The sequence below is a fragment of the Phascolarctos cinereus genome, unplaced genomic scaffold (genome assembly GCF_003287225.1).
Source record: "Phascolarctos cinereus isolate Bilbo 61053 unplaced genomic scaffold, phaCin_HiC Scaffold_3;HRSCAF=262, whole genome shotgun sequence".
Classification (NCBI taxonomy): domain Eukaryota; kingdom Metazoa; phylum Chordata; class Mammalia; order Diprotodontia; family Phascolarctidae; genus Phascolarctos; species Phascolarctos cinereus.
This window is the reverse complement of record NW_027555736.1, coordinates 183,093,689-183,165,777: the sequence shown is the minus strand read 5'-3', so window position 1 is coordinate 183,165,777 and position 72,089 is coordinate 183,093,689. Positions and strand designations below refer to the sequence as shown.

General features: G+C 38.7%; 1 long non-coding RNA gene across 1 annotated transcript; it reads left to right on the top strand.

Annotated features, from left to right (window-relative positions):
- The first annotated feature begins 26,531 nt into the window (after positions 1 to 26,531).
- LOC110202874 (uncharacterized) lies at positions 26,532 to 64,529 on the top strand. Its single transcript, XR_002322804.2, has 3 exons — positions 26,532 to 26,622; positions 62,821 to 62,974; positions 64,203 to 64,529. It is a non-coding gene; the product is annotated as an uncharacterized LOC110202874 (long non-coding RNA).
- The last annotated feature ends 7,560 nt before the right edge of the window (positions 64,530 to 72,089 follow it).

The window sequence follows — 72,089 nt, the reverse complement described above, 5'->3', positions numbered from 1 at the left end:
AGCTGCTATCCCTGCTTTCAAGGAGCTTACCATCTCAAACAACGATACAATATTTGATCAAAGAATTAGTAGTGAAGAGTTCTTATGAAATTATAATAACTAGCATTTGTAATGCTGCTTTAAAGCTTATAAAGCACTTTACAAATATTATCACATTTTATCCTCACAATAGCCCTGGGAAATAAGTGTTATTATTATGTACATTTTATAGATGAGGAAACTGAGTCAGGCAGAAGTTGTGATTTGCCCAGGGTTGCACAGCTAGTGTCTGAGGCCAGATTTGCACTCGGGGCTTCCTGACTGAAGGTACAGCTTTCTGTCCACTATACCACCAAAGTTTTATAGGTCATCTAGTCCAACCTCTTCATTTCACAAAGGAGAAAACTGAGGCAGAAAGAAACTAAGTAATTTTTCCAAGGTGGCATAAGTAGTTAAGTGGCAGAGCAGTAATTTGAACCCAGGTCCTCTGACTCCAGATGGAGTACTCTTTCCATTGTAACACACTGCTTCAACATACCCAAGTAAATAAGTGTGAGATGAGGTTGAACATGATAGGGACAAAGCACAGATCCAGGCAGAGCGCTCTTGAAAATTTGTGGAGGGAGAAGTCACTTATTGTTGGGGGATTTAGGAAAATCTTCTTGGAGAAGATAATGCCTGAAATGCGCCCTGAAGCACAAGAGGGGTTTTTCAAAGTAAAGACGACACGTGTTCAAAGCATCGAGGACACTCTAGGCCAATGCATGAAAAGTAGAGGTTGAGGAACAGCATGGAGTATGTATTGGAGAGGGGAAACTGACTGAAGGCAAGGACACCAATTAGAAGGTAATAACTAAGAGTTAGTTAGTGACTAGGTGTCACAGTGCAAGACCTGGAGTTAGGAGGACTCATCTTCATGAGCTCAAACCTGGCTTCAGATATTTTCTAGCTGTGTGACCCTGGGCAAGTCACTTAACCCTGTTTGCCTCAATTTCCTCATCTGTACAATGATCTAGAGAAGGAAATGACCAACCACTCTAGTATCTTTGTCAAGAAAATCCCAAAAGAGATCACAAAGAGTCAGACAGGACAGAACAACAATAAAAGTAAGAGTTGATAGAGAGCTATCAATTTACTTAGAGGCCTTCTTGTATTGTTTGGGAAATTTTGTATCAAAACAAATTGTACTTATCTGCTCTAACAATTCTAGTCTCTGATACTATGGTCAGATCTATTCAGTTATGGCACAATAGCTGTGAATTTTTTTTTCTTTTTTCATTTTTTTTTTTTCCTGGACCGGTGATTTCATCAGTGTTGAGAGATCCCTAGGGAGGAAATTCTCTCCCCCAATGCAGATCAACATCTATCCTTCAATTTATAGTCCTAGAAACTTTGTCTTTGTAATCCCAAGGGCAAGTCTCCACCCAGTATGCCCAGGGTTACGGCTAGGCTCAAATGAGACAATGGATGTAAATCATTTTGCAAATTGACATAAATGACAGGTATTATTATTATTAGCCTCCAGTCACCGGGCCTCCAGTCTGGTGATGACTTCATTCTCAGTTTTCTTTGGCACTCCTGCTGGGCTCAGCCAGTGTTTATAGGGCAGCACAGGGGTGTGCCAGTAAATGTTTAACAACCTGATTCTCAGGAAAATTAAATGTATGCACAGCCTTTCAAGTTTAATCAGCATTATTGACACTTTCTTCAGTCTAGACAATCAACAAAACAATAAACCAAGCCCTGATTTGTTCTTTGCCCGTTTCTGAGAGGCAAATGCTCAGGATGAAAATTTAACAGTGGCTTTCACCAGTTGGGACTGGCTCCAGTACGTCCATGATTATAGCAGGCTCGCTTTCCTCTGAATAATTCAGATAAAAACATTCGTTTTCTCCTGAGTTACTTCACTTAGCTTTGCAGTCAATTCTGGTGAAGGTGGTTGTTCGCCTTTTTTCCTCAACCTGTATAATTGCTTCAAAGATCCACTTCCGCTGACAGTGTAGTTGTTATTTTTTGTCTCTCTTCCTAAAGAACATCAGATCCTTCTTTCTCTCATAGGATTGTAGAAGGAATTGATTCATTCTGGTGGGGGTATCCCTTCCAAAGAATAGCATTCTTCTCTGGGACAATGATTTTTCCAGAGGAAGGTCTGAATGGTGAGTTGGAGCTCTAGGGAGAGGTCACCTTTTATTATACAAAATGAAAGCTAATTATTTTAAAGTGGCTTCTGGAATAACAACAGGCTTGCATTTTGTCACACTTTAGGGTTTGCAAAACACTTCAGAGAAAGTGGTATTCATCTGGCATTAATGCAACTCTCACCACTCCTTTCACTTTATTTTGGGTTCAGTGGATATGTGTTTGTGTGCATGTGTGCATGTGTGCGTGCGCGCGTATCTGTGTACACAGATGACTAAAACCATTCAGTACCCAGAGCACGAGAATTTAAACTGCTGTGAATGAGGCATGACTGAAGCGCTGGAGACTTAATACAGTCCTAGGAGAAATCAAGAGAGGAATTAAAATGTCAATAACATCCATCAAATCTTTTATTTTTAATTGATTTTTTAAAAATAACCATCATTGTCACCATTCCTTCCCATTTTCCCTCTTAGCACCTCCTCTACCATGACCCTAGGCTGGATCTTTATCCTCTCTCCACCATACCCCTTTCTAGCTTCACCTTAAGTGTTATATTTTTCCATTAAAAGGCAAGCTTTTTTAGGACAGGGGCTATCTTTCTTTCTACTCATGTTCGTATTCCCAGGACTTGACACTGACACGTAATGCTTAATAGGGCAGCTAGGTGGCAAGGTGGATAGAATACCAGGCCTGCAGTCAGGAAGACATCTTCCTGAGTTCCAATCTGGCCTCAGACACTTCATAGCTGTGTGACCCTGGGCAAGTCACTTAACTTGTTTGCCTCAGTTTCCTCATCTGTAAAATGACCTGAAGAAGGAAATGGCAAACCACTCCAGTATCTTTGTCAAGAAAACCCCAAATGGAGTCACAAAGAGACAGACATGACTGAAACTACAGAACACCCACCACATCAAAAACATAGAAATTATGTCTATATTTGTATAGGTATACTATTTATCTTTCTTTTAAAATATATTCTGGCCCATTTCATCTGTTATTTCTGCCTTTTCTCTTTTCCATTTGGAAAGGACTCTCTCTGTCTCTGTCTCTGTCTCTCTCTCTCTCTCTCTCTCTCTCTCTCTGTCTGTCTCTCTGTCTTGTCTCTCTCTCATTTTCTTCTAAGGAGATGATAATTGAAAAGAGAATAAAAGGTCCTGATTGTCTTCTCCAGAATAAACTATCTTTTTTTCAACTCTTTTGTGCAAAGGGGCCCTGGATCCAAGCAGGACAAGCCTAGGCAGGAGGTGGTTTTTGCTAAAGGGGAAGATGTGTTGTTGCCAAACAATTGTAGAAGGAAAAAAAAAACCTAGAATGACAAAGAAACATTATTTTGCTAATATTGCTTGGACTAGGAACCTAACTCAGGCCAAAAATAAAAAGTTTATATTTTTCACATATTAGGCTAATTTTCTCAGCTCTGTTTTGTTCTCTAGTGGGAGACAAGTCTACACTGCCATGATACTAGGGAGCCTTACAGAAGTATCACTTAATGATAAGAATGTCCAAAGTGGTCGTAATATTTATAATTTTCAAAGAGAAAGAAATATAGAAAGTATGTGTGTGTATTAGCTTTAAAAAAGCATGACACTTTGTCCTACAGACCCCAGTACCAGAGCTTTATTGGAAGAAAATTATTGACAGCAAGAAAAGACTTATATGAAGAAAAATGTTCATAGAACCCCAAACTAGAAATAATGTGTGTGTATAGCAATGGGGGAATGGCTGAACAAATTACTGCATATGAAGCAAATGAAATATCATTGTGCCACAGTAATGGAATCCATAGGAGAAGCAGTATGGTGCTTCCCAGAACAATAAGAACTGGGTTCAAGTCCCTTCCCTGACACATGTGAGCCAGGTGACTAAGCAAGTCACTCAAACTTTCAGTGTTCTAGGCAGCTTTCAAGACAACAACCTTCAGAGAAGGGCTGACTTGTGTTGGAAGAGGGAGTTTCTTCCTCTGGAGTTCCTTATATTAATGAAATCTCACGTTTGGCTCTAAAAATGGAACACTACTGAATGTGAACAGTTCAGAGAAATATAGGAAGATGCATGAAGTGATGCTAAATGAAGAAAGTAAATTCAAGAGAATAGCATAAAATGGTACAGAGGAAGTTAACCTGGAAAGGCAAAAATATTCCTATCAAACACAATAGGCCACATTAGTTCCACGTGACCAAAGTATGAATGACAGGGTACTTGGGTGCTTGTGTTTGGGTGCTTGTACTTGGACCCCAATTTCTCCCTAGCCTCAGAAACACTGCCCCTGACAGTTTCTCCCCAGCCCAAGGACCCTGTGCTTAGCAATTACTCATGAGTGGGCCCCAGCGAGACCCTTATCTCTCTCCCTGGTGCAGTTTCAAACAGCACCTGAAGGATTATTAGTTTAAACTGGCTTTGCATTGGGTCATAAAGACATTCTTACCCACTACTATACTATTCTACTGCCCTACCTCATTATCTACATCCTGGGCTCCTCATTAACTGTATTCTAGACTTAAGACACATGTATAATTCCCTACATCTATCTTGTCAAACAAGACATTGATTGGTGGCAGACTGGACAACTCTCGGTTACCCTGAACTCTGGTTGACTTAGTGACATAGCAGGCCTAAAACTACACCTCCATGTGACCCCACCTTGGGGCTTTTCCTAATGAACTCTGGGTAAAATGTGCGCAGTGGGTACAAGAAGTGCAAGTTCTTTTAAGAACTGACCACTCCTTAACCACTCTCTAATCCCACCCTGAATCCCCTAGTTAGCATATTTGGCACACGTTTTGTTGTATTTTATCCTATATAAACTTTAACTGTATAAGGTTGCAGGATCCTTTAAGAATCCTTGCCCGCTGAAAAGCGTTACAATAAACTTTGCCACCTTGGCTTAAAGAATGCTTGAGTCTGTGAATTCATTCCAGATGACCCATGTACTTCAGTCTTTGAGGGGTCACAACCTCTCAACCTCTCTGCCTGCAACATGAAGACATCTCCCTCTTTTCCATTAATAATTGATGATTTAACAATTCTCTCAGGGAAATAGTCTTTGTAAAGTACATTAGGGAAATATCTGTTGTGTCAAAACAAAATGTATCATTGGATTTATTTCTTCTTTAGAAGAAGATGGCTATTGAACTAGAAAAAAGAGAAAGAAAAGAAATTAGCAGATTATTTTACGTCTGGGACAATGATCGAGGTTCTTCATTAGAATCTAGTCCCCCCCCCAAATAGTGAGAAAGTGCTGGACTTTATTGTTTAAAATAAATTTTAAAAGGAATATTAAGAAACCAATGTCTAAAAGTACAGCTCTGAATATCTCAGATCTCTAAGGGCTACTCAACATATTTATGTCCAGAGGGGGATCTATATAAAAGTACTTAGATGTCTTAAACTTTAACTATAGCTTCATGAGATTGTTCTTTGGAGTTGTTTCTTAGACCCTTCCAATAAGGACACTCTTAATGGTAGAAAACCACTCCTCTCTTAGCCAAGACCACAGACACCTGTTTTACCATTGGTAATCCAATCAGAGAACAATGATAAGTTAGTTATTTTTTAAACCCTGGGTGTTGCTAACCACAGGAATATAACTAACTTAAGAGGATCCCCTCCCCCTTTCTCTCCATGTGGCACAGATGACTTCATTAAGCTCACATATAGGAGTGGGGGGAACATAGCCAAGAGCATCGTAGCAGTTCTACTACTCATTCCACCATTGAATAAATTATGAAGAAAACTGACTGATTGCAGTTTGGCAGAACTCTGCTAGATACCAGCCAGGGTTAAGAGCCTATCCTTACTAGCTGGAGAACAGCTGAGGGGTGTGCTGTGTGTGTGTGTGTGTGTGTGTGTGTATTTGTAAGATCCTGTCTTCCAATGCATAAATCAATTCCAATGAAGAATTTGAGTATATAGAAATGTCTGCTGAGACCTCCAGCCTCTCAAGGGACTCACACTATAATGGGAGAGGCAACATTCCCTCACCCAAACCCAATTCTGACTTCCTCACATGTCAGTTTAATTAAGTGAAGTCATGCAAAGAGATAAAGTCTGGCTGGCCCAGATGAATACACCTTCTGCTGTTTCTAAAGAATTGGATTCACCTAGATGGATAAGCTATGTGGGTGACTAGGGTATGACTCTTCTCTAGGTGATGATGGGAATGTGTTTATTAATCCTTCCTTCCCTTCCTCTCCCCTTAGTACCTGTTATCTGAAATGGAATCTATCAGCCTCACCTCTCTGGCCTCAGCTGTCTCATCTGGCAAATGACAGGCCTCACCTAATTAGTACCTAAGCTACCTCCCAGCTGCAATATGCCAGTCTAAGACAGAGAAGAAGTTTTAGGACTTGCCTCCCTGCATCAATAATCTTGACTGCTGTAGGGCATCAAAAGTATCATCTGTAGACTTATATTCCCCACCTTGTGGAAAGCTATGGCCTGACAGAGTGGGTAGATGGTAGATGTTACAAACAGAGTCATCTGAGTTCAAGCCTTTTCCTCTAACATATATTGCCAAATAGGACCATGGGCAAATTAACTTCCTCATGCAATAGTAGACTATTCTTTAAGACCATGTTGTAGACAGTTGCTATGAGTGAAGGGAATGGCCACACCAGGAGTTCCTCATACTGATGAGTTTACAGGAAAAGAGCTTTTTCGGAGAAAGCTTATATGTGTGTCTGTATGTGTGTTTTTTGTGTCAGTAGGATCAGTACCACATACTCCATCTTGCATCTGCTGCCCTGCCCCTCCCAGCTAAGTTCGCTATTTCTAAATTCACTACTATGCTACAAACTCAAGCCTTAATTGATTCCATCTCCCTCAGTCCCCTCTCCCCTCGGTTTGGAGGGCTGGAGGGTGGAGTACCAAACTTTTCCCAATGCCTTACTTCAGAGAGGGCAAAAACTGGACTCTTCAGATCACTCCACCTTGCATCTGCTGCCCTGACTGGTTTCAGCTCCACAGAACAAGATACCCCCTAGTGTATTGTTATGGTTATTATTTTATGTTATAAAAATCATAAATGATTTTATCAATAAATATCCATGCATGCTATTTTATTATATGCTTAAGATTAATTTAAATGTTATAAAGTTGTGATAAATATTTAAACGTAAATGAAATACAAGCTAAGAAAAGTATTTGCACAGGTTGTCTTATGGAAAATAGCAGGGAAAACTGGAATATTTCTGCACAACAAAGGAGCGTCATTTTATAGAGTTTGAAAGCTGTTGATCTATGTTGAGTTATATTTTTCTTTCCAAAATAAACCTCAAGGACAATTTTTCATTTTAAAAGTTTGGAGAGGATTAGATTGTTAAATCTAACCCTATCATTAGATATACAGGGGTGGGGGCCTCTAGAGTCTAAGAATTCCAGATCATTTACGGATGGAGTCTACACGGGATGGTCACTGGGGGGCTTGCTTTAGGCTCGGGAAGAGCTGAGTTCGAGTCCAGCTCTGTGACCATGGACGAATGACCCAGTTCTCAGGGATGCTCTTAGATTTCATGTTCCTCATGCGTGGTACCCAGTCTCTCAACTCTGGGCATTCTCATCGGCTGCCCCCGCGCTTGGAGTTTTCTCCTCTTCATTTGCGTTTCCTGTCAGCCTCCAAGCACCAGTTAAATTCCCACCTTTGCAAGAAACATTTCCTGCTCCCTCTTAATGCTGGTGCCTTCCCCCGCTGATCATCTCCAGTTCGTCCTGTTTACATGTTACTGGTGTATGGTTGTCTGCATGCTGCCTCTCCCATCATGGTGTGAGTCCCTTGAGAGCAGGGATGGCTGTTTTTGGTTTTGGTTTGCTTTCTTTGCATCCCCAGGACTTAACATGGTGCTCGGCACACGGTAGTTAATGAATACATGCTTATTACCTTGACTATAAATCTTCTTCGATGGAGTGATTTTCTATACTCTGGTGGTTCCTCACACTGATGAAACCATATCCCCTTCACTGTCCCCTCTCCTACAATGTTGTTGTTCAGTCTTGTCGGACTCTTCGTGACGCTATTTGGGATCTTCTTGGCAAAGATACTGGAGTAGTTTGCCATTTCTTTCTCCAGCTTATTTTACAGATGAGTAAATCAAGGCAAACAGAGTTAAATAACTTGCCCAGGGTCATAAAGCTAGTAAGTGTCTGGGGCTGGATTTGAACTCAGGAAGATGAATCTTCTTGACTCCAGGCCCTGCATTCTATCCACTGTACCACCTAGCTGCACTCCTCCACGATAAAGGAAAACAATTTATCACTGGGTCCAGCATGTAAGGACAAGCCCTAGCTAATTTTTTAAAGGTTCACCTCTGGAAGGCTGGCCATAAGACTATTAGTTTTGGTTTGTTTTTGCTTTTGTTTTTTCAGCCACAGAAACTTAAGCAACAGCCAATTAATTAAAGCACAGACGTATTTCAAAATTCATCCCAGTTGACATGCTCTCTTTCGAGATGTTGTCCCAGCACTGTAGGATCATGGTGGTTGGGAGACCTTCTTTGCAATGGTTCTCCCCACAGCCTTCTACAACTACCTCTGCCTACTTCCTCCCAATTATCATGAACTGCTAGGGGGTTTCCCAGCATGGGGCTCTCTCTTCTACCCTCTCTCCTCTCAATGGTGATTGCAGCCCTGCGGTGGAAGGTGTTGGGAGCTGCAGTAATGAAAGATCCTATTGTACATACAGCATGCATGTGAGGTTTCTGCGGAGAAGAGAGAATGCTGAAAGTCAGCTGATGACATAGCAGGACACGGTGAAACTGTGTAGTTTCGGTCCCCCAAGTGTGTGTGTTTGGGAGGTGGGGAGAGTGTCTATTTGTTCAGGACAGATGAATTGGCTGGAAGCTATGTAATGCATGCTTTACATATCAGAAAGCTTCTGTGTATACAGCATTATTTAATCAGAGCTTCCTGACAAGGAAATCATTCAAGACCGTTTCAGTTATTCTTCAGGAAATATCAGTTAGGATTATTGGTGCTGGGTTGGGAAAGGGTTAACAAGGCCAACTTTTAGAATGAGGTTTGTGAGGGAAGGGTGGTAGGCTTTCTTTATAGGGTTGGGGTTTTTTTTGGGGGGTTTCCTTGTTTTTTAAAGCAAGACTAAGGGGAGAGAAAGCTAGAAGGCTGTTTTTTTTCCCTCATAGTTTCCTACACGTATGTGACATTCCACAATTTCTCCAGGCCTCCTCTCCAGAGATGAGAATAGTACTAGGGAAAATGTGTTGGCATTCCTGAATGAATGGAATTCCAAAAAGTAATTAAAATAAAATTGGAAAGGCTTTATTGTTTTTGGTCTAGGAAGACTCTGAAATACTTACGGTGTCACACATATTATGTGGCAGACAAGTACTGTGGCAATGAGTACTGGGCTGTCTCCTCAGTCTCCCTGGATCCTTTAGTCACTATCCAGATCTGAGAAAGTTAAAGAACCTGTGTGGGTTTAAATGCCACTGTGTTCACAAATCACCTTCTCTGTTGTTCCTTGAGAAGGCTTGTCTCTCCATATGTATGTGTGTGGTGCTCTCTGCTGGCAGGTCCTCCCTCTTTGTTAACTGGTAAAGGTCCCAAGGCCTTTGTAATCTTCTTGGAGACTTTCACCCAGTCACTTTCATGCCCTACCTTCTTCAGCCCAAGGATGGGTGGTTGGATTGAGAGTCAGGCCTGGATTTTTCCTCTTTCCCAAACCCTTATATGACCCAGATCCAGGCACATCTGACCATATTACTTCTCTACTCAATCAATTCCAGTAGCTTTCAGATGACTTTAGGCTAAAATATAAACTCCTCATTTAGTTTTTAAACTAAACATGGACCCAGCCTATCATTGGATATTATTTACTAGCCTGCCTTGGACATATCTCACAACATTCCAGCCCTTCACTGCACCTTGGCACTGTGGTCATCCCACATTTCCAGGAAGCGCGCTTTCCTTATCTGTGCCTCATGGTGGATTTCTCTTTCTTTAAGATGAAGCTCAAGCATCATCTTCATGAAATCTTTCATGATCCCTCCCAACAGCTAGTCCCACCCCTCCCAAACTGTCTTGTGTTTAACTACTTTACATATGTTTGTATTTATTCACTGCATATTTGTTGTATTTTCAGAATGTAAACTCCTTGTGAGTAGGAATTGTTTTGTGCTTCTACTTGTTTCCCCAGCAACTAGCATTATACCTCGCATACAGTGGGCACTTAATAAATACTTGTTGATTGATTAATGATTAATCCTTGTAAGAATTCTTTAATGTTAAAATGGAAGAATCTTAACCAGTTCCCTATAGTATTGATTGGTTCCCCTGCTTAATCTCCTGAGAATGAGCCTTAATTAGGATGAGGTGACCTGGGCTTTGACCAAGGGTACTAAAATTTGGAGAGTGCGATCATAACTTTAATAGATATAAATAAACAGCATCTAGTTAGCAAGAATAATTTAATAGGACTCAGACTGGTGGTTGCTTCTTCTCCATGGTGTTATTACCCCAGATGAGTTCTTCCCTCATCTGACTTTATTCCCTCATCTCTCTCCAAGATGACTTCCAGAAGTAGCTTTATGTTTTCCTGGGGTTTCTGCCCATCTCTGCCTATCTCCATTCCCCAAAAAGAGCAGTACCCACATGTCTGAGGTCTTTCCATAAAGTCAGCTTCCCAATGAATTTGAACTGAATTTATTTGAAAGGTTTATTATTTAAAGATGTCTGAGTAGGAATCAGATTTTGGTTTGCAGAGGAATGAAGAGAAGAGAGTACTGTGGAAAGGGCACAGGACCTTGAGTCAGAATATCTGGGTTCAAACTCTACCTCTGACACTGCCTGTGCGACTTTGGTTAAGTTATTTAACCTCTTTGGGCCTCAGTTTCTTCATTTGTAAGGTAATGGGGTTAGGACAGATGGCTTCTGAAGTCCCTTCTAGTTTAAAGAGCTATGATTTTCAGATGTAGCTGAAGTTGAGATAAAGATATGGATAGAGAATCTATCATCCCCATTCTTGGATTCTGCAAGTTGCAAATCTGGCTTCCCTTTCCCTTTACTTGTTCACAGGATATCCAGTGCAAATGTGTGTGTAGTGGGAGGAGAAGAATCCTGTGGATTTCTAGGGGTGCCTTGTCCATTTTCTGCTTTATTGTTAAAAAAAAATTCTAGAAGATTTTGTGTTGATGATGGTGTATAGAGGAAGGGGTAGAGAGATGAGGCTCTTGGAGAGAAAGGGGAATTTTTCTTTCTCCTGTTCCTGAAAAAGACATTCTTGGTACAAAGAAAAAAACAAACAAACCACGAGCTTAACAGCTTAGTGTCTTGTATTTATATTGCATATATTTTGTCTATATTTCCACGTGTACATGTTGTTTCTTCAAATAGAATGTAAGTTCCTTGAGGAGAGAGACTATTTGTATTTTTGTCTTTACATGCCCAGTGCCTAACTTAGTGGCTAGGATGTAGTAGGTACTTAATATATTCGTTGATTGTCTTTACGACTGAACTTTTCTTGTGATCTTGAAATAATCATTGATCTCTGTGCCCCCGTTTAAGAATGATATAATGAGACCTGGCCTAGACCAGTCCCAAGATGTATTGTGAGGATCCCCTGGCACATCTCTGAGATGAGCAGAAAAGCAATGGAGTATTTCACAAAGAGGTGGTGACCTAAAAAATACTGGGAAATCCTTCTGTGCTTTGCTATTCAGTTGCCTTTATTCTTTGAAGACCCCTTGGAGTCAGAGACTTCAGAAGCCTTATCAATGTGAAAGGTACTAAAGTTCTGTCCCACGCTGAGTTTGTTATGTTAGCTTGAGCTTCCCATATTTTATTGCTTTGTGAGTTCCAGGTCTGATTCAATGCTGCTTCTTGATTTCTATCCCTGTGGAATTCTCTCTGAAATGAGATGTCTAGTTCACGAATTCTGTCCTAGAAATGTCCGCAAAGTGGTTTCCCAAGATAGACTAAAGAAATCTTCAGAAGTAACGGCACTATGCCAAAAATATGAGAATTTTGAGACCATTGCCTTTTTGTGGAATATGGCCAACAGGACATTCTCACTGGCAAGAAGCCTTCGATCTGTTCAGCCTTTAAACTCCCTTTGGCCTTAGCTCCTATCACACAGCAGTGACTCGCATTGGCCAGCTGTGCTATAATCAGAGCACAGGAGTCCCATGATGTTAAGTAAAAGAACAGAGTATCAACTTATAAGAGGCAAAAAAAAAAAATTAGGGAACATGCCCTGGTGGGACAAAACCAGGTCTGGGAAGCAGAAGCATTGGACTTCATTCCCGGGTCTGACTCAGGCTCTGTGTGACTGGCAAAGCAACTCTGATAATCTATAGATCTGTGCTTTTGGTAATAGGTCACTCATTTATAGGTAAAATGATGACAAACTTTGTTGCTGGACTTGTTTGGTTGGGAGGCCAGGAGTCTGCATGAGTGTGATTTTGTTGATTGGGTTTCAAGAACTTCCAGGGAAGGAAACTCCTCTATTAGTGCGTATGAGCATATTTCTTATCAATTTAGCTACTTGGGGGCACTGAAAAGTTGAAGGACTTACCCAAGGTCTACTACACAGTATATTTCAGAAGTGGCACTTGAACTCGAATCTTCCTGACTCATGGGAATCCTGCCAAATTAAATGAGTAATTAGAAAAGCAAAATGACATTCTAACTACTCTATAAGGAATATTTTTTCTCCTTTCAAAATCATTCAAGTAAAGAGAGAAGAAAGACCACTATATCAATCAGTTACTGAAAGTCACTATCTATTTGAAAATGAACATGGAGTTCATGTCTCTTAAATTTGATGTCCAAAGTCATTTGCTCCAAGGATGTCAGGTGATTTACAGACTAGCTGTGCCTTGCCTAGAAAGAGGCCCTGTGTTCTTGGTTCAAATATTGCATCAGTGAAAAGCAAGAGAACATTCCATTGAAGGTCCCATATGTTTTCTGCTCTATTGATACCATGATTAATTTTCCACATGAATAGCAAAGCATCACCAATATTTTAAAAATATTTTCCGTATGTTTGTTTTTCTCCAAAACAGTTTATATGAGGTCTTTTCTAAAAATAATTTTAGTCATATCTTTTCTTTCTTAAATCATCATTGTTCTGATTCTGAGTATCCTTTCCTTCCCTTCTCCCAGGCAGCCATCTCATATAGCAAATAGAATATCTGGAAAGGAAAAAAAATAGTACAACTCATCAATATGTAGAAAAAGTCTGAAAATAAGTGCAATTCATAACACCTATGGACTTCATACCTCCACAAAGGGGTGGGGTAGGTGCCCTCTCATAGCTCTTCATTTGACGTCTGCTTGATTTAATAATTTTTGTTACATTTACTTTTGACATCGTTCTTTGTATCATTCTTTCCATCTACATCATTATAGTTATTGTGTATGTTGTTTTCTTGGCTCTGCTTACTTCATTCTGTGTCAGTTCATATAGATCTTCCCATTCTTCTCTATATTCATCATACACATTATTTCTTACAGCACAGTAATACTTTATTACATTCACATACCACAATTTATTTAGTCATTCCCCAACTGATAAGCATCTACCGCGTTCCCGATTCTTAGCTATTACAAAAACATGCTGCTATAAATATTTTGGAGTAAATAATGATTTTTTTTCTTATCAATGGCTTCCTTGGGACATAAGCCTAGTAATGGAGCTTCTGGTTCAAAGCATATGGACATTTTCATCATTTTATTTGCGTAATTCCAAATTGCCCTCCAAAATGGTCATACTATTTCACAGCTCCACCAAGAATGTAATAGTATGATTATCATTTCACAATATCCCTATAACATTGACTATTGCCAATTTTTGTCATTTTTGCCCATTTGCAAGGTGTCAGGTAAAACCTCAGGATTGTTTTGATTTATATTTCTGTTGTTATTGGTGATATGGAGCACTCTTTCCTGTATTTATGAATATCTTTCAATTCTTTTGAGAACTGTTTGTTCATATTATTTGACCGTTTATCTATTAGGGAATGGCTATTAGTTTTATGAATATATTTGTATGTATTTGTATTTACACATACACATTATATGCACATACTAAACCCTTATCAGAAAAATTTGATATAAAGATTTTTTCCCATATTTGACCATTTCCTTTCTGCATCGATAGGATCAATCTTTAGATATTATATGCATTTTTGGTTATTTGGAGTGGCATTTCTCTTTATAGTATTTTTCCTCTGTTTTGTGGTTATTATATAGAAATGCTATTGATTTTTAGGATTTATTTTGCAGCTTGCAACTTTGCTGAAGTTATTGTTTCAATTAATATCTTCACTGATTCTCTAGGATTTTACAAGTCAACGATCATATCATCAGCAAATAAGGATAATTTTATCTCCTCTTTACTGGTAGGCATTGCTTTAATATTTTTCTCTTGTCTAGTTGCTGTTGCTAATGTTTGAAAAACTATCAAATAGCAGAGAGGAGAATGGGCATCCTTCATTCACATATTTACTGGGAAAGGTTCCATTGCATTCTCATTGAATAAGATATTTGCATTTGGTTTTAGATACATAATTTTTATGATATTAAAAAAGGTCCCTCTATACCTATACTTTGTAGAGTTTTAACCATAAAGGTGTTGTACTTTGTCAAAGTCTTTTTCTACATCTATTAAGATGATCATATAGTTTGGGATGGTTTGATTTTAATATGATTAGTTATGTTGAATATTTTCCTAATGTTGAATCATCCTTGCAATCCTGGTATAAATCACATTTGGTTACAATGAATGATTTCTTGGATAAATCTCTGTCATGTGTTTGACAGGATTTTGTTTAAAATTTTTGAGTCAATAGCCATCATTAATATTGGCTTATAATTTTCTTTCTGTGTTTTATTTTTCTTGGTTTAGGTATTAAAACTATATTTGTCTCATGAAATAATTTTAGTAGTGTACTTTCTCAGTTTCTGAGAAGAATTGATGAAGTATGGATACTAACTTTTCTCAAAAAGTTTGATAAAATTTGCCTGTGAATCCATCAGAACCAGGAGTTACCCCCCCCCACCAGACACATACACACTTTGGTAGTTCCTTTACAACCAGATCTAATTTTTTTCTAATATTAGGTTATTTGAGATCTCTATCTGATCTTCTGATAGTTTGAGCATTTTATATTTTGAATATATTTCTCTATTTCTTTTGTGTTCTTAGTTTTATTAGTATGTAACTGCATAATATATTATTTTTATTCTTCTTATTTATTTATTACTTATTCTTCTTATTTCTTCTGATTTTGCTGTGATTTCTTCTTGCTCATTTGCCATTTTATTTATTTGATTTTCTGCTCTCATCTTTTTAATTACATTAGCCAATGGTTTATCGATTTGATCAATTTTATTCAAAAAAAGGATTTTTAATTTTATTTACAATTTCTTTTTTTATTTCAATTTATCTATCTCCCCTCTAATTTTTAATACCCTCTCCATTGTACTTATTTTAGGTTTGTTTATTTGTTGGCTTTCTAATTTTTAAATGCATTTCAACTTCTTTAGTCTCTCTTTTTTTTTTAATTTCGTAAGGATGCCATTTTACCCTGAGGACTTATTTAGCTGCATCCCAGAAATTTTGGCATGTTCTTTCATTATTATCATTTTCTTTTATATAATTAATTGTTCTTATGATTTGTTCTTTGACCCATTATTTAGAATTTCATTGTTAAGTCAACATTTAGATCTGTGTCTTTTATTTGTGGTCCTGAACCATTGTCTATTTTCATTCCATCATGATCTATAAAGGATGTATTAACTCTTTATGGTTTTTAAAAAAATATTTATTTGCAATATGTCTGTGCCCTAGTACGTGGTCAAATTTTGTGAAAGTCTATATGTTGCTAAGAAGTATGTATAATCTTTTGCTGTCCCATTTAGAAGTTGCCATAAATCTTTTAAATCTAGTTTCTCTAGATATTTGTTTAGTTTCATAGTTTCCCTTCTGTTCATCTTCCTATTAGACTTATCCAAATTAAGAGAGGGATATTGGAGACTTCTGTCACTATGTTACTATGTCTTTTTATAGTTTAGATAATGTTTATGAATTTGAATGCTAAGGCATTTGGAACATATGAGTTTTCTACTGACAGTGGTTTGTTGTCTATTATTCCTTTCAGCAAAATAGTTTCCTTGTTTATCCCTTTTTATTTTTTGAATGTTTTCCTTCATCAGGTAATGGGATTGCAACTCTTTCTTTATTGGATCCACTAGATACTTAGTAATTTTTCCACTCCCTCAGTTTTACTTGTGTATGTCTTTGTTTTAAATGTATATTTCCTGTAAACAATAGATTGTAGAGTTTTGTTTTCTTATCCAATGTCACTCTTTTTCATTTTACTGGATGGATCAATCCTTTGAAATTTAAATTATAAGGATTAGGTTTTTTTCTTTTCCTGTCATTATTTGTTTTTTCATTCATTCATTTTGTTTATAATATTTTTTTCATTTTTGAGATCCAAATTTTCTTCCTCCCTCCTGCCCCTTGAGAAGACAAGCAATATATCATTTGTATATGTGAAGTCATACAAACATATTTTCATATTAGCCATGTTGCAAAGAAAAAGAAAAAGAAGACGAAGACAAAGAAGAAGAAAAGAAAGAGACGTGAAGAGAGTTTAAAAAACTTTGCTTCAATCTAGATTCAAAGTTCATCAGATTTCTCTCTGAAGCTGGATAGCTTTTGTCTTTTCTTTTTCTTTTCTTTAACATTTTTTATTTAAAGTTTTGAGTTCCAAATTCTATTTCTCCCTCTCTTTCTCGTTTCCCTCTCCCCTTGAGATGGCAAACAATCAGATATAAGTTTTACATGCTCAATTATGTAAAACATTTCCATATTAGTCATTTTGTAACAGAAGACTTGAATAAAAGAAAAAATGAAAGAAAGTAAAAAATATCATACTTCCATTCACATTCAATCAATATAAGCTCTTTTTTCTGGAGGTATATAGTATGCTTCGTCATTACTCCTTTAGGATTGTCTTGGATCATTGTATTACTGAGAATAATTGTAATTCACAATTCTTCATTAAACAATATTGCTATTACTATGTACAACATTCTCCTGGTTCTGGTCACTTCACTATGCATCAGTTCATGTAATTCTTTCCAGATTTTCCTGAAGTCATCCTGCTTGTCATTTCTTCAGCATGATAATATTCCATTACAATCATGTACCACAGCTTATTTAGCCATTCCACAACTGATGGGCATCCTTTGATTTCCAGTTCTTAGCCACTACAAAAAAGAGCTGCTACAAATATTTTTGTACAAATAGGTCCCCCACCCTCACTTTAATATCTTTGGGATATAGATCTAGCAGTGGCATTGCTGGATCAAAGTTTGGTTGCCCTTTGGATATATCCCAGATAGCTCTCCAGAGTGGTTGGATCAGTTCACAACTCCACCAACAGTGCATTAGTGTCCCAATTTTCCCACATCTTCTCCAATATTTATTATTTTCCTTTTTTTGTCATATTAGTTAATCTGATGGGTGTGAGGTGGTAGCTCAGAGTTGTTTTAATTTGCATTTCTCTAATCAATAATGATTTAGAGCATTCTTTTCTTATGATTATAGATAGCTTTGATTTCTTTATCTGAAAACTGCCTGTTCATATCCTTTGATCATTTATCAGTTAGGGAATGATTTGCATTTTTATAAATTAGAGTCAATTCTCTACATATTTTAGAAATGAGGCTTTTATTAGAGATATTTGCTGCAAATTTTCCCCCCAGTTTTCTGCTTTCCTTAAAATTTTAGTTGCATTGGTTTTGTTTGTGTTAAAACTTTTTAATTTTGTGTATTCAAAATCATGTATTTTATATTTTGTAATGTTCTCTATCTCTTAACCCCTTAAGCTTTTTGAAAAAGATATTAGTGGGCAGCTAGGTGGCGCAGTGGATACAGCACCAGCCCTGGATTCAGGAGGACCTGAGTTCAAATATGGCCTCAGACACATAACACTTACTAGCTGTGTGACCCTGGGCAAATCACTTAACCCCCATTGCCCAACCAAAAAAAAAAAAGAAAAAGAAAAAGATATTAGTGTCTCTCCCCTAATAGTCTGAGAGATCAGGAGAGATGAAGTCATAGTGGTGACTATAAGATGTTAATTTGCATATGGGCTGGTTTAGGAATTATTTTATTCCTTTACATTGCAAATTTGGCTCAGTTAAATATATTTCTATTAGATTTGAAATTCCTACCTGATGATACCCCTAGAATGGGGGCCTGAGCCATAAAAATGCTTAAGTATATTTAATTATAATATTGATTTATTACAATTGACCATTCTATTAATTATAATTAATTATAACAAATTATAACAAATCATAATTATTATAGCTAATTATGAGGCAACTGGGAGGCCCAGTGGATAGAGTGCTGGCTGTGGAGTCAGGACGACCTGAGTTAAAAACTAACATTAGACCCATCCTAGCTGTGTGACCCTCTTTATCTCAGTTTCCTCATATGTAAAATGAGCTGAAGGAGGAAATGGCAAACCACTCCAGCATCTTTGCCCAGAAAATCCCAAACAAGGTCATGACGAGTCAGACATAACTGAAAATGACTGAACAGAAAAAAATTGGTAATTATAATTATAAAACTTATTACAATTAATATCTTGAGTAATTATAATACATGGTGCCAATTATGAATTATTACAATTATAATCCAAATACCCCAAACAAACTTGAGTTAGTCAGGGGTCCAAAGCTGATTTAAAACTTTAGCCTTCATTACATACATTCTTGCTTATACATAAGAAATTGTCCTATGTAATTGATATACAGAGGTGGATATGATATGTATTAATTTTTGCATTAAAGTGTTCAGGTTTTCTGATTTATTATGTGCTTCTGGGAAAGCTATGATGTTTAAGTTGTCTCTACATACCTTGTCTTTAAGATCAATATGTTTTGCTTATATAGACATTGTTTACTTTTCACCTTACTGCTCTTTTGCTTCTTTTCTTCCATATTGTCATCCACCTCTATGTATTAATGTTCCCAATAAATGGCTTCCTCTTTTGTTTCTTTAGTGAAATTTGCCACTCTGAATTCAAGTGTTTCTATTCCACCAATTACTTCTGCTGTGTAGGCAATTCTACTTTTATGATTCTTATTTCTTTCTTGAACCTTTTGGGAATATCCTACTATGCTTCTATGTTCTTGGGGACTCAGAGTGTCCTCTGCCCTAACAGGTATTGATTTGTTTTCCTTTATCTTGCAATATTTATTCAGCTGTATTTGGACTTATTTAGCTGATACATATATGTATATATTATATTTATTATAATATCAAATATATTATATTTGTATAGGCTGCATCTCCTTCTGTAATTAACATCCTCATTGTTGGTTCATCTGCTTGGCATCAAAGTCTTTAACTGAGTTTTCTTTCTTCTGAGATCTTTGGTAATTCCAGTCTTTTTTTCCTCATATTCTTTCATGACTCACTTCCTGGTTCCATTCCTTTTGATAATAGTGTGGCATATGGGATCATAGATCTAGAGGAGAAAGTTTACCTCAGAAGTCATTGACTCCAAACTCCTCATTATAAGGTAAATGAGACCCAGAGAGTTTAAGTGACTTGATGAAATTCAGCAGATGGTAAGCTTCAAGGCAAGATTTGAACCCTGGTCCTCTGACTCTAGGGCATCCAGGTGGCTTGGTGTCAGAAAGACCTGACTTCAAATTCTGCCTCACATACTTACTAGCTGTGTGACCCTAGGCAGGTCACTTACCCATGTTTGCCTCAGTTTCCTCATCTGTAAAATGAACCAGATAAGGAAATGGCAAACCACTCTAGTATCTCTGCCAAGAAAACCCCAAATAGGTTCATGAAGAGACAGACACAGCTGAAATTGCTCAATAACAACAGTAACAACAACTCTGACTTTAGGGTCAATGATACACTTTTTCTCTGAACTCTACTGCTTTCCTGGTTCTGTGGGAGTGGGATGGGCACTCAGTTTTGAATAGGGGCCAACCTTGAATAAGGGCCCCTAAAAAGAATGGGATGATACTTGTTTTGAGTGTTTGCAATCAAAAAGCAGCAAAAGGGGTTTGCAGCGACATTTCAGAAACCACAGCCTTATCTTTTCGGGTGAATTCGAGGAGCCATTCTGGTTCATGTTGACATGAGGTCAGGTTGCTTTGTTTACGGACCCCGTCAAGTGTTTCTTTCCTGTTGGATAAAAAGCTGGGTTCATCCCAAAGCCATGGAATCAATAAACCATTAAAATTCCCATCCTTCTAAATACAGATACAAAAATACCCTGGGCATCTGACTGGCTATCACCATGGAGACGTTGTTCACATCTGGTTACATCCAAGCAGAGCTTTTGCTGTAAGAGCCTGACCTTAGCTTTACCCTCTTTCTCCTAATTCCAATTACACTTCAAGGCCAAGATCCAAAAATTGGTAAATTTTGCTTTGTTAGTTGCTTTCTTTTAGGAAATCATCATTTCCCATACTTAGGGGTGCATGTGATAATTTACCTCTCTTGCTCATTCTAGTCCTGGTTTTTATTTCTTTGTCTTTACATTATAAGGGGGGCGTGTGTATGTATGTGTGTGTGTGTGTGTGTGTGTGTGCAAGAGTGAAGAAAAGTGGGGGCTGTAACTAATACCACTTGTTCAGATGACATCATACTACATTTAAGACTAGAGAGAGCCTTCACACGATATTTATTTTGAACGAACAACAACAAAAGGAATGTTTTCTGCTCATTGCCAATTTATAATGTAAAGCATGGCAAACTTCTGACCTCTGCTTCCTCTTTCTTTTCTCCAAAGGTCCAAGCATAAAATTTATGCTCCTCTTGTTATTGCTGGAAGTCCCAAGTAAACACAGACATTCACACTGAATTTGATGGGTTTCTTGATTTTTGTTTTTTTCAGTATAGCTAGAGAGATCTGTAAAGGAGATCTGTGAAACTTAGGAAAGCAACTGGAGTTTGTGATCAGTGTATTAGACTGGTTCACCAGGGAGCTGAGTATTATTGTTGGTAATACTACTAATTCATTGTGTGAAGTAGAGGGTAAACTGTGTTAACTTTCTCACAGTTTCTTTATTTTTTTAATCCGTAAATTGGGAATCCGAATACTGACTTCTTTCCTCAAAACAATCATTAATGCTAAATCATGAAGATTACACATGTTATAGAAATGTGGAGCTAGATAACAAGGTAGAAAGATTGATATATTTGGAATTAGTAGGACCTGAGTTTCAAATAGTTTCTGCTTCTTGGAGACCTTGGAAACTTATCATTTAGCCTGAGGTTCTCCCGTTTATAAGATCATAGATCTGGAATTGGACATGACATCAGAAGCTTAGTCTAAGCCCCTTATTTTATATATGAGGAAACTGTCCAGTAGTCCAAGGTCATAAGTGGCAGAACTGGATCCTCCCAGTCCTAGGTCTTCTGAGTCAAAATCCAGTGTACTTTCTGTAAAATGAAGTCACAATAAATTTTCTTTAAGCTCCCATATAACTCCCATAACATGTGACTCAGATAGATTATAAAATAAAAGAATGTCAGCAAATACCTTATAAAGGGAGAGGAAAAAATGCTTTTTGGGTGCTGTGGAGAAAAAAAAATTGTACTGAGTATGTAAGTAAAATTGGGGTAAATGATTAAGGAAAGGCTCTTATTGGTGGTGCCATTTGTTAAACTTAACTATAATCAAAGTAGAATGATCTATATCATCTGGGTTATCTTTCAGTTTCAGCATATCACTAGGAAGAGCCCATTTCCCCACTAAATGTAATACTTTAGTATATATTTTTACATTAATCTTTTATTTGGGGAGGTTTCCTACTGTTTCTAGGACCCAGGCCTAATACAATGACATCCTCTATGTTGGAATATGGAATGTGGATTTCAGTTTCCCCTAAACTTCTGTTATCCCCATCTCGTGGGGAGAAACTGTAGGAATGTCTAACAAACAAACTGTTTTGTCAACTCCAAAAAGCTATTTGCTTCAGGTCTGGGAAAGATACCCTGGTTCAGCAGCCATGAGGTATTCTTTTTAAGAGGAGGATTGAGGACATAATCCTCTATTAGGCTATATAGGGGTTCTTAGACTATGATACCTGCATGTCTGAACCACCTTCTACTTGGTCTTTCTACTCATGTCTCCCCCTCCAATCCACCCTTCACTAGCTCAGTATCAAAGTAATCATCCTAAAGAGCAGATTTGACCCTATGCAATACATTTCAGTGTCTCCCTATTACCTCCAGGATCAAATATAAAATCCCATTTAGCTTTCAAATCCCAGGACAACTTGGCCTTCTCCTACCTTCCCAGTCTTACTTCCCTCCATATACTTTTGTTTTGATCCAGTGACACTAGCTTTCTCACCATTTCTCACACATTGCACACACTAAATTCCATCTCCTGCTTCAGGGCATTTTCTCTGGCTGTCCCCCCTGACTGAACTCTCTCCCTCCTCATCTCCACCTCCTAAATTCCTCCAAGTCTCAGCCAAAATCCCACCTTCCACAAGAGGTCTTTCACAGCCCCTCCCTTCTTTTCCCTCTGAGATTACCTTTGGTTCCCATCACACATACTGTGTGTACATAGTTGTTTGTATGTGAGAAGGTGAGCTCTTTGAGGGCAGAGAATATTGTTTTGTTTTTGTTTTATTTTACTTCTATTTATATACTCAGCCATTAGCACGATGCCTGGTACATTGTCATTTATTAAGCACATAACTAATAAATATCAATTTGCCTTGACTTAATAAATTCAAAGTTTCCAATTTCTCTTTTAATTTTCACTTCCAGTTAGCTTCCTGAAAACAGAGGGCCAAAAGTGCTGCTATTAGAATGTGTGAGGGGTACAAAGGGGAGTAGGGAAATGATTAATTGGAAAGTGATTAAAAGACATTAATTCATTGTAATTCTTGGGCTGCTGTTTCCCTCCCGAAGTCAACTAAACCCATCCTCCTCCCTCTGGGTAAGATCATCCCTAACCCAGCAGTGTAAATGACCCTATTTGTAAATTCTCCAGGGGGAAAAAGTCCACAGTTCGGTTAAACAAAGTTATAATCCAAAGAGAATACTTTTTGTATCAACTGGTTCATCTTTCAGTTTCAGATTATCAGAATATTAAATCTTTCCTATAAAATTGCAGTGACTTTGGGAGATCTTTTTCCCCCAATGCAATAGCTGTGGGACATATTTTTCCCTTTCCTGGTCCCACAGACAAGTAGTTGGATAAGGAACAAACACAGTGTTGGCTCCTGAAGCCATAATTCTGTGATGCAGGGTGCAGGCTCATGACAAGAAGCCTCTAGCTATAGCCTAATAACCCTCATTCTGGGCTGCAGACACCCACTGACCTCCCCAGGAAGTGGACTTGGCATTTTTAACCAGTCAAAAGCCCAAGGTCAGCTGAGGTGTTCTGAGATTTGGGAACACCCGCTCTGGTCCAGTTTCTATTTCATCTTGTTTGAAGTTTCCCGTCTTCTATGCCTTGTCCTAATGGAAGCCAATGTCCCTTTTTCTCTTTTTTAATCCCATGCTGTACCCCTACTGACTTCTGAGAGGGCTTTTCCCCCTTTCCTCCAGTCTTTTCATTTGAATAATCTCCAGGCCTGGGGCCATTGTTCTGCTTATCTTTGTCATTTTCAAATTATGAGTTCTTGATTACCACCATCAGAAAGGCAGACATTTGAGCTATAAAATTAGGATGGAGCTCATGCTGTCAGGACCCTTATTCTATAAACTTCATTGGCTCCCCATTACCTCCAGAATCAAGTATAAAGTCCTCTGTTGGTATTTAAAGCCCTTGCTAAAGTGGTCCCTTCCTACCTTTCTAATCTTCTTCTATCTCATTCCCCTCCATGTATTCTATCATCCAAGGATGCTGACTTCCTTACTGTTTCTCAGATACAGCACTCCATCTCCCAGCTCCAAGTGTTTTCACTGACTATCTCCCATGACTGGATTTTCCCTCCCTCCTCATCTCTACCTCTTGGCTTTCTTGGCTTTCAGGTCTCAGCTAAGGACCCACCTTCTGCAGAAAGCCTCTCACAGTCCTTTTTAATCTTAATGCCTTCCCTCTGAGATTATGCCCAATTAATCCTGTATGTATGTCTGTATGTCTGTCTGCATATATATTATACATGGTTGTTTGCATATTGTCTTCTCCATTAGATTGTGGGTTGCTTCAAAGCAGGAAAATGTTTTCTGCCTTTCTTTATATCCCTAGAACTTTGCACAGTGCCTGGAATACAGAAGGTGCTTAATAAATGCTAGTTGACTGAGCTAATAAGGGCACCAGCTTTGCTCGCACTCTGAAGTTGCCTGCATGAGGCATATAAAAGTAAGGATAGCCTAATCCTTTGGACTAGTGTTCCCTAAATAGACAGCCTTCTTTTTTAGATTTTTTGATTTCACTTTCACTGAGGAAACTCCCTCCATTAATATATATAAGGTCCTGTTTTTCAACTTATAATTATGGAGAATATTTTTGGACATTAAAAGGTAAAGTGACTTGCCTACGGTCATAACCATTGTGTGCCTGAGCTAGGACCTGAACCCAGGTTGTCCTGACTCAAGGCAAGCTTTCTAAATGCCACACTATCTCTTAATTTGTAATTGTTGTTCAGTCATTTTCAGCTGTGTCCTACTGAGCATGACCCCATTTAGGCCTTTTCTTGGCAAAGTTACTGGAATGGTTTCCTGTTTCCTTCTCCAGATCATTTTACAGATGAGGAAACTGAGACAAACAGGGTTAAGTGACTTGCCCAGAGTCACACAGCTAGTAAGTGTCTGAGGCCAGGTTTGAACTCAATAAGATGAGTCTTCCTGATTCCAGGCCTGGTGCTCTATGTACAGTGCCATCCCCTGCCTAGCATCTCTCAAAAAGGTCCTTAAACTATGATAATAGAGCTGTATGTATTTCGAGGAAAGAAAACATGAAAGCCAGGAAAGACTATTGTGGCAAAAGAGTATAATTCTGGGGATTCTGTTTACCTATTTGACTTTTTTGTATACATAAGTATGTTTCCTTCTGGGGTGTAAGTTCCTTTGAAACATCTCATAAATTGGGCCATAGCACAAGGTTCTTGAGGATCTTGTGACAGAATATACTAAAGGACTGGGCAGTGGTAACTTTATGTACTAGGGTCAGGACCAGCAGCACCTTTGACCACACCATCTGATCCCTTCATATTCACTCAGGTATACCTTTAGCAGAGGTCATGAGAGTCACTCAGATTGTGGTCAGCACACTTGACTGTTACTTGTTTTGATTGTGCACGTCACAGCCCTCAGACTGTACCTTCAGAATCCACCAGCCCATTTGGGATTATTCTAGATAGTAGATGTCCAACCAGAAGCAAAGAATCAACAGTTGGATGATCATGGTAAGGAATGTGGTATAGGTCCTCACAAACACTCCATTCAACCTTGGACAGGCGTTTGTTAAATGTTTATGTTATATAAAACTCCTGAGCAAAAATGTAGGTCAATTTATTAATATTAATAATAGAGTCCACAGTGCTGGATCTACTTGTTATCTTTCTAAAGGATCAGAATGCCCCTGGAGAAGGATATAATTGACAAAGAGGTTCAATAAGATAAGAACCTAGTTGAATGTTTTACTGGCTACCAGCATTTTCATTTTCACATCTAGTCTGATTTTCTCATCTAATAACTTCCAGCCGTGGTCCTCTCAAACTATGCTGTACTGAAATTACTCATTAGGCTTAACTTTTTGTATCGTTCTGAGGTCTTGTACTTTTAGTTCTAAGATCCCTAGAGTCCTGAAAGCTGGCTAAAGGACCAGGGAAAGTAATGAAAGGCAATTGTTAGGAAAATAGCCACTAGACGTGCTTCCCGCTCCACTCAGAAAGCTGATCTCATCCTTTCAACTAACAGTCACATGTGGGAAAGGCAAAGGGGATATTAATGAAAACTCTCTCAAATCACTTCCAAGTACTGTCATGAGACCTTGGCCTCATGAATTTAGCTAAAGTTGTGTTTTGAAAAAGCATGCTGCCATCTTTCCCTGCTGTTGTTGTGTCTGTCTCAGGTTTTAGGGTTAAAAACATGGCTACAAAGTTATCTGGGGAACAGAATTTTGCATCCAGTCTTAGATATATCACAGAAGTGAGGTGGCATGGGCCCTCAGCTTACCTCTGCATCTGATTTCCTGAGTGACCAGTGTAAGTTACTACAATTCTCTGGGTCTCAGTTTCTTCCTTTAGAGAATAAGAAGAACAACCATCGCCAGAATATCATGGTACACTGCTTTGAGTACGACTGCTTTCAGTCTGCCTTCTTTCCCACCCTCATTTTATAGTTGAATGAAACTGAGGACAGAGTGGTTAAATGATTTGCCTAAGGTTAGAGGTAGCAGACAACAGAGTCAAGGTTCAAACTCAAGTGATTTAACTCCAATCAGATGCAATCTTCCCACTGTGCCGCACTGGATTTCCAGAATGAAGACATGTTTACAAGCCCAGGAAAGGAATTTGAACTTCACTCAGTAGGTAATAAGGAACGATTGACATGTCTTTGTTTTTTTTAACATAAAAATGATAATGGAATCTTTACATAAGAGATTATTCTGGCAATGGCTAAGAAGGGTGGATTGGAGGGGGTGGATAGTAGAGATGAGATGATGTTAAGAAGTTCATGTGGGAGGTATGGGTGGTATTAAAAATTTGTTCTAGAATGGTAACACAGCTCATGGCCAACAAAACCATTGTGGGGGTTGAATCAAAAGGATTTGGTATGGCAAGTGGTAGAGAAGGAAAAGAACCAAGATTTAAAATTTGGGAGGCAAGTGTATCATAGACAAAAGTAAGGAGAATAGCAAAGACAAACAAGTTTATGGGGAAAGATAATGAGCTCAATTTTCGACATTTTGAATTTCAGATGCTGGAAGGACACACAAAAAAGATGTTCTATAGGCAGAAGGAAATGCTAGTTGTACTTCAGAGGAGAGGTCAGAATGAAAAATGCAGGTATAGGAGCCTAGAAGAGGTGGTAGCTGAAGCAGTGAGGATGAGAAAGATTGCCAAAGTATAAAGAGAGAAGAGAAGTGGGCCAAGGGCAGACCTTGGGGAAATGCCACATGGAGGGATTGGGAAAAGAACAAGGAACCAGCCAATAAGTCATATGATTCCGTGTGAGCCAAAAGTGCCATGGGTCGTGTTTTCAAATGTACCCATGGATTAATCATTACACTGATCACAGGAAAAGAATTTATGTGCTATATAACACCTAACATAATATGTGTTAATGTAAATGCGTTATGGGTAATATAATAATAGCTGATATTACACAGTGTTTTAAGTTTAGCAAATCACTATATGTGCATGCATATGCATAATTATATATAAAATGTAGAATATATATAAATTATATGTTATCTATATTAATTATATATAATATAAAACACCAATACACAAATGGTGATGTTTATATATAATATATGGCATAATAATATATACTATAATCATATCTATAACAAATATATACACACATATGTGTCATATGTTTGATCTCACATAAAGATCTAATCATCATTTTTTATATTAAAAAATAAAAACACATGATTGGCTCCATACATTATATATGTACTATTATACATATTCTATATAATAGTATACATAGTATTATATAGACTATTGTGTATTACATATATTATTTTAAACATTTACTTTGATCCTCTGAACAATCTTAAGCGAGGTGCTATTATTCTCATTTTAAGATAAGGAAAATGAAGCTGATGGAAATTAAATAACTTGACCAGTCACACGGCAAATGCCTGAGGTAGGATTTGAATTCATCCTTGACTCTAAGTTCGGTGGAATCCTATCCACAATGCCAAGCTGCCCATATTTTTATTTAGCCACAATTATTCATATCTTGTAAATTCCTGTTGTCTATGTCCTTGGTGTTGTTGTTCAGTAGTTTCAGTTGTTTCCAGCTCTTTGTGGCTCCATTTGGGGTTTTTCTTGGCAGGGACACTGGAGTGGTTTGCCATTTCCTTCTCCAGCTCATTTTTACAGCTGAGGGAAACTGAGGCACGCAGGATTAAATGAGTTACCCAGGCACATCTAGGAAGTGTCTGATACCAGATTTGAACTTAGGAAGATGAGTCTTCCTGACTCCAGACCCTTTGCTCTACCCACTGACCCACGTAGCTGCTCTAATATACATAAGTCTATGCCCCTAGAGCTAGCTTATATAAATGTATTGCTATTGTAAGCAAACACTTGGATAGAGTCTCTAGTTAATTCAATTTAACCCAAAAAACCAGCCCATTTTCTTACCCAATGTTTTACAGAGTTGATGTGGAATTTAGATGCAAACAAGCAAATAAGAAGTTAACTAAGGGAAGATCAGAAGAAGGAAAAGACAGAATGAATCCAAGAACCATAGATTTTGAGCTAAAAGAACCCTAGAGGTCACCTAGCTTAACAGCCTTATTTTACAAATGAGGAAACTGATGTTTAGAGCAGGGTTTATTAAACTTTGTTCACACATGACCCCTTCAGCACTTCTTAAATTGTGGGCCACAACCCCCCCCCACACACACATACAGTTTAAGAAGCGCTGCTTTACAGATGTTAAATGACTTGTCCAAGGTCACACAGGGTAGTAACACAATCATGTGGCACAGTTGATAGAGTACTGGTCCTGGAATGAGGAAGTTTGAATTCAAATCCAGCATTAGATATCAGAGAATCAGCAAGTCACTTAATCTCTATCAGTCTCAGTTTCCTTATCTATAAAATGGAGTTAATAATTGCACCTATTTTTCAAGTTTATTGTGAGGATAAAAATGAGATGATATTCGTAAAGAACTTTGCAAACCTTAAAGCGCTACATCAGTGCTAGGTAGTATTTGTTGTTGTTGTTGTTATTGTAAGTGGCAAAGCCAGGATCTGAGCCAAGGTTTTCTGATTGCACTCCAGCTAGGTGGTACTGTGGATAGAACTCTGGCCTTAGAGTCAGTAAGACCTGAGTTCCAATCCAACTTCAGAAATCTCCTAGCTGTGTAACTTCTATTTGCCACTAGAGAAGGAAATGGCAAACCACCCTGATATCTTTGCCAAGAAAATTCCATAGACAGTCTTACAGGATCACAGAGAGTCAGACAGAACTGAAATGACTGAACAACAACATCTCTGATTCCAAACCCATCATACTTTCCAATGCATTAACATTTATGAGGAAGGGAATACATAGAAAAAGGTACTTCAAATAAAACAATGAGGTAGGAAGGGAACTGAGAAAATGGGGAAACATATCTGCCTGACCTGGACAAGAGAGGAGCTAGGATGGTCTATTCATCCCTTACCTTGCTAAAGGCACTGCAAAAGCACAAAGAGTGTTGTTATGGAGGGGGCTGGGAACAGAGGAATAGGGAGGAATCACACTCTGTCTGCGGAAAGGGTATGCTCTGAGACCTTCACCAAGTGTTCTTCTGGGAGTGAAGTGCTGTTTTAGAATCTTTAAAGGATAATGAGTATATAAGGTGTTTCTTTTCTCTGGGCAGGGAAAGTATTTCTCAGGACCATATAACACCCCAGACAATAAGCAACATAGATTCAATCCCCAATACGAAGGGTAGGTGAATAGGAGGATGTTAAGTCCAGAGGGATGATATGACTGATCATTAAATGTTCAAGCAGTTAATGGAATGACCTGGAAAAGTAGGCTGGAATTAGTAGATCTTGAAGCGTTTATATTAAATGGTAGAATTTGTGTTTTATACTAGAGGCAGTTGAAAGCCACTGGAACTTCTTGAGGAGAGTACATGGTCACACCCAGGCTATAGGAATACTGATTTGGCAGCCATATCAAGGATGGGTTGGGGAAGAGAGGGCCTAAAAGTAGAGATGGCAATTAAAAGTCTATCCAGGAGACAGGTGAGTATGGCCTGAACTAAGATCATTGTGCCCTGAAGGGAGAGAATTAAACACATGTAAAACATATCACGAATGGAGCAACAGCAGGTTTCAGCAACTAATTAGACATAGGATTTGAGGGAAGAGGAAGAGTTGAGGATGACCACTTGTTAGGGTAAACCATAGAAGGGATTCTTGTCTATATATGGGTTGGATTAAATGACTACTGGAAGCCCTTCCAACTCTGAAATTCTGTTATTTTAGTATTTATTTGGCATAGCGTTGGAAGTACTAGTCATAGCAATGAGGCCAGAAAAAAAATCTAAAGAATAATCAGCAAATGAGAAACATCAGCAGAGCAAGCAAAATCGTTGCTCTTTGTAGATAAGGTGAAAGTTTGCTTAGAAAAGCCCAAGAATCAGAAACAAAATTAACCAAAGTATTCAATGCTTTCATTGAAACAAAGGACAAAAAATAATACCACCAAAATCTTTAGAATTTCTATAAAGTACTAAGATAAGCCAGGAGGAAATGATACAAAGAGAAATCCTATTAAAATAAGTAAAAATGCTTAAATGTCTTGAAGTTAGCCTATAAAAGATCACAAAACTAACATAACTAAATAAAACAAAACAAGAAAAAAAAACCTCTACCTCTTCCAAGAAACAACACTGCCCTCCCCAAGAAAGATAGGAATTCAGTGTTCTGTACTGGGCTGTGACAAAATCATTATACCCTCCCTCAATTAATCTACAGATTATTCAATAACATCACAACCAGGGAGGTGCTAGACTCAGCTTATGTCAGATTACAAGAGCTGATTATTACATTTTTAATGGGAGGCTTTACACTTTGGAAGTCAGCAAATACTACTAATCAGGGCTTGGTTTATTGTTTTGTTAATTATGCAGACTTTAAAAAGTGATGGGGAAAATGTTAATAATGCAAATCAAACTTAAATGTACATCCTGTGTACATTTTTCCCCCATAGACAGTTGTTAAACACATGCCAATGTATCCCTTATTCACAACCCTTGCTTTGTCAGTTATAATCAGTCTTAATTTTTGTTTTTATTTATTTTTGCAGTGTCAGTTACAATGGCATGTGGGGGGGGAGAAGTGGAGCAGAGGACAGAAGAGGGGTTGGGAGGAAGTGATATTCCAATATTCCAATAGATCTGTGATCTCATCAATGTGGATATTCTCACTAATGATGCCTACTCATCCTGTACAATTCTTGCACACATACTCCCCATAGTTCTCCACAAGGTTGTACAAATAATGATTTCCTTGTGTCCTATAGGCATCATGAGGATAACAATGGAGCACATGGGTTTTTCCATTTGTGCTCCCTCGCTCTCACTACATATCTAGCTCATCTTCCTTTTTATTGTCTGTTTCCTTCAGGACATCCTCTACCTTGCTTCTCCTCCATAATTCCTTGTCTGTGGCGTGTTATACCATGTCCATGTCCATCATATACCTTTACATCAGCCTTTAGTTGGTCCTCAACTTCACTTCTTTGGAGAATGTTGTGTCCAGTTGAACAACACCAATCTTAAAACGAAGAGTGTCTGTTTAAAGGATAAGATTGGAGCAAACAAAGCTTAACAATTCCCAAAAGTAATTCAATCCAAGATTCTAGTCACTTACTGCTGCATTCTCTCTGGCTTATCAATATTCTCATTAAGTCGTGCCCAGGAGACATTCAGTCTTATAAACAAAATGAAACAAAAATCTCACCAATAATACTATTTCTTTTCAGTTATCAGGACAGTTCTTTGTCTAATTTTTGTCTGTCTCATCCTGGCTTCATGACTCCTTATGCATGTTTCAGTTCAAGGCAATTAATAAATGAGTAATTGACCCATGTTCTCCTAATTAAGGGCCATCTGTGGACATGGGCATCATTTGCTTTCCACTCCACCATCACAGCAAGATTTAGGCAAACATTTCAAAGATGCCTCATATTCATTCCTGTCACACTCCCCCTAGTAACTTGTTTTTGAGCCTGAATACTTTCCATTTATGACTGTGCTACATTTCCTACCCTCTGGCCAACTGGAGTCCAATGTGCCAACTCTCTTTCCATTCCATGATCTGTGTGACAGCTGACAGATGGTTAGTAACAGACAGTTCACTTTTCAAATATAGATTCCAAGCAACAGTAAGAGTGATGAGCTTGTAAAAAAATCTACTTTTCATTTTGTTGGGTCCCACTTTGTAATTTTTTTTCCCTGCAGAATTCAACCCTTTCCTCTGAAACAGAAATGTTCTTAGTAGGTCGATTCTATTAACATAGTATACCTATACTTTTATCTCCAGTATGGGTCTCCCCACCTCTTTTTCCAACAGAATGTGTTTCAATAATCAGGCGCTGCCTCGACTCTCTCTCTCTCTCTCTCTCTCTCTCTCTCTCTCTCTCTCTCTCTCTCTCTCTGTGTGTGTTTGTGTGTGTGTGTGTGTGTGTGTGTGTGTGTGTGTGTGTGTGTGTGTGTAAGAAAGGGCACCAAGATTAGGAGGGAAATCAAAGAAAAGCTCAATTCGGGGAGGGGGGTGTTATGAAGGATTTAGTGAATCTTAGTTGTTTGGTTTTGCTTCAACAGAGTTTCCTTTACACCACATTTAGAGTTGCCTTTGGGCAAGAAAGCATGTGAAACTATGTCCTGCCTTTTTTCCACACCACAAACACATGTCCCTCCTAGCACCTACAGGGACTGAAAGAAAATCTCAGTACAAGTCTCTCAGAAACAGAAAAAAGTAATGCTTTTGGGGAAATGTCCCTGGGAAGATTTTGAAATAAGTTGTGGCTTTGTGAGCCACAGTGCAAGTGTATGTAAGTGTATGATCATATCAGTAGATGAAGAAAAAGCTTTTGACAATATACAGTGCTCATGTTAAGAACCCTACAAAGTTTAAGTCTCTCTCTCTCTTTCTCTCTCTCTCTCTTTACATACACAATATATTAATATGATAAAAACTGTCTCTCTAAAACCAAAAATTAGCATTATATGTACTGATGAAACCCTGTAACTTTACCTAGTAAATACAAGAATAAGAAATAATTTCTCCCCTTTCCCTCTCCCTATTCCATTGTTATTTTACAGTTCTAGAAATGCTGACAATTAAAGGGAGAAGAATAGGCAAAGAGGAAATAAAACTATCTTTATTTGCTCATTACATGATGTTTTACTTAGGAAATACTAGGGAATCAGAAAAGAAACAGATATAGTTAACAGCGTAAATATCAGAATATAGAAACTAAAATTACAAAAAATGAACAGCATATCTATATAGCCATAACAAAATTTGGAAGAGAATAACAAGAAAGAAAGTTCTATTTGTATAACTATAAAATGTAGGAAAAAAATCAAGGATAAAATCTATCAAAGCATAATCTATAGCTATATGGATATAATTACAAAATGTTCCATAAAAAAAAGTAAAAAGTGCTCATTGGCACTAGATATTCTTCCAGGACTATGCCAATATGATAAATATTATAATACTTTTACAATTAATTCATAGATTTCATACTACACCAGATTTCTAAACAGGCATTTTACAGAGTAAGCAGAGTAAGATAAAATAATAATAAAATTCATTTGGTTGAAGGAAAGAACTAGATATCAAGGGAAACTGATAAAAAGTAGAAATGAATGGGAAGTAACACTACCAGACTTCAAATTATACCAGTCATTAAAATGTAAAAGCCATGCTAAGACTCTGGGGGACACTTTGTATTGTAAGACAGAAATCGTCAAACCCATTTGGTACTGGCTAAAGAAAAAAGTAAATCAATAGAACAGATTAGAAAAGAAAGTAAAAAAAATAATTGTTGAATCTGATCTAGCCCTAACTGGCCACTGCTTGGCTGAGGACATGGAGTTGGCAACCACTGACACTCATGTGGCATCACAATTCGCCTATGGGTAGTAACTCTGGAGTTGCCTGACTTCTCAATGGGGGAAGCAGGTTCTCTAATTTTCATATTCCTCTTCATTGTAGCTATGCTGGGGACAGTTTTTTTTTCCTTTGTGGTCCAGGATCTCCCCCATATTGAGGGAGGGGAGAGGAAGAAAAAGAAGTACTCAAGGCATCTTTTGAATATGGTCATTTCATTCTCACACAAAAAGGAAGGATAATTGTAAGAAAAGGTAACAGAAAAATTTAACCAGGATTCATAAACTTAACTTGAAAAAAGTTCAAGTCTGCTATGAGAGTGTCAGTAAACTTCATGAAGATATAATATAGTTTAGCAATGCTGTTATTTAGCCATTTTTCTTTACTGAGCATAGTCCATTAAAATACCAAATCAACAAGTTTTTATTAAGCACTTACCCTGTGGCAACAGATCTGTTAAGTTCTCTGGATATAAAGAAAGGCCAAAACAAACAAACAAATGAGCAAACAAAAAACCCAGAACCAAAACCAAAACAGTTCCTTCTGTCAAGCAGCTCAGTCTAACTGAGGAGACAACATGAAAACAACTTACAAACAAGATATATACAGGATAAATTCGAGATAATCACAGAGGAAAGACCTTCATTAAGCAATAAGGACAAGGAAAGTGTTCTTGCAAAACTTGAAACTTAGCTAGAACTTGAAGGAAATCAAGAAAGCCCAGGAGGTAGAGATAGATGAAGAGCAAGTGAATTCTAGGCTTGGGGAACCGACAGTGAAAATGCACAACATGGGATGAAATATCTTGTGGAAGAACAACAGACTATCCATTGTTATTGGACTGCAGAGTACGTGGAGAGGAGTAAGAAGTAAGGTATAAAAAAAAACTGGAAAGCATCATCTTTGTTTCTGGTTGCCCATTTGTACAATACTGATTCTTCGCTTGGAACTGTCCAGTGGTACCACTGCTGCTGTTGCTATTATTCCAACTATAATTAACCAATGCAGTAGACACCGTAGCTATTGTCTTGCTGACTTCCCAGAGTCTCATGACTTTTTGAAACTTTCAAGTTTCCTTAGAGGCATCCATCTAGAGATTACTGCTCAATTACTGAGTTGAGTAACCACAAGAAAAGGCAGAAATCTCCAACCCTGTGCAAACTGTTCTAGGTAGAACATGTCTTCACAGTTATATGGGGTGAGGAGAGGGGGGCTGCATAGTAAGTTTTTCACCATTTCTCCCACCCAACTCTTTGGTACACAGCTGCAAATAATCTTCACTCTTTGAAGCAAGAAAGGAAGAAGAGCGTTGAGAGGCAGATTGACTCTTTAGTATATCCACAGAATTCTATTCTAGCAATGGGGAGACCCAATCCACTGAAGAGTCATTCATAGCAAGACAAGAAAGTTAGCATATTCTTAGGTTTCCATGTGGGCACCAGGAATGACTTGGTCTCTGCAAATGATGACTAAGGACACTCCAAAAAGAGTGTGACGATGGGGAGAGGGCACTCAAAGAGCACCTAGAATTACCAACAATATTTCTATAGTGCTTTAAGGTTTATACTGTATTTTATGTGTGTTACATCATTTGATTCTTACAACGCTAAGAAATAGGTGTTATTGTTGTCTTTTCTTCTATTATTATTTTTCACATGTGGAAACCAAGCAGAGAGAGCTTAAGTGACTTGCCTGGAGTTGTATCTAAAAAGGATCTGGGAGATTTGAACTTGAGTTTTCTTGACTCCAAAGGAAATATTCGATTTACTCTGTCACCTTGTTTATCTAGGAAAGAACTATGTATTTGACAAAAATTTCTGGGAAAACTTGAAAGCATTTTGGTAGAAATTAGGTTTATGGCATTATATTATACCGTATGCCGCAATAAACCAAAATGGATATATAACCTGAATATTAAATATCATACAAAAAATAAGATAAGAAGCAGATCAAATACTTTGTACAGTTATGGTTTAGGTACAGTTTCTTAACCAAATAAAGAATAGAGGCAATTACAGAAGCTAATGCTAATAATTTTAACTTCATGCAATTGATAAGCTTCTACACGAAATTAATGTAAGTAGGGTAAGAAGTGAGATAAACTGGGAGAATTGGTTGTAACCAGTATCTCTGATAAGGGTATTATTTCAAAGTATTAATGAATATATATAATATCTTTAAAAGCCTTTCCAAAGTAGAGCAGTGTTCAAAAGATATGAAGAAACAATTTCTCAAAACCATTTCCAACTACAAACAGTCATTTGAAAGAATGTACTAAATTACTTATAATAAGAAAATGGATATTTGCAAAGTTAACCCCTTCATTTTTACATCATACACAGCAAGTTGGCAAAGATGACAAAAATGGAAAATAGTTAATGATCAAAATGCCAATTCTTTGACCCTAATATTCACCTGCTCATCATATACCCTAAAGGGATCCATGACAAAAATAAAAGCCAAAATATTTATAACAACATTTTTTGGTAATAGGGGAGAACAGGAAGCACAATAGATACATGAATGCCCATCTATGAGGAAATAGCTGACAAGAGTTGGTACATAACTGTAATACAATATTAATGTATTGGAAGAAATACTGCTAAATATTTCAAATAAAGAGAAACATTGAAAGATACATGAACTGATACAAAATGAAGTAGAACCATGTAAAAGGGATGGGTAGAGTGGGACATTGAGGGATCATGTTGAGAAGGATAGGAATAAGAGGGTGGAAGAGCAGTAAGAGAGAGAAGCCAGATATCAAGGGGATAAACATAATGTGTGAGTTGAGGAAGCAGAGACAGAGAATATAGATCACCTTGGAAATCTGGAGGAAAAATGGAGAATAAAGATAAGACAATAGCTTCAGTGGGTAGCACAGACAAGAGAAGAGGGGAAGGTTGGTAAGAAGAGTGTGAAATATTTGGAGCAGTTCTGTGAGGAATGCTATAGGATATAACAAAGAAATGAATAAAAAGCTTTCTGAACAGTATTGAGAGAACAATTGAATTTGTAGTGGAGCCAATCAACTCCAGGAACACTGACTAGTCTATGAGTCAGAGCAAAGAAATTAGAGAATGGGAGGTTACCTAGGGTAAAGGAAATCCCACAAGGCAAGAATATTGAAAGGCCAAGCCAGTGAAGGGTTCTAGACAGGTGAGTAATTCAAATGGCTAAAACAAGGTCTAGGTTGGGTAGGGAGGTCAACAAAGGTAGAACAGAGGGGATTAGATTGATTGTGCATAATGATCACACTTTGGGGTGGGGGTAGGAGGAAACCTTTACCAGCCAGACACTGTGGTGGCTTTCCTCCAAAACCTCAGTATCTGGGACTTTGTCAAAACATTTAATGAGCCTCTACTAGCCATTTTAAAAAAAGAAGCTTGGGTGCAATGATGTCAAGAGAAAGCATTATTTTCTATAAAATATTTTTTATTATATGAGTAGTTCTGTTCTTGGAAAAGCCTCGAATAATCATTCACACATAAATTTCAGTCCAATAAGTTCTTCCTCATTTATTCAAGGATTTTGATTTTTGCTGCTCTGCCTCTCTTTCTCCCTCCCTCCCTCCTTCCCTCCCTCCCTTCCTTCCTTCCTTCCTTCCTTCCTTCCTTCCTTCCTTCCTTCCTTCCTTCCTTCCTTCCTTCCTTCCTTCCTCTCTTTCTTTCTTTCTTTCTTTCTTTCTTTCTTTCTTTCTTTCTTTCTTTCTTTCTTTCTTTCTTTCTTTCTTTCTTTCATTACAGCAAAGCCTTTAGGGCTCTTAACCTGAATTTGGCTGAAAAAAAAAGGATGAGGGGAGGGAGATAAGTAATCCACATTTATGATGGGTTATGGCTTCTCTGGTCTAATCAGGTTTCTGGTGCTATTAAAGTTGACAATATGAAACATTAAATGAATCATATTTTCCTGAGTTAAAAATGTATTTGGTGGAGCCTTGGCAGGATAGGGGTTAATTAAAGATAGTCTCTCCTTCCGACCTTTTGTATATGCTCTTAAGCTTTTCAAACTGTTTTCACAGATGCAAGTCCATTTTGTGTGACTATAGTCACAGTGTTAATTCTAACATCTTAGTACCTGCCTCAAGTCCCTTTAGGAGGACTTATGTTGCTTTTTCTAAAGACCAGTGATTTAGAAGGTTCTCCATTCTTTAAAGCTCTTTCAAATATGTCACACTCATCTGAGCATTTAAGTTAATGATTGATCCTACTGAATGTCCATCATATGTATTTCCATTACTGATGTAGGGTCATTTGTAACTCTGGTTCTTTAGAGAAAATTGCATTCCATAAACATATAGCATCGTTGAAAGAACATTGATGTTAGGGGGAAAAAAGATGGTTACTAGGGAGCAACTGGGGATCTTTGAAAACACTGAACAATTTCCCACATTCAAGACAGACTGCTTTATTCTTCTAATTCAATTGGGGGCCCAGTTCATTGTTCATCTGAAGTGTTTTTCCTAACCATGTGCACTTATGGACCAACTCAATGAACTAACCATTAATGGAGCTGGATATCACAATCTAGACAACAGGTATTTTTCATACACTTGGTTTCACCTACATATTTCTCGTGCAGATTTCTACCTTTCCTAATGTCCTACATTTAATTTCTAACACACTTTTCTTGACAACTTATGAGCATTCAGAAGTACCCTATGGGATGCCATTCTGGAAATGAATGATCAGAGAGATAGGTTAATCATGTAACAAAAATAATAATAGATAATAGAGATAATAATAGAAATAATAGATGTATAGGCCAAAAGCTGCACTGATAGCCACAAAATTTAGAAAGATCTACAAAGTCTTTGCAATACTGGGTCGATCTCGGGGCAGCTAAGTGGCACACTGGATAAGAGTACCGGCCCTGAAGTCAGGAGGACCTGAGTTCAAATCTGGCCTCAGACCAAACACTTGACATGTACTAGCTGTGTGACCTTGGGCAAGTCACTTAACTCCAATTGCCTCACTAAAAAAAATATATTGGGTAGATCTCAGCAGAGAATCTATGAGGGAATGTATGGATGGATTATAACTTGCATCAATCAAAGGATAGGCGCACCACTTACAACACAGGTATATCATAAGATTAAAATAAGTTAGTAACCCAAATCCTATTACATTGTTAAATTGGCACATAGTTTATTTTTTTAGGTCTTTCAGTTCTCTCCCATTTAGTCTAGCTCATTGAGGGCAGGAACTTATCTTATATTTCTGTGTTCCCACAGAACTTCTAATACTGCTTTATGTATAGGAGATGCTGAATAGAGACGAATTGGTTAAGCCCCAACATACATAAAAAATGACTTATTACCTAATATTTCCTGAGACAATTGGAGAAAATCTATGTGCTCTCCTGAGTGACTAGGAGGTGCATGTATGCTTTTGGCCCCTACTTTATACTGGCATTTCTCATAGTAGCAAGCTTCTACAAAAGTCATGGTTAATATAGTGCCTGTGCATCATAACTAGTTAATTAATGTTTGTTGACTGATTATTTGAGGTGGACTTATTTTACCTACAAGACAATTCCCTGAGCTCATGACAGAGAAACAAAAGGTGTTATGAAATTTGCTTCAGGGTAAAATACCTCTTCAAATAATGGGTTTGACTGAGGTTCTTCCCCTTTGACTGCATTTGTGCCCCTACAATCAATCAAAAAGAGATGAACAACTAGATTGCCAGCCAGCAGGGAAGACCCTGTGGGCCTTCAATAACACTTGTTGGTTTCATGACTTTGGGAAACCCTTGCATTGATATCTGAGAATGACTGAGTTATGAAAATCTGACTATAAGAACAGAACTATTCTAGGGTGTTTAGAATCCTCTCAAAGGATCCTCAAGAAGATGGAAGGAAGATACCCCATGGACTTCCATACTAGGATCCCTGGGATATCTGGATATCCCTTTCTCTGGGAGAGAAAGCACCATGTGCAGTAATGAGGAAGATGATAAGATTTCTAAAGTAATGCTGTACAACTAACTCTCCTCCAGAAAAAGAAAGAAATCCTATCCCCAAAATAAGAAATCAGGAAGTACTTGGCAGGATATAAAATATAAACATGCAAAGAAAATTTCCTCTGGGTATGCTATTTCTTAAGTGCACGTAATAAGAAATCAGGCTTTGGCTTAGCCAAGATTCCTTCAGAGATCTCTTTTTCCCTCTTTTAATTTTGTTCAAAAAATGAATGGAAAAGAAAAGTTCTCCCCTTTCTGGAACAGGCTCAGCTATAGGAAAAACATGTCTTCTATTACTTGCCTGGCAGCTGCCATCAAATGCAAATATCCCCAATGGACAGGGGGTCGTGTTTCGCCCAGCAGTTTTCTGTGAATGGCATGCTTGTCACAGGGTCTGGAACCTGCTTCCAAGTTCCAGACAGTGCCAAGAATGCCCCCCCCCCATGATCTGGGGTATCCCTTAAGATCAGTGAGTGCTCGGGGTTTGGTGGTGGAACTTTTTTGGTCACGCCTTCAACTGGTGATGTTTCCAAATGGATTTTATTTCAGGGCTCAAATGGTTTCCCAAATCAGCTTCTTATCTGTGAGATGCTAGGTTGAAAACCACATGGATTCTCCATGCCAGAGGGAAAAGCAAGAACAGTTAAGAGTTTTGTTAATTTTTTGTCACTAATTGGGCCTATGGAAAGCCTTAAGGGGAAGTCAGTTTGGGGTGGGGGGAGTTCTAAAAAAATCCATTTTCCTCTTTAAAGTGTTTTATTGAAACTCTTTTACATTTCTGTCACTTCCCAATGACTCATCATAGTCTCCCCATTAAAACTCCCTGTAACACATAAGAGTAGTCAAGAAAAAAAATGTGATGTAATGAATAGAATATTGGATTTGGAGTCAGGAAAACCTGGGTACAGGTTCTATTTCAGATACTTATTAGCTGTGTGACCTGCAAAAATTGGTTAACTTCTTTGGGCCTCAGTTTCCTCATCTGCAAAAATGTGTGGGGTGTGTGTGTGTATGTGTGTGTGTAGTAAATGCTCTCTGAGATTCTTTCCATCTCTATGAGTCTATGAGCCTAGTAGTGGCATGCCTGGGTCAAAGGCTTCAAACATTTTAATAACTTTTAAACATAACTTCCTTATTTACCATCAAAGAGGGTCAATTAGTGGTCTTATATGTAGCAGAGATTCCTCTTTGTGGAGAATTGAGTTAATTGTCTGTTCTTCTTTATGAGAAACATAAGATGATTGCCAGGTCTTAGTTTAATATGAGCCTGAGTTTTAGTCAAGTAGCATCTCTGTCTCTCTGTCTTTGTCTCTGTCTTTGCCTCTCTCTGTCTCTCTTTGTGTCTCTGTGTCTCTGTGTGTCTCTGTCAGTGTCTGTCTGTGTTTTTGTCTGTTTCTCTCTCTCTGTCTCTCTATGTGTGTCTCTCTGTCTCTCTCAATCTTTCTATCTCTGCCTGGACCAAGTTTCCAGTGCGTTTTAACTCACTGGGGCTAAGGAAGAGGGAGGGAGAAGCAATGTGTTTCTGAAGAGTACAATTTAAATACAAAAAGATGAACACAGGGATGTAACCCTAACTGGAGGGAGTCCTCCTGATGAATATATGGCCCTTGGACCCAGATGGCTCTGGAGGAGAGAGTGAGGCTGGTGATTTTGCATAGCCCTCCCTCACTCAAAGCAAAGTCAATTGCAAGTCATGTCATTGTCTCTCTGATGCCATATTCCTCTTTCAGAATGAAGGACAAACACAAGCAGCCAGTGACCTCAGCCTGGCCATATTCTGTACTTAGGAGGGGTCACATTGGTTTCACATGGCTTGAGTTTGTTCAGCTAAAGGGAGAATTCAGTATGCACAAGATGAGATCAAGCAGAAATGGATGCCTCAAAGTTATAATTAATAACTCATTTTTGAAGGATCTGACATGAGGCAGGAGTGTTCTCTGACTCCTAAGTATCCCACAACTTACAAAGACTTAATAGATATTTATCAATATCTGAAGGGCTGTCATTCATTCACTCAATAAGCATTTATTACAGGCCTATGTTTTGCCAGATACCACGTACACAACTTCTCCAATGATAGAAAGATAGAACCAAAATTGTTCCCTCAAAGACATTCCTTTCTATTAGGGAGAAAATAGAACAGACGCAGTTAGATAAATACAAAATACATACAGAGTAATGGGAGAGGGGAGCATTAGCAACTGAGGAGACTGAATGACTGGCTAGATAGGTAGGAAGAGGACCAGGAGAGAAGGTTTCCCAGGATAGAAAACCCAGGATAGAGGTGCTATCTAAGAGAAGGGGCTGGTCAATAGTGTCAAATATAGAGGTATTGAAGAACGAGGACCAAGAAGAGGACAGTGGGTCTGTCAGTAAAGGGATGATGGGTATTCTTGCAGGGAGCGGGTTTAGTTGAGTGATAAGTTCTGAAAAATGGATTACATGGGGTTGAGAAGTGATAAAGAAGAGGGTAACTGGGGACAAAGGCAGGTAGGTGGGGCCATAATGCACAGAATGCCAGGCCTGAAGTCAGGAAGACTCATCTTCCTGAGTTCAAATCTAGCCTCAGACATTCACTAGCTGTGTGACCCTGGGCAAATCACTTACTCCTGTCTACCTCAGTTTTAACAAGAAAATGGCTCCACTATCTTTGCCAAGAAAAGCCCAAGTGGGGTCATGAAGAGTTGGGCATGACTGAAACAGTGAAACAGCAACTAGGGACAACAGAGTCATCTAAAATGGAAGAGAAAGTAGCTCTACCACCCGTCATTTGTACAGATGGAGTGTTCTGGAAACATTCCCTCATGCTACTCGTCCCAACCACACCTGGGCCTACTAACCCTAACTTCAGCTCTACTCTTATTGACTCCAAATAGCCATATCCAATTGACATTGCCTGCAAGGACCTTCCTTTTGTTTTCACTCTGTATAACACCTCTTGAAAAGGAAGGAAAGAAGCCCTGATAATTCCTATACTCAGCCATAGCTACCCAGTCAGAGGATCAATTCTTGTGTGATGTTCAGCCCCACAGGTGGGGCTGAAAACCTTTGCCCCTATCCATACCACCTGTTCTGCTCCTAGTGTTAGCCATATAGAATCTCTAATCTTTCTCTACCTGGGCCTCAGTTTCTTTGTCTGTAAAATAAGAAGAGTTGGACTAGATGACTTCTAGTTCTCTTCCAGCTCAAAATGAGAGGGATGGACCAGGTAGTCCCTAAGGCCCTTCCTGTTTTGTTTGTGATCTGATCTGGATCTGATCCTATGGGCTGGAGCCACTTCAAACAAGCTTGCTACAGCCAATTGTTAAATCGTCAGTGTGAGCATTCGCACTTTGGAAACTAGCAAACTTGACAGATCAAGGCTTGATATATTGTTTTGTTGATTGTTGAGATTTAAGAAAATGGTGGAGAAGATATTACTGATATGGATCAAACTTACAAGTGGGCCATGTATACTTTTCTTTTTTTTCCCAGAGAGCTGGTTGTTAAACATTTATGTGAATTCACCTGTTTATACCTGACAAGCACTTATCGCATTTCCATCCCAACATCTCAAAGGTCCTTTCTCCCACTTGCCATCAGCTCTCCTTCCTGACTATACCATCTAGACTTCCGGTCATCAGCTCAGTCTATTAATAGTAGAGACAGTAATCAAAAGCATCACTATCTTACATCCCATTGTTGGGGGTAGGGAGGTAGGAAAACCCAACAATTCTGATCCTATTATCCTACACTTCTTGCCCCCCAAGTCATCCCTACTCCTTCAACATAGGGACAGCTGCTCCCACTTCTTCCTATGAATTCATTCTGCTTGAGGTGTGTGCCCCAGATTAATCCATCACTGCCTCGTGTTTGTGGTAGCCAATGATGGTAGAGTCAGCTGCCACCTCAGCTGCTGATGATATGGAGAAGCACAAGAGGATATGAGTGGCTCAGAGGCTGGTGAATCTAAGTGAGTGAGAGGATATGAATAAGCGCACATAAATGAAAAGTCATGTATGTATGTGAGATGTTCTGGAGAGAGAAAATATGTGGGTTAGACAATCGAAGTGAGAGAAACTCAATGAGAGATTGTACTCCAGAGAAGGTGCTTAAGAGAAGGAGATGTGTGTAGGAAAAGAGGGTGTGTGCCTAGGAATAAAGATGAAAGAACAGAGTGAAGAAAAATGAAGGAGGTAGAAGTCTGAAGCCAAGAGGCAGTAGGGGAAACCAGTACTGAGGAAGGGAAAGGGACAAGGTGGAAAGAGAAAACTCTATGTATATATGCTTATTCACAAAACTTCCTTAAAATTAATTTTCCAAAATCTAATCATGGAAGTTGAATCATTTGTTCCAAATCAAGATAAATTAAGATCTGATATAGGACAAGAGCTCAGTGTTCCATATGAATCCTCTTGGGGACTCAACCTATTTCAAGCAAACACATTTATAAATGGAAAAGTCCAGTCTCTTTAGGCAATAGAAAACTACTCCATGAAAACATTGAATAATGGCAAAATTCCAACTTACAGGAAGCTGTCTATGTGCCCTTAATCAGACTCTTCTGAGGCCAGTAAGATGACATCGCCTTATGTGGACTTCCACAGCATAGGGAAAGGGAATGTGGATCCTGGATTCTCTTTGTATTCCCTGCATACAGGCTACAAATTGAGAGTTCAGCCCAGAGTGCCCTTCTTCCAACTTCATTCCAAATTGGGACAACACAGTGCGTCTGGCTGATAGGGGCAGACAAAAGAGAAAAGAGGAGGCTACCAGGAATTGGCCGACCCGGAAAGAAAAATGCTTTCTTGGCTTTCCTTCTTTTGGCCTAAAGCACCTGTCTTTCCAGGTTGTTTGGGCATCCTCTGTGAAGCTGGAAAACCCTTTGGGAAAACCGTTTTCCTTATTTAATCCTGTTGTCATAGTACATGTATTCAGTGACTCAAGGTGGTTGAGTCAGAAGCTCCAGAGCTGGGCTGTTATCACTGTTTGGGTAGCAAAGTGTCTTTCATGTTAGCCTGACTTCATCTTCATGGAGTTTCTAGGTCTCTTAACATTGTACAGAACTTTCCTAATATAGACCAGTCATTCATTGCTAGATGGAGGTGTTTAATTTTGTCATCCCTGAATGATTCCGTGATTATGTTCTGCCCTGAAGAACATTCAATTTTTAAGCATGGTTATATATTTAGATACCTTGGATTTACACAGTATTTGACATGGTATTTCATTTGATCCTTACAACAACCCTGTGGGGTAGGTGCTATTATTATTCCTATTCTACAGATGAGAAAACTGAGGCATAAAGAAATTCAGTAACTTGCCCAGGGTCATAGAGCTAAGTAAGTATCTGAAACTGAATTTTAATTTAGAGCTTTCTAACTCCGAGTCTTGAACTTTATCCACTGTGCTACCCAGCTGGATCCAGCTGCCATTTGGGAGCTCTGAAGGAAAATGGGTAGACATGGTACCTGGGGTCCTGGGAAAATTCTAACTCATGTAAAGGATTGGTGATATCTGGGTCAGGGACACACTTCTCTCTGTGGGTGGGTGGAAAGTGAGAGCTCATTCATTTCCCTCAGGCCCTGTGTGTCCTCACTTGCCATTGGGTCACTTACTCCTTAAGAACACCCTCCCTTTATAGAGAATCACAGAAGCAAAGGCTGAGAGCTTGAGGGGATCTTAGAGGTCAACTACTCCAACCTCCTCATATTACAGATAATGATAGCAAAAACAAACATTGTCATAGAGTACAGGTTCTTAAACTTTTTCCATTCTTTCCTTCCCTCCTTTTATCTTCCCTTTCTTCCTCTCTTCCTTCCCTCCCTCCTTCCTTCCCAGAGTCCATTCTTCCTTCTCTCCATCATTTCCTCCTTCCTTCTTTTTTCCCTTTCTTCTTCCTTTCCCCCTTTTCCTTCCTTTCTTGTCTCTCCCTCCCTCTTTTCCCTCCCTCCTTCCTTCCTTCCTTTTTCCTTCCTTCCTTCCTTCCTTCCTTCCTTCCTTCCTTCCTTCCTTCCTTCCTTCCTTCCTTCCTTCCTTCCTTCCTTCCTCTCCCTCTCTCTCTCTCTCTCTCTCTCTCTCTCTCTCTCTCTCTCTCTCTCTCTCTCTCTCTCTCCCTCTCTTCCTTCCTTTCTCTTTCTTTCCTTTACATCCTGGTCCGCCTTTGTCAGTCTGGCGGAGCTTATGGACTTCTTTCTAACACACAATTATTGAGAGACATCTAGTGGCATGAAAACAGAGCTGGGCTAGGAGTTAGAAAAGCCATGAGTTCAAATCTGGCCACAGATACCTTCTGGCTGTGTGACACTGAGAAAGTCACTTAACATCTGTTTGCCTCTTTCCTCAACTGTAAATTAGGGATAATAATAGCACCTACCTTACAAGGCCATTGTGAGAATCAGAGGAGATAGTATTTGTAAAAATGCTTAGTACACTGCCTGGCACAGAGTAGCCTTTTACAAATGCTTATTCCTTTTTCAGAATAGTATGTTTAAATAATTGAGGGAAATGCTAAATTTCAGTAAGAGATTAGTCAAAGTAAGGATTAGTCAAACATTTTTTAAATGTAATTTTTTCCCCACCCAAGTTCATTGATCGCCTAAGCTCAAGTTAAGAATGCCTGATACAGGCTCAGATTCTTAAAATTTGGCCAATAATGCTTAGATTCCTTAAAAGTCTGGCCAACATGGTCGATCTTTAATAAACCTTGTCTTTGGCTGAAAAAAATGCCTGATATAGAGCTTTAAGGTTTGCACATCCTTAATATAAGTTATGGGCAACTAGGTGGTATAGTGGGTAGAGCACCAGGCCTGAAGTTACGAAAACTCATATTCTTAAGTTCAAATCTGGCCTCAGACACTTAGTAGCTGTGTGATCCTGGCCTTAACCACTTAACCCTATTTGCCTCAGTTTCCTTATGTGTAAAGTGAGCTAGAGAAGGAAATGGCAAATCACTCCAGTATCTTTGCCAAGAAAACCCCAAATGGGGTCAGGAAGAATTAGACATGACTGAAAAATGACTTAGCAACACCACTATATTTTATTTCAATCCTCACATGACCCTGTAAAGTAGATGTTATTATTGTCTCCATTTTAAAGATAAGGAAACCAAGACCCAGAAAGGTGGATTAACTTGCCCAGAATCACAAAAACTAGTAAGTGTCTGATGTGGGATTTGAATCTAAATTTTCCTGACTCCAAGTCCAAAGCTTTGTCCAAATACATCTGAGAGAAACATGGAAATGAAGAGGCAGTACATTCCAGTTCCAATAGCTGTCTCCAGCCTGGGACTTCTCTTCCTGGCTTTCTCTTTATATAGCTATGATTTGGGGCCAATTTTTAGATTTGTGTATCAGAAACACTCTGGAGGATTTGCAACGTCATTGTTTAATTTTAGATAAAGCTGACATAACAACCACCACCCCTGATCCCTGTGTGCTATGACATGACTTATACATGGGTGTGCCATTCTTTATACCCCTCTGAGCAATGGACCATTTCTCATCTGCCGCTAGTGGGGAGTATTGATGACGAGACGATCTAGAGAAATGGTATCACTCTTCTCATCATCCTGCACAGCAACCTCTTCTCAAAGGGAGCTAGTTGGATGTGCTGGAAACTTCAGTCACCCCCTGACTTCTATAGTAATAGTCATGATAACCACTCAAAATTGGCAAAGGCCTTGACACACATTATCTTGGAACTTCACAACAATGCAAGTAATATCATCCTCCTCATTTTGTGCAGCTGAGGATACTAAGTTTAATAAAGGCAAGTGACTTCCCCATAATCACACAGCTAGTAAGGACCATTGACTAGGTAGGATGCTGAGAACTATTGATACATACACATGCAAGGGCCAGTGACCATTACTCTTAGCTTTACTTTAAGACTAGGTCTTGCTGACACTGAATCCAACATTCTAGCCACTGTTTCATACTAGCACAAGTTCTTACAGGACATCCTCAGGAAGGCATCCTCAGTGCCTCAGTTTCATCTTCTCTCTCTCCCCATTGTGAAGATCCAATCACATGGAATAATGTATTTGAAAGAACTTCATAATTCTAAAGCATGGTAAATGAGGTAGAAGGTGCCATTCTCAGTGATGATGTGACCACAGAAGTAAGGTCACACTGTCCTCTTGTGATCATCCTCCTGTCTGCCTGCTCCTTCTCATTCTTTTCTAGATCATCATTTTCCTCCTGCCCACTAAGCTTAAGCATTGCCCTCCAAAGCTCTATTCTGTACTCTCTTTTCTTTTTTCTATATGTTCTTTCTTTTGGTGATCTCATGAATTCCCATGAGTTCAGTGATCATCTGTCTGCAGATGAATTCTCAAATCTATGTGTTTAACACTAGTCTCTTTTTTTTTAATGAAAATGCAAGTATTAACGCTTATAATGTGCCAAGCATTGTGCTAAGTTCTGGGCATGCAAATACAAAAAACCAAAAACCAAAACAAATGTAAACTCTAATCCCATATCATAAAGGGACATCAACCTATACATGTCCATCTCAAACTTATTATATCTAGAAGAGAGTTAGTTCTGTTTGTTTGGAGAAATGTATCACTGATTCTATCTTTTTGTTTGTTTGTTTTGAACATCACCATCACTTCCCAATGATTCCCTTCCCACCAACTTGTAGCCTTCCCTTTTAGAAAATGAAGTTGTTTTTTTTTAATTGATAAGTTGGCCACCTCAGAAAATGTGTTTTTCATTCTATAACCATAATTCACTAACTGCTGGGAGGCAGGATCCATGTTTCATTATCATTGGTCTCAAACCAACCTCTCACCTCTCCAAGCTCTTTTTCACAATATAGCTGCCAAACTGATATTCCTGTAACACAGATCTTACCATGGTTACTCTACTACTCAAAAATCTGCAATGGATTTCTGTTGCTTGTCAAATAATATACAAAAATCTCAGTCCTGGCATTTAAGACCCCCTGATATTTCCCTTTGTGTATTCTCAGTTCTAACCAAAATAGCTTGCTGATTCATACACATGATATTCTATTTCTTTTTTTATATGTCTCATTGAACAAGCAGAATATGATTTTTTCCTTAAATACAGTAAAAAAACAAGTCATGAAAGATGAAAATGAAAAAGCTGATAAAATTAGTTGGTACTGTGGTAGGAATATCAGAGAAATTAGATTCCCATAATGCCTAATTTTTTAAAAGGAGATAGTCAGTCAATCAACTAGTATTTATCAAGTACCTTCTTTGTTGCCAGGTTAAGCATCAAGGATACAAAGAAAGGCAAATAACAATCCCTGATGTCAAAAAGCTCATAGTATGATGGAAAGACAACATGCAAACAGCTCTGTTGTTCATCTTTCATTTTCAAAGAGGACCAATGATATCACAGGGTGATGCCTTGACTTGAGCATGAATTGGATTCAAATGAGGCAGTATTGCACAAAGTCATCAGCCTCACTCTGTCTTCCAGTCATTGGAAGTCCAGTGGCAGGAAAAAAGTCAAAATCACCGGTGATGGCCCAGGATGCAGCGCATGACCTTGGTGTCTTTGATGTCTGATCAAATTCTAAGTGCTGCACGGTGCCTGCTTTAGCTGCCTTTGTCACCATTGGAACCAATTGTTCTCATCTGCTGGAGAAGTCTTCACATGCTTGGGGTAGACATCCCCCTAATTCACCAATAAGTTTGAGTTGGTTACCCTCAACCTGGTTTAACCCCTCTGCCAAAATGGTTTCAGCAAGATACGGCCATTGCACATGCTACAGCTTCTTGGAGCCACAGGTGAAAGTTGGTTGAAAGACGGACACCAAAGGTGGATAAGCAGCCCTGAAAAGGGTTCAACAAGCCCTCACACCAGAGGTGAACACCCCATGCAACCCAAACAACTATTTGCAAAGGAGATAAAGACAGGGTAAGTAGGAGGTACTTTCAGAAAAAAAAAACTCTAAGGAAAGGCTTATTATAAAAAATGAGGCTTTATCTGAGACTCGAAGGAAGTTAGGAGGCAGAGATGAGAAGGAAGAGCATTCCAGGCATGAGGCACAGTGAGAGAAAATATTTAGAGTTAGGAGATAGAGTGAACGCAGAACAGCAAGGAGGCTGGTGAGACTGGATCATAGACTACATGGAGGGGTATAAAGTATAAGATTAGAAAGAGAGGAAAGGGTAAGGTTATAAAGATCTTAAAAAGCCAAGCACAGGATGCTATATTTGATCCTTGAATCAATAAGGAGCCAATTCATTGAATAAGAGGATAATATAGTCAGACCTACACTTTAGGAAGATCAATTGAAGAGCTGAGTGGAAAATGGACTGGAGTGGGGAGGGCCTTGAAGGAGAGTGACCAGAAGCAGAGAAAAGGGTTATTGCAATAGTCCAAGTGTGATGTGAATAGGCCTGAATGAGGGTGGCAGTCATGTAAAAGGAGAGAAGGGAGTGTTTACCAAAAGTGTTCCAAAGGTAGAAATGACAGAATTTGACAACTGCATATTTATTTATTTTTTGAGGCAGTCAGGGTTAAGTAACTTGCCCATGATCACACAGATAGTAAATATCTTAAGCTGGATTTGAACCCAGGTCCTTCTAGTGCTCTATCTACTGTGCCACCTAGCTTCACCTTGACAGCTCTTTAGATATAAAGGTAGGAAGGGGTTGGTATGGGGGGGGGAGAAAGAGAGAGAGAGAAAGAGAGGAATTAAGGATGACATCTAGGTGGTGAGCCAGGGTGACTTAGCAGATATAGTTATAGGGATCTTAGTGAGAAGGGAAAGGTTTTAGGAAAGAGAATGAGTTCAGTTTTGGACATGTTGAGTTTGAGATATCTATAGGACATCCAAGGCTGTAGGTCAACAGAAAGGTTAGGGCTAGATAAGGAAATTTGAAAATCATCAGTGCATTGGATTCATGGAAGCAGATAAGACCACCTAGTAAAATAGTATAAAGGGGAAAGAGGAGAAAGCTGAGGACAGAGCCTTGGGGGCACCCACAAGTTAGTAGGCGTGACTTGGATAAAGACCCAACAAAGGAAACAGAACCAGGAAAGAGGTGTCATGAAAACCTAGCAAAAAGAGTATCAAGGAGAAGAGGGTAATTGATGATGTCAAAGGCTATACAGAGGTCAAGAATGATGACAATTGAGAAAAGGCCATTAGATTTGGCAATTAAGAGCTCATTAATAACTTCGGAGGAAGTACTTGAATGATGAGATCAGAAGCCAGGTTGAAGAGTTAAGAAGAGAGTGAGAGGAAAGGAAGGAGAAATATGAATTGTAGATGGCCTTCTTAAGGAATTTAGCTAGAAAAGGGAGCATATAGAATATATAGGATATATAGGATAATAGTTATCGGGATGGGTGAGTCAAGTAAGTCATAATGGAGGATGGAGGAGTGGTAATGAATCTTGCTCTAAGCCTGTGGAGAGTCAGAGGTTCATAAAGAGGATGTATAAGACTCTTTAGGGTATTAGAATATCATTAGAATTATTAGAAGTGATTAGAACAGAGAGAGTCTGGCAAAACTGATATAGAGCAAACCTTGGATAAAGGAAGACCAGTGTTTAAGTCTGACCTCTGACATATACTGGTGGTGTTACCATGGGCAAGTCATTTGACCTCTTAGTGAACTAAGTAATTCTAAGACTCTCAGTAGTAGTTAAGGTGCTAACCTACATTGGGAGAGGGAGTTTTCTTACCTGGAATCTCTCTATATCAATAATATCACAGACCCATTTCCTGTTCTAAGCTATTAAGAATGTTCCAGGCCTCTGTTTCTTCATTTGTAAAAGGCTAAGATTGGTCTACATTATATTGCTTTCCTTTTCAGGTTTTGATAGCCTTAAGTATGTGACCAAATGTTTTCATTATCCCTAAAAGATCCTACCACAGAATTCTGGGTGTAGTGACCCTAGATATATCTTGTCTTCTTCATAATAGGATTTAAATAGTATTCAAACAGGGGCATCTAGGTGGTGCAGTGGATAGAGCACTAGCCCTGGATTCAGGAGGACCTGAGTTCAAATCTGACTTCAGACACATAATACTTACTAGCTGTGTGACCCTGGGCAAAGTCACTTTGCCTAGCAAAAAAAAAAAAAAAGAAGATAAATAGCATTCAAACTTTGTGAGTATATTCAGAGTTAAGGTAGTTAATTTGTGTAGCTTTTTATATACAAAAGGGTCTATCTGTAAAACAGGCCCAGTGATGAATTTGTTGAAAGTCAATAAGGACAACGATAATACATGAAGAGAATTAAGCCTTTTCAGGGAGGGGTATGTGTGGCTCAGGATTAGGCTCTTAATCTTTGGATTTGGATACAAATAGCCTTTGGTTTTTAAAACAGGCATGGCTCAATTATTTTTATGCATCTAAAACTGCTCCTTCCAGTTACCAAGGACTTCTTAATTGTCAAATTCAAACGGCTTTTTCCCTATCCTCATCCTTCTTGATCTCTCTGCACCTTTGACACCGCCGGCCAATCCCTCTCACCCTTTCCTCTGGGTTTTTGTGATATTTCTCTCTCTAGTTTCACAGCTTTCTCAGATTCAACCTGACTAAGACAACTTCATAGGTTTTCACCTAACCCACCCCTCTGCTGAATTTCTCTTTTTCTGTTCACCTAAGTTATTACCTTCCATGTTATCCTTAGACTCCTTTCTCTCCCCTGCCTCTGATCTAACTGGTTGCCGAAGCTTAATAATTCTTCTTTTGAAATATCTCATTCTTCACTTCTCTCCACTGATATGGAGACCACCACACTGGTCCATGCCTTCATCTCTTCTAGGCCCCTCTGATGGCCTCCTATTTGGTCTCCCAGATGCATGTTGTTCCCCTCTACTCCATCCCCCACAAACTGGGAAAGTGATTTCCTTAAGCGCAAGTCTGACTGTATCACTTTTCTGTTCAATAAACCCCAATTGTTCTTTATTTCTTCTAGGAGCAGATAACAGTTTTTCCATTTGTCATTTAAAGACCCTTAAAACCTGGATCCAAACTATTTTTTTCCACACTTATTATACATTACTCTGCTTCATGTCTTCAATTAAACTGAACTTTCCATCTTGCTTTTCCTTATGTATGGTATTCAATCTCCTATCTTTGTATAGACTGTCTCCCATGCTTGGAATATACTTTCTCTTCATCTCTATTGATTGAGGGAATTGATAAGCAAATTGTGCTATGTATGTAATGGAAATGTGTTATGCGTATAATACATTTAATAAATGTTTACAGAATTTAAGTTGGAATGTTAGCACATAAACAGCCCTTTGGCTAGTCAGTCAATAAACATTTATCAAGTACCTCCTATGTATCAGGCACTTTGCTAAGCCCTGGATAGAGTGGTGAAAAAAAAAACAAAAACAAGCAAACAAAAGAAAAAAAACACTAGACCTGCATTGAGCAGAGACCTCAGCCTGCTTCAGATGCTTAGTGGCTATATGAGCATGAGGAATTCACTTGATCTCTTAGAGCCTCAGTTTCCTATTCTGTACAATGGACATAACATGCTCTTCTTCATATGGCTATTATAAGAGTTAGGTGAGAAAATAATGTGTGTAAAGGGCCTGGTAAGTCTGAAAATGCTCTATAAAATGTCAGTTATTACAAATGCTGGCTATTTGAACTTTACTCTGCTTTCCAGCTCTTCTTCTCCAAATATTAAACCAATATGACCTCTGGAAAAGAGAAAACCAAGGAAACCCACTAAACAGATGGGAGTTTACTGACTTTCTGAGATCCATAAATAGCTACAGTGACTGTTCTTTCTCAAGTCCCCTTGTTCCATGAGTCAGACAATTTTGAAACGTCTTTGTAGTCATCCTACCGGAGCCTACCAGTTCAGTTGTTTTTCAGCCCTCCAGTTGGTTGAGTAGAGCTACTAGTTTTACTCGGAAGACATTTAAAACCTTTTTACTATGACATAGCTGCCCTCTGAAGGGACAAGTTCCCAGCCAGGCCACAGACCGAAGTGCCATTTATATAGTAGTATATCTATCTATGTGTGTGTTGAGGGGTGTGGGGGGGTGGGAATCCCTGACCCACTTATCAGTCCAGGGTATAATCACCAAAAGAAGGGGTGGATAACCAGGCATAATCCTAAGCCTATAGGTCTGTATACACCCTATATCCATTCTGAAGAGTATAAAAAACCCTTGATTTAATTGGAAGGGATAATTGGCATTGGCTGATTAATGATGAGCTTTGTCTATGGTCACCTTTAAAAAGCCAACTTGTCATTTCTTTAGTCAGTTTAGGAAAGAATCAAAGGAGCAAGAACCCATCAAGTAAGGAGAAATCACTTCTCACCCGTTAGGAGCCAGGGGAGTGGGCACAATTGTTGAACGAAACTTGTGTTATTGATGAATCCTTAGTTCCATCATTCAAGAATCCATTATTACATTGAGTGGAAAGATTCCCTTCACTGATGTCCATTATGATCCATTCTCTCTTTAGTAGATAATCTTCGGGAGTTTCTGCGTCCATAAACATTCTATAATGTGGTAACCAACACATTAACAATGAGCCCTCTGAATTGAGAATTATAGATTTAGAATTGGAAGGGGTCTTAGAGGTATCATCTTATTTGATCCACTCATTTGATGGATGAGAAAACCAGAGCCCCAGAAAGTTAAAGTGATTTTCCAGAAAGTTAAAGTGATTTTCACAAAGTCACACTAGCAGGACCAGGATCTGAACCCAGGCCCTTTTTGCCAGTTCTTGTGTACAACATCATTACTTAGCTAGGCTTGTCTCAGATGACGATAAGTTGTAGTGTATTAGAAGCCTTTCCAGCTCATTAGAAACTGCCAGGGATTGTGTTCCAGTGACACCAGAGTCACCTCCAGGGATACCCAAGGGGAACTTCAGTAAAGGATTAGTTTATATATAAACAACAAACAAGTGCATTTTGTATGTGTGCAATAAGTGAGAGATATGAGAAGAATTTCTTTTCTTTTAATCCATTTAGAAGAGAAGGATTATTTATCTCGGAAATGGGAATTTTTTTAAGCATATTTTATAGAAAAGCCTTCCCATCATTAAACCAGATTTTCATAGGACCTCCAAGATGGTCCCTGGTACTAAATTAAGCTTTGGGGCATTTATAGTCAACCTTTTAGCACCTTAAAAGTAAGACACTCCATGACTTGCTATCTAAAAGTAGTAGAGATGACCTCAGGAGGTAGGACTGCAGGTTTCTCCTCACTCGAAGTCTTTTTTTTCCCCCCATTCATTTTTCTTTTCTTATTTTTGCTGTTGTTGTTGAGTCATGTTGAATTCTTCATGACCCCGTTTAGAATTTTCTTAGCAAAGATACTGGAGTGGTTCACCATTTCCTTCTCCAGTTTACAGAGGAGGAACTGATGCAAACAAGGTTAAATGACTTGCCCAGGATCACAGAGCTAGTAAATGTCTAAGACCAGATTTGAACTCAGGTCTTCCTGACTCCAAGATCAGTGTTCTGTCTACTATAACACCCAACTGCCCGTATTCCAACTCCTAGATTCTATCATTCTATTACTCCGGTAATCTAACCAATATGATATCCTGGCTCGTTTCACCTATAGTTACATCGTGCAAAGTAACTCCTACTGGGGACATGCTGCACCACTGTGAGCACTGTGGAAGAAATGCCGCCCCACAACTAGCATGAAATTCCCAAGGACATGTTCAGTTTCTTCATAGGGCCTATAGAAACACACTAGATATTTTCATTTCCAATTTGCTACTTGAACAGTGTTGTATTGTGGTATTGGCCAAGTCATTGAACAGTTGTGGTATTGGCCAAGTCATTGCAACCTAGTTCCATGTAAGGTTGGACTAAATGACCTACAAGGTCCCTTCAAGATCTGAATCTATGATCCACCATCACTGAGTGATTAAGTCATTTGAACTATTATAAATACCCAAATTAACTACAAAGACCATGTGAAGGAAGATACTATCTGTATCTAGAGAAAGAGCTGACAAATAGAAGTATATATAAAATGGTTTTCCATATATTTGTGTGTGTGTGTGTGTGTGTGGTGTGTGTGTGTGTGTGTGTGTGTGTGTGTGTGTATAATAGTAGTATCTTTAGGGTGGGGGGAAGGGAAGAAAAATAAAAAAAAGAAAGTTACATGATAACTTTATTATATATTTAAAAGGAATAGCAAGTTGTACATAATACATTTGCAGTTTAATGTACAACCATCTTTTTTCTACTGTACTGTTATGGAAATGCTTGTTTCATTTCTTAAATTCAGAATGAAATAGTTTTTTTAAAAAGAGTAAATCAAGGTAAGATAAGACTCCTATTTAGGGTAGATGATCATAACAGAGGCAGAGAGAAGGAAGAATTTCATCTACCTCCTTTTTTGTTTATATTAGTTTTTCTTCTGTCTTCTCCCTGATTGGCCAACAATAGGTCCTAGGCCAAGCCCTACTACTTGGTCGTTGCTTATGGTCTTCTCCCTTCCCCCACCCCCACTGGCTCAGAGTGAATGTAAATAGCAATTGTTTCTATTTTGGTCAGAAACCCTGAGGGTCTTCCTCTTCCAGGTTGATTTTTCTTTTTCTTTTTTCTTTTTTGACTAGGTAAAGAAATCATTCTCTGCCTCATTTCTTATATAGCCTTAATCACTGAATGAGCTTTGTCTCAGTCCAATTGAGACTTGCAAAAGACTTAAAAAGGTCAAGGTCTCCCACTGCATCCAGGGCCATCTCCAATCTTTCTGATCTATATCTGGCCACTGGACCCTTATGGCTCCGGAGGAGAAAGTGAGGCTGGTGACTTTGCATGCCTTCCATCACTTAAATCCAGTTGCATGATTTGCATGTCATGGCATTACCTCCCTGATGTCATGGTCCTTTTCAAGAATGAAGGACAAACAACAGCAATAAAAAAAAAATCAGTTTGGGAAGGGAAAGACAAAAAGTGTTTAAGATGAAGGTGAAAACCAAGCCAAGTGAGAACATGCTAAGAGAATACCTTGGTGTCCTCAAGGAGTTCAAGTCACCAGGTCTGGAAGAATTCTATTGTTCAGTATTGATTGTTGATCTGCCATCAGTGAATTTTGAAAATAAATAAATAAGCAAATAGACAAATAAATGAATGGAGAAAGAGAGAAGGGCCACACAGTGGAAGTTCAATGACCTAATTTTAAAAGAAGGAAACAGTGAATCTATGAATTATAGGCTGATAAGGAGAACCTTAGTTCCTGCCAAAATTCTAGAGCATGGTATTAAAGGGCCAGTTAGCTGTACATGTGAAAAAGAAGCTGTGTATACAAACAGTTTTATAGCTACATCAGACAGAGCTGAAACATGACTGACCAGCTATAAAAAGAGCCGGAGAAGAACCGGTCGGCTGACTGTTGATTCAGCTCGTTTGCTTGTTTCGGGCATGCATCCTCTTCTAAGAGGCTTTTTTTTGTTAAACTAGATCTCCCTGTCTTGCTTTTAATCAATCCATCAGCAAGCATTTATTAAATGCCTGCTGTGTGCCAGGCACTATGGATACAAAACCAAAAAATAAAATTATCCTTATCCCCCCCTCTTCTTCTCTTTCTCTCTGACCTGCTCCATCTCCAACCTGAACAAGTTCATCCCTCCTTAGTCGACCTAGTGCCCCTCATCCTGGGGGCTTACCATATTGATGCTGAACTTAAGCTCAAGAGTTCCGCTAGCCTCCATCTCTCCAATGACAGGGATAATAGGCCTGTACCACCATGTCAGGTAGAAATTCTTGTGTTTAAATAAGTCATCCTCTGAGATACTTTTAATAGTTTTTGGAGTTTTTTTGGGGGGGGTTTTGCATGCCTGATATTAAAATAGAATTTTAGATTTTCTTCCAGTCATGTAGATCCTTTTTTTTTTAGAGGAGTAGAAAAATACTGGTAGATTCATTCAATTTGTATTGATTTCTTCTTCCTAGGGGAATTGGGAGGTAGGTGGTTATCAGCTTATCCCTTATTTCCATATTTATTTTAAATTGGCTCTTGAATGGACCAAAAGAGAATAATTAGAATGCAGACTATGGAAAACTTTTTAATCCCAATAATTCATTCCTTCCACGGTCCCCTAGTTCCCAGCCAACAAACAAGAGGAAGATAGAATGTGCCAGAGTTCAAGGAATGTGTCGCTAACACATCAGAGTGTTTCATCAGAAGCCATCCTAGGGTTCTGTCCCAAACTCTTCCACTTTGCTATGTGACCTTAAGCAAGTAACTGTACCATTCTAAGCCTCCCTTCCTTTTGTGAAATGGGGAACAAACAGTAGAATAGACCATTATCTTCACATCCCAGCTGAGGAGAGATGCGATCTGCTGATATTTTTTAATCCCGTGCAAAACTCTTTTTTTCACATAACCTGCCAATGCCAATCAGAACAATGAGTATCAATAAAAATTTGATTCAGCTTTTCAAAGTTCACATGAGCTTAACTCGATCCAAACAAGCATGCTCTTCTTTACCAGAAACCCCATGACTTTCTCACTTGGCATGGAATAAGCTCCTGGACCAGACTACTAAGTTGCCTCCCCCATTAAAGTAGGGAGGCTTATTATTTTTTTTCCTATGGAACTGGCTTTTTAACACAACATGATTTCAGAGGCAAACATTACCTACTGTATTTGCTGAGTGACTCACAGAGAAAAGAATGTGGGCGGAAGGACCTCTCCATCAGTGATATTTTGCAGCTGCACAGATGTCTCCCAACACTGCCTCCCAAAGCCTGAGAGAAGGCAGATGCTTGTTAAGAGAAGCTTTGGACTGAAGTGGAATCTCTAAATTCAGCCCACAGTCCTTGTCCTCTTAGCCTGCCTACATACCCAGACATACCCTTGAAAATGGATATTTTCCGGTCCCTCTTGCCAATAGGGTCCCCTGTCACCTCAAGAGAAACCATTTTTAGACATTTTAGTTTTAACTTTTAACTTTCTTAAAATTAGGTCACTCTAAGCATCCCTCCCCTTTACCTCCCACAAATCCCAACAAACAATAAAAGGAGCCAGTGAATCATAGAATCAAATAGTTTGAGCTGAAAGGGACCTCTTAGGTTATCTTTTATAACCCCCTCATTTTAAAGGTAAGCAGCTATGGCCTATAGAGGGGATGTGATTTAATCAAAGTCACACAGGAAGTAAGCAGCAGAACCATAATTCAAACCCAGGTCTTCTGCCTCCAAATTCAGCATTTTGTCCAATGAGGCAGCAAGATGGTGCAGTGGATAGAACACTTTACTTGAAGTTAGGACACTTACCAGTCATGTGACCATGGGCAAGTCACGTAGTCTCTGTCTGCCTCCATTTCCTCAGCTGTAAAATGAGGAATATAATAGCACCTACCTCCCAGGGTGGTTCTGAACATCACTATGTTCTGAATATCGGTAAAGCACTTTGCCTAGCAAATAGTAGGTGGTTAATAAGTGTTAATTTCCTTCCTTCCAAAGTACCACCATGCTGCAATTTTCATGTTCTGGTTGCAGTTTAGCTCCATTGTATCTCAAGGTGAAGAAATCACTTAATTCTAGAGTTTAGAACAGGGACTTTTTGGTTAAATGGGAAAAAGATTTGATCAAAAAATCCAGAATGAATTACCAGAGTTGAACTAGCAGCTGAGGAGAGGGAAATGTTGTTTCTTGGTATCCACATTCTTATTAGTATCTTTAAGCTTTTTTTGTCAACGTTCGGGATATGTTGCTTCTGAGTCATATACATGCTAAACAATAAGAAATGACAGAAAGAAATGAGGAATAGGAGGATTTCAAAGAGCTATGGGAAGAACTGCATGAACCAATGGAAATAAAAAGAAGCAAAGGAATGCTCTTCCCCCTAAAGTGCACAGATTGCTAAAAGGAAGTGGGACCAGGAGAATGAAAAACCACCAGTGGTTCCTGAGAACAGACAATGAACCACACCTCCCTCTTCTCATCTGGGAAGTGGGGGACTACCAGGGCAGAACATTTCATACACTATTAGATTAGTCTGAAATCTTTAGTTGCTCTTCTTTGTCAGAAGGAAGGCTCAAGCTTCAGAGACAGAAAAAGGAGGCATTTCCAGGAATGACTCTGATATCAAAACAAAAGGAAACATCATGATTTAAAAAAAAAAAAGATACAGAACATGTCTGTGAAGAGTGTTAGGACTTTTTGTTGTTATTATTGTTGTAGTTGTTCGGTTGCTAAGGCTGAAATAATTCATTTGGGGTAGGGTATAAGGCTAAGAACTGTAACACTAAGACATGAAGTCATGGTACTGAGAAGGAAATGATACAGAGAGATAATCACTGAACATTGTGCCTCAAGTCAGAATTGTTGTTGTTCAATCATGTCTGACTGTCCACGACCCCATTTGGCATTTTCTTGGCAGAGATAATAGTATTTTGCTATTTCCTTCTCCAGCTCATTTTACAGATGTGGAAACTGAGGCCAAGAAGATTAAGTGACTTGCCCAAGGTCACACAGCTAGCAAATTCCTGAGGCCAGATTTGAACTCAGGAAGATGAGTCTTTCTGACTTCAGGCCCAGCACTCTATCCGCTATGCCAATTAGCTGACCCTGGAGTCAGAAAATGTGAGTTCAAATCCTACCTCTGAAGCTTACCATTCTGTATTTGGCCCTGTGCAAGTCAATAAGACAACGTGCATTTCTTAAACACCTACTGTGTGCCAGGCATTGTGTTAAGCTCTGGAGATACAAAGAAAGGCAAAAGATAGTCCCTACTCTCAAGTAGCCTACAGCATGCAAACAACTAGGTAGAAACAAGCTATGTATAAGCAAGAGACAGCATGCAGAGAACTTTATACAAACTACAAGGTAAACTGGAGATCATCAACAAAGGCAGTAGAATTAAGGAGAATCGGGAAACGCTTCCTGTAGGAGGCAGGATTTTTAGCTAGGACCTGAAGCTAAGCTAGGGAAGGCAGGAGGCAAGGAGGAGGAGGGGGCATATTCCAGGGATGGGAGAATGCCAGTGAAAATGTCCAGGGTCAGGGGGTGTACTGTCTTGTGAAAGAAACAGCAAGGAGGGCAGTGTCTGGATCACAGAGTCAGGTCAAATCAAGTTCCTTGGCAGAGTGGGAAAAGATAGCTTCTGGGGTCCCTTACAGACTCTAGATCCGTGATCTAAGATGCTAAAAACCAAGGAGCAGTTAGAAATGTGAGTCAGCTTACTAGGTCAGTTTCAGAAAGAGAGAACTGAGCACCCATAGAACAAGGAAGCTGTCAAATGGAAATCAGGGTCGGATCATAGGAAATGTGAGCCAACCCAGTGGAGATCCAGAATCTAAGGAGTCAGAGGCAAGGGTACAGTCAAAAGAATGATGGTGGAGTCAGAAGACTTGGGTTCAAATCTTGGTCCCTACATACTGAAGTGATATGAAGGGACTATTTTAAAAGTCCATATAATTCGGTACTTGTCAGGAGCCCCAAAAAATCATTAGCGAAAGAGACTCCAAAACCCTTGTACTCTGGATTATTGGCAGCATTAGCCTTGTACACAGCTTAGGCAAACGAAAACTACCCTACTAGCAGTGGTGTGCTGGAGTCAGCTCATTAACAGCTCCTATGAGGCAATTGTTACATTTTCATTGGGAGTATTTACACCTCAGAAATGAACAAACGCTATGAATCTGGGCTTGACTTATTGTTTAATTAATTGTCTAGAATTAAGAAAGTGATAGGGCTAGCTAGGTGGTATGGTGGATAGAGCACCAGGCCTGTAGTCAGAAAGAGGTGAGTTCAAATCTGGCCTCAGACACTTACTAGCTGTGTGATCCTAGGGTAAGTCAGTTAACTCTGTTTGTCTCAGTCTTCCCATCTGTAAAATGAGTTGGAGAAGGAAATGGCAAACCATTCCAGTATCTTCACCAAGAAAACTCCAAATGGGGTCACGAAGAGTGGGATATAACTTAAAATCGTTAAACGATAATAGCAACGGCAAGGGCAAAGTGACAGGGGAAATGCTAATAAAAGTACATCCCACATACATTTTTGGAGGCGAGCGGGGCTGATAATCATTTACCAGCATGCCCGTGGTTACTACCTAACATTTGACGCCTGAAATTCCATCATTATGGCTTCATTCCTTTAATGCAAAGCTTTGTTCATTCATTAAGATCATAGATTTAGATCTAAAAACAGCCCTTAGAAATCACTTCATCCAATTCCCTCCTTTTAGAAATGAGGACATTAAAATCCAAAGAGATGAAATAGTATAGCCAAGGACACTGGGATAGGGCCTGGAACTGTTATTTTCCTGGAGTGGAAAATTCCCTCTACCAGGGCAGATTGCTGCCTTCTCTTCAGTTTATAAAAATCTTAGAGAATTAGTTGGAGCAATGAGAAGTCACTTAGCAAGGCTCACACAGCCAGTATGTGTCAGATATAGGACTTGAAGCCAGCTCTTCCTGGCTTTAAGAACAGCTCTCTATCCACAATGCAACACTACCCTTTATTGTGTCAAGGTCACACGACTAGGAAATGGCCAAGCTGCAGTTTAAACCCAGGCCCTCTGACTCCAACTAAGTCCAGAGCTGGTTTTGATTTTTTCCAAGTGTATCACAAATCTAAAATATATGTCTCCCTTAAAGAGCTAATACTTTTTAGATGGCTTTCTAATCATTTAATGTAGTGTGAATGCATTTTAGAGCCTTCCAAAGAGCACATTTTGAGGGAGGAATGCTAGGTTATGGGGGAGAAGGAAGGAGGAAGAGGTAGGAACCAAGAAGGTATACTAGAATGGGGGAAAATGGTAAATAGTGAAGCAGAGGGGCTAAAGATCAATTTCTCCTACTTCATAGTTTTCCTTTGGAGCGGCTCTAGTGACTGATTTCCATTGCCGACACTTGCATATCTGCCATGTCAGAGGGACTGAGAAACATTCTGTGGGCTGGGGTTCCTGCTGTTCCACTAAATGCCTCTTTGAGCTTCTAATAGGTGATTTCATGATTTCTTAGATGGCATTAAAAGAAAAATACTGTTGTTTGACACAAGCCATCTCAAAGATTCCAATGTTCAAAACAGGGGAAGGAGAATTATCCAGAAAGCCTTGCTGGGTAGCTTGGATATATTAATAAACCACGTGTGAAACTGACAGATCGTTTTTAGAAGGGGAATCATTCAAGAAAATGCTGAATGACATGGCTAAACAAGGAGAGGAAGATGAACGGACTCTGAGGTTGGTGGTTTTTGTTTGCAATGGCAGCCACATTGAAAACACTCCCAGTACTCATGAGGAAAGATCAGTGGAACTTGCTATTGGCAAGCACAGAACATTCTCTATTCCCCCATAAGACCTGTGTAATTATCAAAAAATATGGTATGGAAAGAAGAAATGCTCTTGGCTCTGATTAAATGTATAATCAAATGGGATGGGAGAAAGTTCAACTTCAGTGTTGTTGGAAAGGAAACATGGCAGCAGTGCTGCGACTAGAAATCTGAGAGAGGGTGGGGATCAGCCTCTTCCCTCTTTAGAGAATTTGGGATTTAGATTACTGACCTTGTCTTCAGAAGTTTATAAAGAGTTTAAAACAAAAAAAAATTAAACTGGAAAGGCATTTCCAAGAATGGAAGAAATTGAGGGGAAAGTAATAACATGAGCTATTGGCTTGAGGGAATCAATAACTGCTTTGATGGGAGATGGAAGAGAAACTAGTATATAAACATTTACTAGGTGGATATAGAGTTTATCTGGAGAATCAGAACTATTTTCAGGAATTAGAAAGAAGCTGGCTTTCACTCAAATGCTTATGGGACCAAAATATCACTTGTTTAGAGAAGGAGAAGAAAAAAGAGGATAGGAAAATAAATTCAGTAGGAGTAACTTGGAACAAGCATAGGAAAGATAAAGGGCAGAGTTGAATGATTTTTTAAAATATAGAACAGATAGATTTTTCTCTCTTCTGGGCTACAAAGTAGTTTTATGAGGTAGAAATGCTCCATTGTGCCTAACACAATGTGATTGAGAAAAGGAGGCTAAATTGAGGTCAACTAAAATTTTAGATCATTAGTACTACTCAATGGGCCAAGCCGCCATAGTATCTTCTATTCTTCCCCTTTGTTAGCCTGACCCTGAGAGAAAGCTTTGGTTAAAATGAATAAACTAGAGTTACAAGCTATTTAAAGTGAGAATCCAAAGCAAATTGTTGGCTTTCAGAGTAACCTATATAGACTCACATAAACAAAAAAGCTAAGAATCAGTAGATCTAAAAGTCAGCACACCGGGCACATGGTCAACCAGACTCCATTTGAAGATGTACAGGAATGGAGATGCCAAAGGAGGGCCTGTGAGCACCCTTCCAATTCTGAGATTTGGTGACATGCTGAAGTATTCTGTGCAATTCATTGTTAGGACTTTCTTTTACTTTTATATTTGTCTCTCTGTAACTTCTACCTACTCTTCCTAGCTGTGGCCTCTTGAAGACAAGCAGACCAAGTCTAATCAACTCTTCAATATGACAACCCTTCAGCTATTTGAACAAAGCTATCATTTCTCTTCTAGAAACCCAGCATCCCTAGCTTCTTCAAGCAAGTCTGGTATGGCACAATCTCTGGTCTGCTCACCATACTGATTTCCCTTGTCTAGAAGTGTTCTAGTGTTTTGGAGTCCTACCTAAACTGTGGTATTGATAACTGAAAACAATTCTGCATATACACTCTGATCATAGTGGAGTACAGTGCAATTAGAAACTCCACCTTTTCTGGATTATTTAAGCCTATGGTCAAATAAACTTTTTCGGCCTCATGTCACTGTTGACTCATTGAACTTACAGTCTATTAAATCCCCAAGATCTTTATCACATGAACTTCTGACTAGTCACAAACCACTTGACCCTAAAATCATAATGTCACCTTTTTGAACCCAAATGTAGGACTTTATATTTAACATCTATTATATTTCATCTGGTAGATTCAGTCCATTTTCTAATCTGTCAAGATCTTTTGGGATCTTGACTTATCTCATTAATGAATAAAACCTCCTAGCATTGCCAGCTTTATATGGCTTAATCCATTAACCTATAAACTAGGGCCAAAACCAAATTCATAGGCCACATCCATTACATCTACATCAATCTATTAAATGCCTATTCTGTGAATTCAATTACTATTCAACCAATTCTAAATCTAGCTAATTATATTACCATCTGATCAACAACTCTTCATTTTGTCCATAAAGCTAAAAACAAGAGATTTTATCAAATGCTTAGCTAAATCTAAGTAAAGTGTTTTCTAGAGCATTACCCTAATCTATCAAGCCATGTAGGAATCGGAAAAGAAAAATGAGATCCCTCTGACATTGCCTGTTTTTGATATGGCCAATTCTGCCTGTTCTTGAACACTGCTTTCTTTTCTCAATGCTCACAAAATAGCCTTTAATAACATGTTCTAGAATTTTTCCAGGAACTAGTCAGGCTTACTTTTAAACATATTACTTTTGTAAAGCAATACATATTCACCAAGTCTGTTATTCAAGACAGTACTATGTATAGCAAAGAGGCTCCCCTCTGTTCAATGCATAGCTGAGTGCTGGGTCAATATGTTCTGCTTGTTCTGCCTAAGAAGAGCAAAGAAAGAAATAATTACTCCAGTTCCCTACTTTCCTTTTTTCTCCTCAGCAGACTCACAAACTTGTTTTGTCCACTAGTACTTCTCTACATTTAATCCTGTGCCTACCTGAGGAGAGAGGCCAAGTCATGGTCATCCCTACCTTTGTAATTTTGCTCTTATTATCCACCATCCTTTCCATTCAATTCACTAATAGTATACTAAGCACATGATATATTGTTACTGTTGACCCGTTTCAGTCATGTCTGATACTTCATGACCCCATTCAGGGTTTTCTTGACAAAGATACTGAAATGCTTTGCCATTTCCTTCTTGAGCTCATTTTACAGATGAGGAAACGGAGGCAAAGAAAGTCAAGTGGCTTGCCCAGGGTTATACAGCTAGGAAGTGTCTGAGGTCAGACTTGAACTCAAGAAGATGAGTCTTCCTGACTCTAGGCCCAGCACTGTATCCACTCTGCCACAGGGTAAAATCTATGAGAGACTTCTTCCTGAGAGACTACCTTCCCTCAAGGAGCTTATGTTCTACTCTCCTCCTTTTTATGACCTATTCACATCCAAGCCTAGAAGGCTTGGTGAAGTCCTAGGTTCAGTACCAACTCCATTCAGCCTTCCCCAATCACCCTATCCCTTCCCTAACTCCTTTTCTGAGATTATCAGTACCATACAATTCTTCCTTTATTAATCACCTTAATATTATAGTTACTTCCATTACAAAATTAATTTACTATATACCTAGAACATTTCCTTCTGTACTTCATAACATAACTGTCGTACTCATTGTTCTATATATATAGATCTCTTGTCCTCACTTAGACAGTAAGCTTTCTGGGCAGAGATGATGACTTTTATGTTAGTATACCTCATGGTGCTGGTACATTGTAGGTATCCAGCAGGCACTAGGTTAATGGTCATCAGCGGATTGTTTAAGGGGAACATTTCCATTCTTTGATAGTCGATGTTCATACGTTTTTTATGGCTACCTCTTTTTATCTCTTAGGTGATTTGCTTCTCTTACTTCCACAAATGCCTTTCTCTGCCTTCCATCATCTCTTTCTATATGATACAAGCAGTAATTTATTGTCTAATCCTCATTTATTGTCTAATCCTCAAATGGGAGTGAAGGCTCTGAAGTCAGAGGAACAAAGTTCAAATCTCGGTCCATGTGACAGGGTAAATAACTTTAAGTCTAAGTTCCCCCATCTGCAAAATGAAGGACTGGATTAGATCAGGAATTCTTAATATTTTTTTTGTGTGTGTCACAGACCCCTATGACAATCAGTGAAGCTTATAGATGCCTTCTCAGAATAATTCACTTAAATGTATAAATAAAATACACAGGGTTACAAAGGAAAGCAATTATTTTAAAATAAAGATAAAATATATTTTAAGATATTTAAAGATATATTTAAGACATTTAAAGAAACATACATATTTCATATATATATATATACACATATATAAACACACATATGTACATATATACATACATATACATATACATATATATATATATATATATATATATATATATATATTCTAAGTTCATGGTCCCCCTCCAACCTATTCTCAGAAATTTTAGGGGCCATAGACCCTAGGTTAAGAACAAGGTGACAGGTTAGGTGCAGGGGTGGAGAACCTGCAGCCTTAAGGCCACATGTGGTCCTGTAGGTCCTCAAGTGTGGCCTTTTGACTCCAAACTTCACAGAACAAATCCCCCCTTAATACAAGGATTTATTCTGTGAAGTTTGGATTCAGTCAAAGGGCCACACTTGAGCACCCAGAGGGCCACATGTGGCCTCGAGGCCACAGGTTCCCCAGCCCTGTGGTTAGGACAAGATGACCTCCTAGCTGGAATTCTTTGATCCTTCTTGCAGAGGGCTTGCAGAACTGGTGAGAAACCAGACATTTTGATTTTGCTGGGTTGCCAATTCATAGCTTCATTTCATCAGGCTATTCAAAGGTTGATGAGTATGCTCTTGAGAAGAAAGTGCATCTTTTCCCAAACATATGCTCATCCTCTCACATGCCTCAGCCCTACGCTTATTCACTTTTAAGGTTTATAAGTAAAATGGTTCATATTCTGGGCAGTCAGTGAAGGGAGGATTCTGTGCATCTGTAGAGCCAAACGAAGCTAGCTGTGTGCTATTTCTAAGCCGTGTTCCATCTAAATCGTCGTTGGCTTGGTCGGTGGGTTGTTGTTGTTTGTTTGTTTTTGAAATTAGAGTAGACCCAGCTGTGGGTGAAAATTTTTCCCCAATTTTTTTTTGGAAAAGTCCCCTTCTCAGGAATATCATCAGGGACAGATTATCAGGTAGGGTAGAGGGGACAATAGTATTCTGAGTCTCTTTTAAACTGAGCAGTGGCCCTAGCTAGGGTCTGAAAGCACTGTCATCATTCCTGAGCAGCAGAAAATCAGCTTGTCAATGAAACTAGCTTAGAAATCAACAATTCAGTGGCAACATTCATGATTATAAAGGAGAAGAGTTCAGGGGAGTAGCTTTGGTGTCTGTCCGTATCACAGTTCATCTAATGCAGGTAAGCATACACCTTTGGAGTAACTTCTCAATTGGCTCCATATTAAGCCACCTGGCCTCTAGCCTCCACCTCCATCTGGAACTGAAGATCCCCCACCTTTCACTCTCGGCTCTGTTTGGTGAACATTTTTACCTCATCTTACCCCCTCAAGCCCATCATACTACTTCTCAGCTGTCTTCATGTCATACACACCACATCCCTATCCCCAGCTTTCCAACACTATATCAGAAAATAGTAATCAAATCAACACTACTATTCCCTGTAAGGACATGTTAATTGCCTGATTACTCCAATCACTATTTCTCTGCCTCTCTCTTTAAAAAAAAAATCACTTTTTGGGCAGCTAGGTGGCATAGTGGATAGAGTACCAGCCCTGGAATCAGGCAGACCTGAGTTCAAATCTGGCCTCAGACACATAACATTTACTAGCTGTGTGACTCTAGGCACATCACTTAACCCCAATTGCCTCACCAAAAAAATAAAATTATTTTATTTTTAGGTCTTCATTCTCCCTTTCTCTTCCATCTTGTCCCATTTCCCTTGAGAGGGCAAAAGCAAAACAAAACAAAAACTTGTCATAAATATGTATAGCCAAGCAAAAAGAAAAAAAAATCTGTATTGGGCCATGTCTGGCTCCTTCTCAAAGACCCTTGTTTGGTCACAACTCCCAATAAACCATGTCTTCCCCTATTAGAATTTATGGTCCTTGAGGGCAGAGACTATTTTGCTTACATGTATTTACATTCCTAGGACTTAGTACAATGCCTGGCATAATGAAAGTGCTTGGTAAATGCTTTTTCATCCAGTCATTCATTTATTCACTCTCACTCGCTCAACTATGCATACCTGCAATAGAAAAATAAGACTGAAGGAGTGTTAATTCAGTGACACCTGCCAAAGACGGTACCATGGGAAGGAAAGATTATGTCTCAAGTCCCTTCTAAATGCTAATCTTCATAGCAAGGAATCCCTGCTTTCCTTCAAGACCAGGATTAAATACCATCTTTGGTGAGATGGCTTACCTGTTTGCTCTCAGATGCTAAGGTTTTTATGACATCTTTTCTCTATAAGGCTGCCTGACATCTAACTTAAATGTATCTCATGTACATCTCTTAAGTACGCGTTTTCTGTCTCAATAGGGAGAAAAAGAAGTTCTGTGAGGGAAGAGTTTAAAAATCTTTGTTTGCTTGTTTGTTTTTTGTTTGGTATCCCTGGGGCCTAGCACAGAGCCTACATACCTGGGCAGGGAACCTGCTGCCTGGAGACCACAGATTCCTCACCCCTTATATAGTAAGAGCTTAAAAAATGTTTGTTGATAGATTGAATGTTTTCCTGAGATACTGACACCATAATTGGTGATCCAGAATTGAGAGACCCCAGGCATATAATAAGAATGAGCATATTTCCCTAAATAAACTAAGCCTTCTTCACTCCTCAGGACCTGTGCCCTACCTAGTATTCCATTAACTATGGAAGTTTTGATGGCTTATCCCCTAGTTTCCACCATATAAACTCTTGAATCAAGCTTATAACAGAACTACTTTTCTATTTCTTTTTCTCCAAAAACATTTCAGATGTTGAGTACCCATCTTTGTAAATTCTTTAGATTATATTGTTGTCGTTGAGTCATTTTAGTTGTATAACTCCTTGTGATCCTATTTGGGATTTCTTGGCAAAGATACCAAGTAGTTTGCCATTTCCTTTTCCAGCCCATTTTACAGATGAGGGTTAAGTGACTTGCCCAGGTTCACACAGATAGGAAGTATCTGAGGCTGGATTTGAATACAGGTCTTCCTGACTCTAGTCCCAGCAGGTTTTATTCACTTTGCCACCTACAAATACACACACACACACACACACACACAAATATACATATACATACACACATATATGTATGTATATATGTATGTATAAACAACTGAAAAAAGGTAAGGATAGGTTGGAGAGAGAAAAACCTATCTAGAATTCTCTTAGTTCTTAAAGGGATGGTTGCCCAATATACTTGGTCTTACAGCATTAAGTACTTATTCTATGCCAGGTACTGTGTCAAACATCAGGTACTATGAAAGGCAAAATAGTCCCTGCCCTCAAGGAGCTTACATTCTAATGGGGAAGACAACTTATAAATAAATAGGTGCATTTGTTGTTGTTTGGTTGGGTTTTTTGGTTTGTTTTGTTTATTTCTTTCCAATGTTCATACACACACACACACACACTATATATATATATAATGTATATATGGATATGTATATATGTGTATATATGCATATTATTATATATGTATATATGGGTGTGTATATATTCTATTATTCAATCTGCATGCAACAGAATACTTATGAATATATCCAGCAAGTGGTTTTTGTGGAGAACAAAGTTGGCTGACTAGTACTCACTATTTTTTATTCCCTCCTCCCTTTGGGAAAGGAGTAGAGCCGAATTCCTCCAGAGCATCCCTGCCTCATGGCCACCTAACATTGTACCTATTTTTTTCCATTCAGAGTTAGAGGTTGTTTATCCTCTCAGTAATTCTAGCTACAGAAAAATTAGTTGCTTAATACAAAATCAAATCTTTTTTAAATTAAAAATAGATCTATTTTGAATTCTTAAATTGTGTCTGTTGAGATATTTGTCAATTTACTGATGAAATTATTTTATTTATTAATTTATAAATTATTTATCAATAAAATAATAACATAGTTCCTGAACCCTTAATCAGAAAAAGGTTCACTAAATACTGGCCACAGACTAGAATTTCTGTCTAATCTAAAATCTTGTATAAATTTCAGCTAGCCACTGGTGTGTTTCTTTAATCACTGCTGTACTTCAGTAGTGTACAAATATGAAAAACATTTTCAAGGTCAACCACAGGTAATATGTGAAGGGAAACCAAAATCAGGATAAAGGAGCGACTTAAAGCATAGTGAGGAAACAAATCATAAATAGTCACTAAGTAGGTACCAGGCACCAGGAGGGATAGCTTGGACAGAAAAACCTTTCTAGAATTCTCTTAGTTCTTAAAGAGATAGTCACCCAATTTGCTTGGTTTTATAGTCAGTTAACAGGAATTTATAAAGTATTTATTATATGCCAGGTACTGGGCCAAACGTTGAGTACAAGAAAAGGCAAAATAATCCCTACCCTCAAGGAGTTTACATTCTAATGGGGAAGACAACTCATAAATATATCGATGCATTTGTTGTTCTTCAGTTGGGGTTGTTGGTTTTTCAGCTGTTTCCAACAATTTGTGACCCCATTTGGAGTTTTCTTGGCAGAGATACTGGAGTGATTTGCCATTTCTTCTCCACATACAAGCTGTCTAAAGAGAAAATGGATAGCAACCTCAGAGGGAAGGTGTTAGCCAGTAGAGGGACAAGGAAAGATTTCCTGCAGAAAGTGGGACTTTAGTTGAAACTTGAAGGACATCATGGAAATGAGAGGCAGAAGTGGTAGAGTATTCCAGTCATAGGGAGCATCCAATGAAAAGGCACAGAGATGGGAGACTTAATTATATTTTTAATGAACTACAAGTAGGTCAGTATAGCTGGGATGCAGAGTGTTCAGGTGATCAAAGTATAAATAGATAGGAAATATAGGAAGGGACCAGCTTATGGAGAGCTTTAAATAACAAACACAGGAGTCTAGATTTGATCTTGGAGGTAATAAGAAGTCTCTGGATCTCATTGAGCAAGGTAGGAATATAGCCACATTTACATCTTAGAAAAATCACCTTGGCAGCCCAATAAGGATGGGTTGGAGAGGAAAAAGAGAGAGAGAGAGAGAGAGAGAGAGAGAGAGAGAGAGAGAGAGAGAGAGAGAGAGAGAGAGACTTGAGACGGGGGGCCAGTTAAAAAGTCATTGCAGTAGTCTAGATGAAAGGAAATAAAGTCTGAATTCTCCATTCCATAAAGGCTGGTTTTGAGGCAAACCTGCTACACTCAGCCCATTCTCTGAACACATGCCACTGTTCAATAAGAAGATATCCTCTGAACAGATTCACAACATTTCTATGAGTTTCTGGTAGTCATCCCTGCCTGTGTTGCTTCTCTTTCTGCCTTCCACTCACTATCTCTCTTTCCAGTTCAAAGCCTTCCTGAGACTACCATAACCCTACCCAATTCAGTCTAAGCGATGTTTCATCTCCTCTTGTGCTAAGAAGAGAGGGGAAAAAATGAGATAAGCCCCAGGGTTTTA